Here is a 71,047-nt window from a genome sequence, read left to right as displayed (position 1 = left end):
CGTTTAGGGCGGACCGCCATGTCTCCGACTGCCCCGCCTGGGAACCAGCTCAGTCAGAGCGTGGGGGGGGGGCACTTTAACCTCCCAGAGCATTGCCCTGCAGACCAGGGGGGTTACTTACAGGATGAGCATCGTGATGTTTGGAGCACAGGGACCCAGATCCGGGATTTCCTCCAGTTCGTTGTGATTCAGCTTTCTTTATGTTGAGAAACAGAAGAAGAACGATCAGATTCCAGAGAAGAAGAAGAAGAAGAACATTTACCTGGGCTCAGAGCAACGAGCACACTTACAATTCACTGAGGTGCTGCAGTCTGGAAATCAGAGAGACGTCGAGCAGCGGTAACTTGTTGTGGCTCAGGTCGCTGTGGAGGAGAAGAAGAGGAGATATATCTCTGAATATTCCCCAACTTACAGCCGGTTACAGTTAGCAGCAATCTGTGGGGATGATGTCTGAATGTGGAAGCCTGAGAGTCCCAAACAAACCGCCCCCCCCTGAAACAGGCTCGAGTCAAAGGCTTTTCGTCCCTGCTTCAGAGGAGAAGCTAAAGCAGCTGGCTGCAGGGCCTCTGTGGAGGTTATTAGGAGAAAGATCTTTTTCCTTCTGAGTGGAAACCAAACCTGGTGAGAAGTCGACAGACGACTTTTTCTGGTGTCTGGACCCGAATCAGTCGGATTCCAGCTATGACTTCAGCGCTAATAAATCTTTAAACCAAAGCTCGCTGTATCAGAACTTGTATTTTCATTGATAATTGGTAGTGTGCGAAACCTCAAAAACCTCCGACAAGCGGAGCTCCTGCGAAGTGTTGCACATTTCTGGAGCTTGTTATTTGTGCTGCAGAAACTCCTCTTTGTCTGTTTTAGCTCAATTAGGTCCGCTGTGTTTTGGTTTGGTCTGAGCCTCCTTTGGACCCGGGCCCGTCTGCAGCGGCCTTGGCTGCAGCTCACTGGGGGTGAGACTCATGTGTCTGCAGCCTGTTTTTGAAAATGAGCCTGAAAACCAGCTCAAGAGGTCTGGCAAGCGGAGGCCGGAGCGCCATAAAGCGGTGGAGTTATTGACGCTGCTGCACACGATCGCGCTGTGCTGCCAGACACTTCTCTTTTTTACACCTCCCTCCTCCTTTCTCCTACCTCCCTCATCTGGAATCCATCAAGGAGTTCTGGGAGGAGGGGGGAGAACCAAACAACTGCTAATGTATTCACAATACCGGGGGAGAGCGAGAGGGACGCCTTTCATACGCCTCAAACACCCCTCGTCTGTTTTTGTTCTTTCCTGGAAAGTTTCTTGAACCCCTCAACCAGAGTTTAACTTGCTTGGCTTAAGCTACCCCCCCCCACCACCTTCCTTCCTCTCCGTTCTGTCCGAGCCTGCAGCGAAGTGCTGGGAGCCACATGGGGAAGGTGTCCTATCGCAGCAGATAAACTCTGAGGAGCCCCTACACTTCCATTTCCCTCACAAAGCAGAGTCTGAGTGGAGCGAGATAACAGCAGAAAACAGCGAGAAGTGGCTGAATCTGAGCTTTGAACGCAAACGCTGCATTAAGGCTTCATTTAGTGGGTCCATGAGTGCAATAAGTTGGTTAAACTAAGACTTCTAAAGGAATGTGAAAGTCTTTTATTAATAATAAATACGAGTTGTGAAATGTTTGAGGGCGGCTGTGATAAACTGCTCGCTAACAGATATTAACCACATTAAGCTAACCGAAGTTAGCATGAGCTGTGATGCTGTTTTCATCTTTTTTACTAAACTTTAGTGTTTTATTAATTAGTATTTAAATAATATAATTGGTTCCAGCAGCTTTTTTATTGTTTTCATGGTGTAATAATGTGACCTGGCCAAACTAAAGTGGTTCTAACATCATAAAGAATTAGATTAAAACTTAATTTCCCACCATGTTGAGCATATTGTTCTTATCTCTAAAAGTTAATTTAATGCCAAACCCTTTCAGTGTCGTACTTCTCTCTTAATACAAATTAAAGCGATAAACCTATCAATAAATCCCTTTAAAGCCTGATCTTTAGCCTGTTTCACGGCTCAGTCATGCTGCTCTCGTCTCCATCCATGCCTCCTTTTTCTTTCTGGGAACTAATCCTACACACTCCTCCTTAATCAGGACCATTGCTGGCTCTGGTGCTGCTAATTCAGCAGAAATAATGGGGTGCTGGAAAACAAAGGCTCAGGCGGTTTAAGGGGTTTAAGATGTGCTGCAGAGCCACTCGTAAATTAGCATGCCAGAGTGAAAAGAATTTTCCCCCCGTGAGTGGAGCCCTTTTCCTTTTTTCTGCGTTTTCTTTGGACGACCAGGCGCTGGTTATGAGGCTCAGGCTGGGTTTGTTTTCTCTGGCAACTTCAAGTTTCCACAGCAGAAAAACTGGACTGAGCAGCAGCTTCAGACAGAACGGAGAGCGGTGGCCTAATGCAGGTCGATAAACCAGTGAGAATTACTATTATATACAGAATATAAGGCTTAAACACAGAGAGGAGCAGTGCAGCTTCAGCCTCTCTCACTTCCAGCAGCAACAGATGTGACTACAGCTGATTTATAACAGCTTTAAAGGCCCCAGGGTCACAGAACCTGAACCAGGATGGTGATGAGCTGGAATAACAACGCGACTAAATACAATCTATTAAAGGAGTAATAAAGGAGGGATACATGTGGAATCAGCCCTGATTACACAGCCTGTTGCTGCTCAGACCAACGGAGGTAAATATCCTCAGCATCTGTAGAAACTAACCAGATTTATGGCTAAATAAGGGCTCATTAAGCACATTAAAGTGGTTTAAAGTGGTGTGAAGCTTCCTTCAGGCAGCATAAAAAGCAGGATTAACAACAAGCTTCCATGACAGTAACATGTTCCTGGAGGACTCACAGCTGAACGGTCCATTCCGGGATCGTGGCCGGCATTCGGCCTCTTCTCAGCCGACTGCAGTCCACGAGTTCCCCGAAACACACGCAGGGAGGGGGACACGTCCTGGTGTCGGCCCCGCGTGCGCCATCCAGCCTCAGAAACAGCAGGAAAAACACGCAAAACCTCGCAAAGCCGAGAGGCTGCGGGGAGGAACACATTGTTTCTGTCCACACGGGGAGAAAAAGCCCTCTACGGTTACTTCTTCAGAGAAGAGAAGAAGTGCGAGAAGAAGTGCGAAAAGATCCCAAAAGCTGCTTTTATCTGGCCGGTAGATCCTTAAATCCAGTCCCGCGTGGCTCTGGGGGTCGTGGGATGAAGAAGGAAAACGCTCCTCTCTAACTTTCCCATTCCTCTGGAGAAACTTTTCAGCTGTGAGTCTCGCTGCTGCTGTTGGGGCAACTTGTGCCGTGAGGATCCCCACAGAGCAGCGTGAGCGCACAGCGGAGGTATGCGAGGGGAGGGGCCGCGGGGCATGACGGGAGATGGAGTCCAACGGCGGCTAATCACAGCTAATTGGACTGAAGGGAGCAGAAACAAGTCATCTGACATAAATGTGTGGAGGGGAGTGTTAGGATCACTTAGGAAGATAAATACTGGGAGAACTTTAGTTTTATTTCAAGAATAAAGTGCAACAAAAAAAAAGTCCTAAAAAAAAAAGTCCAAATGTAGAGAATAAAGTCCAAATGTCCCAAAAAAAAGTCCAAATGTAGACAATAAAGTCCAAATGTCCCAAAATAAGGTCCAAATGTCTCAAAATAAAGTATAAAGGTTGAAAATAAATGTGAAAATTTGAACTTAGAGAATAAAGTTTAAATACTTTATTCTTGAAACAGGAAACTAGAAAAGTAAACAAATGTCCTTTTTTATTCCTAAGGTGACCCTAAATGTGTGTTCTGCACAGTTTCTGTAGTTTAAATTCATAAAGTATTTAGCATCAGCTCCATTACTGCCAACAATGGAGCTTTTCTGTAATTATAAATGCTTTATTACAAGTTTTCAGTGCCAGTCGGAGCATGTTTAATTAGCTGGGACCATAACGAGGTTCTGATGGAGGTTTCCTCCTGGTTCTGGTTCTGATGGAGGTTTCTTCCTGGTTCTGGTTCTGATGGAGGTTTCTTCCTGCTTCTGATGGAGGTTTCTTCCTGGTTCTGGTTCTGATGGAGGTTTCTTCCTGTTAAAGGAGTTTTTTCTCTCCACAGTCGCCTCCTGCAGCTCAGGACGGGGATCGGATCAGAGAGAAGTTGTGATTTGAATAAAACCTGATTTAATTTAATTGGATTCTCGCTGGTTTGAATCTCCTTATGATAAGATTTGTTGTTATTTGGTGGTTCCTAAATCAAACTGAGTTTTTGTTAACATGAAGCTGTTCTGGAGTCAAACAGGAACCAATGAGCACGGCGTTCACAAACCCGGTAAAATTTGCCCTTGTTGTAGGACCTCCTTCACCTTCAAGCTGCAAACAGAGGATTTAATTAGTGCTCCTGAAAACCAACTGATATTTTCTCATTTGCAAGTTAAAAGCCGTGAGCTGTTTTCCACATAAAAAGGCCCTTCATGGGATATTCATGCCCAGGCAGATGTGTCAGATCCCCTCAGGCAAAGTGTTGAACAGTTTCCTGTTGACCAAGGTCATGCTTTCCCTGTCAACTGACACTTCCTCTTCCCAGCGAGGACACAAACCCGTTTATCTGCCGCACCGTGATGAAAGCCAGACGGATCTGAAGCGTAGCGCTGTGCTGCGTTTGGTTTCCAGCTCTGAGAGAGAAAGAAAGATGTTTTTACACTGAAGACAGAAGAACAGAAGCTAATAAAACACTCAGATCAGTGAAGTTCACTGTTTATAACGTGGCATTAAGTGAACAAAATGTGTAAAACGCTGTTATATCTGCGTAAATCGGGCCGAGTCGACATCTTTCTGTCCAGCCAACACTGGATTCAGCTTCACCTGCTCTGAGGAGATCTGAGACACTTCTGCTCTGTTCAATGACCCGATTCAGCTTCAATTCTAACATTTAATGATGCTTTTTGTCCCATTCTGATGAGCTGAAAGTGGGAATATGTCCCCACCGGTCATAGGGAGGCAGGACATGGCCGCGTTGGGCTGTAACCACAGCTTGGTTAACTGGTTAACAGGTTAACTGGTTAACTGGTCCTTTAACACGTCCCATTGGAACCAGTTCTGCTGACTTGGTCGAGCTGAAGCTTCATAATAGTCATTTTTAAGTCATATTTAAGGTTTATTGCATGATTTGGTCATATAAAAACTGAACTAAACTCCACCATTTCAGCTAAAGTGCGACTCCTATTAGCTCAGTAGATGTTAAATTACCTCTAATTTCACTCTAAATCACATTTATAACCAGAAATGTCTCCACGGTTACCTTACTTTTGATGAAGAGTATGTCTCTGTTGCCCTTTTTCTCAGGACAGCTATCCTCTTACCCTGCTAACTGGCTGCTTTACACCAATATACGTCCTCAGCCTGTTTACAATAAACATGAAGCCCTCCATCAGCACTCTGCCTTAATGCGATTCAGTGGGCTGAACGGTTCCTGTGTGATGTTACAATGGAGCTGATTGAGGATAAGCAGCTTCATTGTTTCCTGTAACTCCTCTTGTTAGTGCTTTATTGCTGCAGTGACGGAGGTGTGAGAGAGCAGCTCATTTGTCTTCAAAAAGGGGGAAAATGGCACCAGAGCAGGAGAAACCTCATTAAATACTTTAAAGAATCGTTCATGAATACGAGCCAAAAATATCTGGAACACCGTTAAAAAGTGAATAAAAGCCTGGGTCTGAGTCCCAGCCTGGGAGCCTTTGCAGCAGGGCCCCCAAAGGTCCAGATGTTTCCAGATGTTGTTAAAAGAAGGGGGGGATGCTACACAGTAGGAAGCTGTCCCAGCTTTATGGGACGTGTTGCTGCATCAGATGCAGGATGAGCTGGTTTTAGATGATGATTTCTGTGTGTTTTATTCACATTTATTCACATTTATTCACGTGTCCAAACCTTTTCTGGGTTTTCAGTTTCATATCTATTCGAATGTTTTCTGGTGATATTTAAAGGGGAACTCCGGTGTTTTTAAACCTTATTTCTGGCATGAAATACGTTCATCTGCTCACAGAGAACAGTTTGGTGAAAGTCGGCGTCCTTCAGAAGATATTTAGATAACTGGAGATCCATATAACGGAGTGAACGGGGCTTAGAGGATGCAGCCTCTAAATAAGGCATTATCTGTCTTTATTTCACCAATACTTTAAGAAGAATGAATGAATGAACGTGTGCTATAGCTCTGTTAGCTCATAGCTCTGTTAGCTCATAGCTCTGTTAGCTCATAGCTGCTGTTAGCTCATAGCTCTGTTAGCTCATAGCTCTGTTAGCTCATAGCTGCTGTTAGCTCATAGCTCTGTTAGCTCATAGCTGCTGTTATGTGGCTACTTGCAGCTATAGGAGAGCTAACGGAGGGATTTCTACACAGGCACTCTACTGGGACCCCTTCATCCACACGCCCCCCTGCAGCACAGTTTATTCACTCCGTGCTCTGTGACAGTCGGCTAACTTCACTCAGAGTTTGCTGCTGATAGTTTTGTGCAACACGGCAGGATATTTATCAGATTTTGAGTAAGATGGACGTTCTTACCGGATATATATATATGTGTGTATATATATATATATGTGTGTGTATATATGTATATGTTTATATATGTTTATATGTATGATTCGGCCTGAATTGGATGAGATTATGTTCTCCTGAACAAACATGAAGACTTTAACTTGACTCTTCTGAAAGCTAATTTTACTTCTAACTTAAAGAAATGCACACAGATTAATTCTCTTTTTAATTAAAGAACATATTCTTCCAGGCTTATAAGAGCTGACGGCCTAAAGAAAGCCGTCCCTTGTGTCCCCAGAAGAATCCCACATGTTGCATCCCGGTGTGTGAAAGCACTGCAGGTATGTTAAAGATTTACTTTAATAACACACCTAACATGGGATGAATCGAAGGAAGCTGCAGGAGCAGAAGCTCAAACAGGAGAGGAACCAGAACTGAGACATCGTGGCACTGAAAAGGAGCCTGAGAGAAGACCGAAGCAGGTGCAAACAAAGGCAAAACCAACCAAAGAGGAGAATGAGAACTGAAATAAAGTCAGAAGCTCAGAGGATATCCAAACAGCAAGGTCAGGGACTTCAGCAGGTCCATCTGGGCGCCATGTTTCCACCGCTGGAGCCAGTAAATAGTCTGTAAATACCCGTGACTGCAGAGTCATTTGATCTGGGAATGATTGCAGATTGCAGCCTTCCCCCTTCAAGACAAAAGCAATCAGTTTGTTGGCGTGAGCGTGATCATCTTAACCCAAACTTGTGTGTTCAGCTGAATGACCGAGCTCAGGGTGAGACGTCCCAGCAGATCTGATAATAACTCACTTCTCCTGAAAGAATCGGTCAGAAACCGCTCAGCGAGGAGGAAAACAAACACAAACAGGAATGTGGGGCAGGAGCGGCATGTCTGGCTCACCAAGCCTTCTTGTAGTGATTGATTGAACCTCTGCAGAGTCCTGGGGGATTTTGGAGAGCGGGGGGGGGGGATTAGTCGGTCCCAGCAGGCCTACTCATCGATGGACTGATTGCTTCCTCATGCTCTTCTTTGCCGAGGCCTCCAGCGGGAAACCAACACCAGAGAGCAACAACACCTCCCCCTGCTCGACAAGTCGTTTACTCCGGGGGCCAAAGAGGAGAAATCTGGCTGCCTGTAATTTGACTTTGTCTTCCTTCAGTTCTTCTGTCCTCCTCTGAGGACCTCGGAGCTCTTCAGCCGGCTGCCTCCACTGATCCCGTCTTGCCTTGCACAGCTACTCTGCGCACGCATTCCTCTCCTGGTGAAATCATATTTTCTAGCCACTGCTTATGTGTTTGGTCACAGCGGCGCCTGCATGATAGATGTTTTTCTGGCCGTGAAACACCTCCCGTACCCTGCTCTGCACCCCCGCCCCATCTCCAGTTAGTTTGGAGGCATGTGGACCTGCGAAGTTCATCCGTCAGTGTATTAAAGCTGCCAGAGCCTCTTCTGAGCCTGAAGCACATACAGATGTTGGCAGAGGGCTCTCTGAGCTGCTAATGCTGCGCATGGCTAACCGCCAGACATTATCCTCAGAATAGTAACAGTGTTGGAAAGAGCCTACCCAGCATGCTTAGCTGCAGGTATCCCTCTTTGCCAGAAACAACATACAGAAGAGAGAAGCAGAGGAAAGGTATGACTGCGGCCCACATGTGCTCCAAACCATCTGAAGACTAATACAGAAAATATTTCCTGCTTCACGTTCCTTTAAAAAGTGAGTTCAAACCAAAGCTGGATTCGGTATCAATGTTCCTGATGTTCTGCGGGTCCTTCCCTGACCTCTTCCATTTCCCTGGAAAGAACAGAAGGAGATGCTTTGCTTCCCGTAAAGATGCTCTCCGCAGCGAATAAAATCTGCCACCTGTGGGGTGTATCGCAGGTGAAGTCGTTAGCCGTTCGTTAGCTGTTCGTTAGCCGTTCGTTAGCCGTTCGTTAGCCGTTCGTTAGCTGTTCGTTAGCCGTTCGTTAGCTGTCCGTTAGGCGTTCGTTAGCTCTTCGTTAGGCGTTCGTTAGCTGTTCGTTAGCCATTCGTTAGCTGTTCGTTAGGCGTTCGTTACCTGTTCGTTAGCCGTTCGTTAGCCGTTCGTTACCTGTTCGTTAGCCGTTCGTTAGCTGTTCGTTAGCCGTTCGTTAGCCGTTCGTTACCTGTTCGTTAGCCGTTCGTTAGCTGTTCGTTAGCCGTTCCTTAGCCGTTCGTTAGCCGTTCGTTAGCCGTTCGTTAGCTGTTCGTTAGCCGTTCGTTAGTCGTTCGTTAGCCGTTCGTTAGCCGTTCGTTAGCCGTTCGTTAGCTGTTCGATAGCCGTTCGTTAGCCGTTCGTTACCCGTTCGTTAGCCGTTCGTTAGCCGTTCGTTAGCCGTTCGTTAGGCGTTCGTTAGGCGTTCGTTAGCCGTTCGTTAGCGCAGCACCAGGTCTGCTGGTTGTGCACGTCAGAGAATAAGTGAGGAAGATGAACGGTAACTTTTTACTGCAGCCGGACCCCAGAACAGCTCGGTAGAAGACGGAGATGGCTGCAGGTGTCCAAACCCTCAGGAACACCTCCACATGCACACACTTTCACATTGTCTCTCAGCTGTAGTCCTACAGCTCCACCTTCCAGGCTTTGGATCACGTCTACAGCCCTCCTTAACATTTACATCCATGGCAGGCAACTGTTTTTGAGGCCTAAAACTAAAGCGAAGGTCGTCCTTTGAACCAAATAAACTGTATTAACATGTTGTGCTGATTCCTTTGTCAACTAGTTTGGGTTTTTAGGTCCGTAATGAACTGCCTGTTGCATCGTTTTACTTCTCTTCTGAATATTGAGCTTAATTAGATGGAGGCAGTGTAAAATCCCACAGTCGGTGTTTATCTGCAGCTTGGGATGCATGCGATGCTGCATTTCAGGTGCAGACCTGTGCTGCTGCTGCCCAACACAGGAGCATTTAGGTGTCAGAACAGTGCATGTGTTGTGGAGCCCGGCCTGTGTGAGCCTGATGTTGACGGGTGGCTGAGAGCCTCCAAAGTGGCCCATGTAAAGGTCTGCGTTGTGTGGCCACCACCAATTACAAGTCTCAGAGCCCAAAACAAAATGTCTACTGTGTGAACAGGTCAGTGGAAATAAATGAGGCAGTGTGTGGAGCACAGTTGGGATGCCTGCCTCTTATAATTAATGGGACGTCTGATTCTGGCATGGAGGCCCAGACTGATGGCTGTATGATCTGCCAACATGCGTCCTTTCTCCCCATCGTTCTGCCCGGCTCTCACAGCACAGCAGTTTCGCCTTTGAGCAAGTTCCTAACCCTGAACTTATTGTCTTGCTCTTGACACCAGTGTGAAGGGAAGTTTTGACCCGAACACGGAACCATTATTGGCATCAATTCCAGTTATTGAAACGGTAAAAATCAGAAGCATTCAGGTTCAAGGACGTGGAGGACTTTGGGCTGTTGGTATTGATTGTAATTATCTTCCCCTGAGCTCCAGTTGTTGCTAATATGCTTGTCCTCAATTTGTTATCCATGATTAGATTTTTTTATCCAGTTCTTGGGTACACTGAGCGAAATGCAGACGATTCAGCTCGATATCTAATTTAACTGCTAAATTAATCTTTTGAACTTTCCCCAGAACTGAAATTCACTTCACAAGAGAACCTGCAGCTCAGCTTAATTAGGATATACGAGTGTTTCACCTCAACAGAATATACAGAGACACGATAAAGGGTTCAACCTGCTTCAGATGCTTATTCCAAGTGTCCACAAACACATCTACAGCCAACTCTGATCATATCCATCCAGATCTGTCCCAGCCGGCCCATCACAGGGCACCCTGATTATAACTAAGCACAGCTGACTTTTCTCTGTTCAGAAACACCTTAACCAACCATAGCTTCTCACATGGAGACGAGAAAAACAATACAAACTGGCCTAATTATCTCATAAAGCTGCTTATCGTGAACTGTGGCCGACCACAGCCTGTAACATTCAACCCTGACCCCCACAACTGTACTGCAATCTCTCGCTACAATGTTCTCCAGTTTTTAACTCAGAGGGTAAACGTGCTGCTACTGGTAACGGGGAACCAGAATCAGAAATACTTTACTAATCCCCTGAGGGGGAAATTCATTGTTTCATTCATTCAAACCTGCCTAAACATGCTGCTTTTGGTGTAAATATGGTGTTAAATGTGGTGTAGAGAGGACAAGATGTGATTAAAGACACAAAGCCTGTGTTTTATGACACCTGGAATCTGATTCAAATCTTTATAGTTTTTCAAAAACATTTGTTTTTAGATACTTTTATGTGGTCAAAGCATACTTAATGTTGATTAGTAGGGTTAGAGCTTAAAGACAGAAGCTGTGTACAGTACATAGCTGCCTGAGCTCTACTACAGATTATGTGTGCATTTATCTAAACCTACAGATCAGAGCTACATATTTGTATCTCAGGCACTGCTGGAGCTTTACTCGGGCTACGAGTGTTTTCTCCTTTTAAAGTTCTTTTTAGAGATTGTTGAAAGAGAAGAACTCCTTTCCTGTGCTGACACATCCATCGTGTTCAGGTGCTAACACGATGGATGTGTCAGCACCTGGTTAGCACCTGGTTAGCACCTGAACTGCAGCAGGTAGAGATCGGAGAGGTTAGCACCTGAACTGCAGCAGGTAGAGATCAGAGAGGTTAGCACCTGAACTGCAGCAGGTAGAGATCAGAGAGGTTAGCACCTGAACCGCAGCAGGTAGAGATCGGAGAGGTTAGCACCTGAACCGCAGCAGGTAGAGATCGGAGAGGTTAGCACCTGGTTAGCACCTGAACTGCAGCAGGTAGAGATCGGAGAGGTTAGCACCTGAACCGCAGCAGGTAGAGATCGGAGAGGTTAGCACCTGAACTGCAGCAGGTAGAGATCGGAGAGGTTAGCACCTGGTTAGCACCTGAACTGCAGCAGGTAGAGATCGGAGGGGTTAGCACCTGAACTGCAGCAGGTAGAGATCGGAGAGGTTAGCACCTGAACTGCAGCAGGTAGAGATCGGAGAGGTTAGCACCTGGTTAGCACCTGAACTGCAGCAGGTAGAGATCGGAGGGGTTAGCACCTGAACCGCAGCAGGTAGAGATCGGAGAGGTTAGCACCTGAACCGCAGCAGGTAGAGATCGGAGAGGTTAGCACCTGGTTAGCACCTGAACTGCAGCAGGTAGAGATCGGAGGGGTTAGCACCTGAACCGCAGCAGGTAGAGATCGGAGAGGTTAGCACCTGGTTAGCACCTGAACCGCAGCAGGTAGAGATCGGAGAGGTTAGCACCTGAACCGCAGCAGGTAGAGATCGGAGAGGTTAGCACCTGGTTAGCACCTGAACTGCAGCAGGTAGAGATCGGAGAGGTTAGCACCTGGTTAGCACCTGAACCGCAGCAGGTAGAGATCGGAGAGGTTAGCACCTGAACCGCAGCAGGTAGAGATCGGAGAGGTTAGCACCTGAACTGCAGCAGGTAGAGATCGGAGAGGTTAGCACCTGGTTAGCACCTGAACTGCAGCAGGTAGAGATCGGAGGGGTTAGCACCTGAACTGCAGCAGGTAGAGATCGGAGAGGTTAGCACCTGAACTGCAGCAGGTAGAGATCGGAGAGGTTAGCACCTGGTTAGCACCTGAACTGCAGCAGGTAGAGATCGGAGGGGTTAGCACCTGAACCGCAGCAGGTAGAGATCGGAGAGGTTAGCACCTGAACCGCAGCAGGTAGAGATCGGAGAGGTTAGCACCTGGTTAGCACCTGAACTGCAGCAGGTAGAGATCGGAGGGGTTAGCACCTGAACCGCAGCAGGTAGAGATCGGAGGGGTTAGCACCTGAACTGCAGCAGGTAGAGATCGGAGGGGTTAGCACCTGAACCGCAGCAGGTAGAGATCGGAGGGGTTAGCACCTGGTTAGCACCTGAACTGCAGCAGGTAGAGATCGGAGAGGTTAGCACCTGAACTGCAGCAGGTAGAGATCGGAGAGGTTAGCACCTGAACTGCAGCAGGTAGAGATCGGAGAGGTTAGCACCTGAACTGCAGCAGGTAGAGATCGGAGAGGTTAGCACCTGGTTAGCACCTGAACTGCAGCAGGTAGAGATCGGAGAGGTTAGCACCTGGTTAGCACCTGAACTGCAGCAGGTAGAGATCGGAGAGGTTAGCACCTGAACTGCAGCAGGTAGAGATCGGAGGGGTTAGCACCTGGTTAGCACCTGAACTGCAGCAGGTAGAGATCGGAGGGGTTAGCACCTGAACTGCAGCAGGTAGAGATCGGAGAGGTTAGCACCTGAACTGCAGCAGGTAGAGATCAGAGAGGTTAGCACCTGAACTGCAGCAGGTAGAGATCAGAGAGGTTAGCACCTGAACCGCAGCAGGTAGAGATCGGAGAGGTTAGCACCTGGTTAGCACCTGAACCGCAGCAGGTAGAGATCGGAGAGGTTAGCACCTGAACCGCAGCAGGTAGAGATCGGAGAGGTTAGCACCTGGTTAGCACCTGAACTGCAGCAGGTAGAGATCGGAGAGGTTAGCACCTGAACCGCAGCAGGTAGAGATCGGAGAGGTTAGCACCTGAACTGCAGCAGGTAGAGATCGGAGAGGTTAGCACCTGGTTAGCACCTGAACTGCAGCAGGTAGAGATCGGAGGGGTTAGCACCTGAACTGCAGCAGGTAGAGATCGGAGAGGTTAGCACCTGGTTAGCACCTGAACTGCAGCAGGTAGAGATCGGAGGGGTTAGCACCTGAACCGCAGCAGGTAGAGATCGGAGAGGTTAGCACCTGAACCGCAGCAGGTAGAGATCGGAGAGGTTAGCACCTGGTTAGCACCTGAACTGCAGCAGGTAGAGATCGGAGGGGTTAGCACCTGAACCGCAGCAGGTAGAGATCGGAGAGGTTAGCACCTGGTTAGCACCTGAACCGCAGCAGGTAGAGATCGGAGAGGTTAGCACCTGAACCGCAGCAGGTAGAGATCGGAGAGGTTAGCACCTGGTTAGCACCTGAACTGCAGCAGGTAGAGATCGGAGAGGTTAGCACCTGGTTAGCACCTGAACCGCAGCAGGTAGAGATCGGAGAGGTTAGCACCTGAACCGCAGCAGGTAGAGATCGGAGAGGTTAGCACCTGAACTGCAGCAGGTAGAGATCGGAGAGGTTAGCACCTGGTTAGCACCTGAACTGCAGCAGGTAGAGATCGGAGGGGTTAGCACCTGAACTGCAGCAGGTAGAGATCGGAGAGGTTAGCACCTGAACTGCAGCAGGTAGAGATCGGAGAGGTTAGCACCTGGTTAGCACCTGAACTGCAGCAGGTAGAGATCGGAGGGGTTAGCACCTGAACCGCAGCAGGTAGAGATCGGAGAGGTTAGCACCTGAACCGCAGCAGGTAGAGATCGGAGAGGTTAGCACCTGGTTAGCACCTGAACTGCAGCAGGTAGAGATCGGAGGGGTTAGCACCTGAACCGCAGCAGGTAGAGATCGGAGGGGTTAGCACCTGAACTGCAGCAGGTAGAGATCGGAGGGGTTAGCACCTGAACCGCAGCAGGTAGAGATCGGAGGGGTTAGCACCTGGTTAGCACCTGAACTGCAGCAGGTAGAGATCGGAGAGGTTAGCACCTGAACTGCAGCAGGTAGAGATCGGAGAGGTTAGCACCTGAACTGCAGCAGGTAGAGATCGGAGAGGTTAGCACCTGAACTGCAGCAGGTAGAGATCGGAGAGGTTAGCACCTGGTTAGCACCTGAACTGCAGCAGGTAGAGATCGGAGAGGTTAGCACCTGGTTAGCACCTGAACTGCAGCAGGTAGAGATCGGAGAGGTTAGCACCTGAACTGCAGCAGGTAGAGATCGGAGGGGTTAGCACCTGGTTAGCACCTGAACTGCAGCAGGTAGAGATCGGAGGGGTTAGCACCTGAACTGCAGCAGGTAGAGATCGGAGAGGTTAGCACCTGGTTAGCACCTGAACTGCAGCAGGTAGAGATCGGAGAGGTTAGCACCTGAACTGCAGCAGGTAGAGATCGGAGAGGTTAGCACCTGGTTAGCACCTGAACTGCAGCAGGTAGAGATCGGAGGGGTTAGCACCTGAACTGCAGCAGGTAGAGATCGGAGAGGTTAGCACCTGGTTAGCACCTGAACTGCAGCAGGTAGAGATCGGAGGGGTTAGCACCTGAACCGCAGCAGGTAGAGATCGGAGAGGTTAGCACCTGGTTAGCACCTGAACTGCAGCAGGTAGAGATCGGAGAGGTTAGCACCTGAACTGCAGCAGGTAGAGATCGGAGAGGTTAGCACCTGGACCGCAGCAGGTAGAGATCGGAGAGGTTAGCACCTGGACCGCAGCAGGTAGAGATCGGAGAGGTTAGCACCTGGTTAGCACCTGAACTGCAGCAGGTAGAGATCGGAGGGGTTAGCACCTGGTTAGCACCTGAACTGCAGCAGGTAGAGATCGGAGGGGTTAGCACCTGAACTGCAGCAGGTAGAGATCGGAGAGGTTAGCACCTGGTTAGCACCTGAACTGCAGCAGGTAGAGATCGGAGAGGTTAGCACCTGAACTGCAGCAGGTAGAGATCGGAGAGGTTAGCACCTGGACCGCAGCAGGTAGAGATCGGAGAGGTTAGCACCTGGTTAGCACCTGGACCGCAGCAGGTAGAGATCGGAGAGGTTAGCACCTGAACTGCAGCAGGTAGAGATCGGAGAGGTTAGCACCTGGTTAGCACCTGAACTGCAGCAGGTAGAGTTCTTATGGGGGAGCCTGGCTAACAGCTACTTTGCACTGTTACATGGATCCAGTCAAATGGAACAATCGAGCTTTAACCATAACTGTGCCAGTAGACTCTGGCAGACTGAAGTCCACCGACTCTGTGTTAGTGTTTTATCTTTTTACCTCTAATCTCAGGTATTTTTGCTTGGATCGTTTCTTTCTGAGTCCGACTCAGTTCTGCCAAGCAAGGCGTTAATGACAGATGTTCCTCCTGCTTCGTGCTTCGGACCCCCCACCTTCACATACTCACCTCACTTAACCATCCCCCCACGAAGAGTCAGCGGTGGGTCCGGAGCAATGACACAGTGATCCCAGCTGTTAAAACATCTGGAAGGAGGGCAGTGAGGTTACTTAGAAACTTGTTTAGGCACAAGATGTCTCTCTGTGAGTATTAATAGACCACGAAATAATCAGAAGAAAGAACCTGCAGTTAGATGAGTGACTACCTGCTATTTTCAGCTACTTGCAGAGCCCCAAAACTGTTTCCAGCCAAGGGATCTGGGGGTTTGATCCCATAACAGATGACACTGGGAGGAAGCTCTCTGACTGGAAAAGTGGAGCAGATGTGAAAGGTAACAGTAGCGTTAGCAGGAACAGCCTTCGGGCCGAACAGCTGATTAAAACCGGGCTCTGAAAGCCGAATGGTCAAACATTCACGGTCCTGCTCACCTGCTCTCCAGAGCTGGAAAAGGCACACCTTTGTCAACAGTCATCTGCATTTCAAAGTGTTAGATTAAACATCTGTCCGGTCAGTTTGGGCTGAAAGGGTCTCTGCTGAAAACAATGCAGTTAATGGCTGACTCATTTTGAATAGAGGAGAGGAAGTGAGAGTATCTGATGGGAGATGGCTGAGAGGGAGCCTGCAGGGGACGTGTTTTCACTTTAAATACGACTGAACGCTGTCACCACGGTAACAGTTTATCTCCTCTGAAAAGAACATCGTTGCCCTGGAATTAAATCTGATTTTAAATTGTGACGAGGCAACTCCAGCATCATTGGAGGGAAACTTCCCAGCTCCACAGGGACTCTGAACCCAGCCCCCACAGACCTCCTGCTGCTCCCCTGCTGAATGCATGCCCTCCTCCTCTTCTCACCTCCTCTGCTTCTCCAGCCTGACCTTTTGTTTGCAGATGAACATCATTCAAGCCCAGCTTGAGCTTTTGTTTCTGGAGCAGCTGTTCAACCACCAGAAAGCAGGAAGAACGGATCAGTCTGCAGTTGGATGATAAACAGTCAGAACCGGCCGTAAAGCTGAACATCCAGGAAGCAGATGAAGCTCATGTATGTATGCAAGCCTCTCTCTGCGCTTATCTCCATGTTTGGGCTCATCCATGAGCAGAAATCTTCCCTCTCGCTGCTAAATGCCCACCGAGGTTTTAAAGAAGTTGGAAAATGAACCAAACAGGTGCACCGTGGTTTGGAGTAACTGACTCCAGTTTTATAAGAAGTGTTGGTGGAAATAAATGGAATGAGGGGTGCAACATGCCCACAGCTGCTGGATGTCTCCACCCCAGAGGGAGGTGTTGAGGTGAGAATGCAGCCCTCCCTGCAGCTGCAGCTCCTCTGACCCAAGCAGCCGGGGTCCTCGATGCCTTTGTGGAAACAAGCTGACAGGAAAAGTAAACATCAAGGTGTGGAAAGAGCCCCTCTCTTCCTCCGGTGGTCTCATCACTCACAGCCCCGCTGAATGCTGCTTTAAATCCAGGCTGCGAGCTCCAGCACCGCCCAGCAGAGAGGAGGAATTATGATGTGATGATGTGAGGCACAGGGGTGTTTATCTGCTGTCTGGTGCACAGAGACATCTAGGGGTGGAAGTCCTTCAGAGGAGCTAGTTTCTGCTCAGCCATGCAGCCTAAAAAGGAGCTTAAAAGCTCTTTATTTCTCTAAGATTTCCAGCATGAAAGGAAGAACGTTTCATAAGTTTAAATGAGTCAAAACACCATTTGTTCAAAAAGTTTCCAGAGCAAAAATTCAGAGAATTTTAAAAGGGAAAGTTTGTTTTTCTTGGACTGATGAAATCATTGTGCAACTTAAAACATAAAAAGAAGAAGAAGAAGCAGCCTGAGTCCTCTGAGGACACTAAAGAGTGAATAAAGTTACCACACCGCCCTCTGCTGGTGGTAAAAGCTGCTCCACATCTCCACTTATTTAGACTTCTTCTGCTGTTAAAGCACTAAAAGTCGTTCCATCATCTGTCATTTCTAAAAATCTATAAACTTGATGCTAATTTAGTTTGAGCATAAAAAACAGTTTGTGAGAAAAGCAACGACAGATCAAGTTTAGTCTCATAAATATAAATCACACATTATTTTATCTGCGGCCACTTTAAGCATCTGGTGTTGACCCAAGTTTAGAATAAAATCTATCTCTTCAGCTCTTATTGTTGCTTTGATGATGCTTTCAGCTCAAATAAACTGCTGTTTCCCCCCCAAAAAAGAAGAAAACCAGGTTCAGACTCTGGAAAACGTGCATAAAACCAAAGGTGATGGGCTGCAAATCACCGAAAAGCACAAAGACAAAATATTAAAGGTAGAAACGGAGAGGATTGAATAACTTTCTTGGACATATGAGCTGGGTTAATATTTGATGGCATGCTGAGGCAGACGTATGTTTGCCACCGGGTTGCATCAGCTCTTATTTGACCAACCGTGTCTGGGAACTGAGGAGATCGATGCCGGTCAGAAAAATGTTTTGGACTGACCCGGGAAGCTGCTACAGCGCGCTGGACATTGGTTTCCTGAGATAATCTGAGGACAAACACCCTGAAAGCAGCTCGGGGACAAACGCACACCCCTGCAGAACAGATTTGTAACCGATGGGAGGTTAAGTTTGTGCACCCTCACTACTTCTCTCACGTTAAACCTCCTGAACTGTCACCAAGCTGGAACCGGCTCTTCAGGTAAGAGGCAGAAACAAGCTGCTGTCACAGATGTGCACTCATCACAAGCCAGATGTTGCCCCTCCTCTTCTCTCCAGTGGACGTGGCGTCCGTTATTCCCCAGAAACATCTTTTATTTTGATTTATCTGACCTCGAGCATCAGCTTTTGTTTGCACATCAGCGATTAAACTGAGTGGAAGCAGAGATGAACTGTGCTCACTGAGTGGTTTTCTGAAGTATTTCTGAGCTCATGCAGATATCTTTACCACAGAATCCCAATTTCATGCCTCAGGGTTCAGATTTCAGCCGTTTGGTGCTGATTTTTGGCTTCAACCCTGCTGTGCACAGATGTTTCTCTGACTTCTGTTTGTCCTTCAGGGTTATTTTGGACCAGAGATAATGAGTTTATGATATTCCTTGAAACATTCCTGTTTGCCGGAGCAGTTTTTCCGGTTTGGATTGTCTAACATGTTCCTTTTGGGCCCTTTCTGTGTCATTCTGGGTTAAAACAACTCATCAGATGGTAAAAGTACAGGCGAGTGTGTCATTCTCTCATATATAAAACACTCGCTCACTCTTTTATCCACGCAGAGGCGCCATCATGGTCTCGTGCTAACGTTACAGCTCGTGCACACGCCCTCGGCTCGCTGCTTAACCCGAACAGCTTCAGCTTTAAATATGGTTCTTGTTAGGATTCAAAGTGCAGCGTTGGGTGAGATCTGCCGAGCTGGGGTCCTAACAGACCTTTCTGGTGTATTCTCAGTGTTTCTACTGCTCCTCTGTGACCTCACCAGCGTGAGCTCGGCTGAAGTTTCTGAACCCCACGTCTCCACAATCTGAGATCCGATGTTTGTGTGTTCAGCCACGAACGGGAAAGCTTGTTGTTTCAGTTTCAAACAGCGAGAACCGCGTGAAATCTCACAACCGACAGCATGCGGCTTTGTAAAGAAACGCCTCGGAAACCGCTGAGGAGCGGCTGAGACCTGATTTATCTGTGCCTGGAGAATTCAGCCTGAACGTGAGAATCTAAAGGCCAGAACCAGACCCAAGGAGCTCCGCTGTTTTCCACACTGGATTAAAACACATGTTCCAACACTCCAGTTCTACACTTTAATAAGTCTTACTACTTTCATACGCTTCTCTTTTATTGTTCTTGCACGTTTTTCCATTAAACCAACTTTCCCACGAGCCCAGAACAGGGCAAACTTTGTGCTTGTGCTCATGAACATGGATTTATTTAGTTATTTCTGTCGTGGCATTCAGGATGAACGCCTTAAAGCAGGACGTCTGGGTCCTGTGTTCAGCCGAGTCGGGGCTCAGTAATCCTGTAAAAATATCCACTCACCGGCCACTTTACCAGCTGCACCTCGCCAGTGAAAGGTTGGACCTCTTTTGGCTTCATTCTTTCAGCAAGGTGCTGGAAACATTCCTCAGAGATTCAGCTCCATGTTGGCATGACGACATCATGCAGCCGCTGCAGAGCGATGGTGGGAGTCTCCCTCCCCAAAGCTGCCCTGCTGGACTGAGATCTGCTGACGGGACGCCGCTCAGAACTCCTCGTGTTCAGCCAGTTTCAGGTGAGATGAGCTCTGTGACGGGCTGCAGCCGTCAGAAGATGGGCTCATAAAGGCGTGGAGGGGGTCAGCATCAGTACTCAGGTGGGTGCAGCTGGTACCGAGGGGCCCAAAGTGTGCAGAGAAAATACCCCCAGGGCCTTCAGAGATGGTGTTCTGCAGTCCTTCATCTGGACCAGTCGGCCCGTTCTCCTCTGACCTCACACCAACGAGGCGTTTTCACTGGATATTATATATTATATATATGTTCTCTGTAAACCCAGAGATGGTTCTGACATACTCAGACCAGCCCGCCTGGCACCAACAGCCACATTCAAAGTCCCTTAAATCCCCGTCCTTCCCCATTCTGATGCTCGGTTTGAACCTCAGCAGGTTCCACCTGCTGCCGTGCGATTGGCCGGTTAGCTGTTTGTGTTAAAGAGCAGGATTTTTGCTGCTTTTCGTCCAGAAGTGACAGAATATGACGCCATAAACAGGTGGAAGAGATGAGAGCATCTGATTGGACGTCACTGACCTTTAAACACTGAGATCCGGCAGTTAAACAGCCATCAGCCAGCATTTAATTCTAGTTATTGGAGCTCCTCGACCTTTCAGTTCAAATATGCGGCTCGACAAAAGCAGAGGAAAAAGCAACAAATAAAGCCTTTAAATGAAAGAGTTCTTGGGCGCTTCCTTGTCAACAGTTTCCCCTTCACAGCGCTTCATTTGTCCACGCCGATGAGAACAGAAGAGATGTGTAAAAAACATGGATTTATAAGGTTAATGATGCCTGGTCTAATGTCCTTTAATTCAAACCATTTCATTCTGATCAGCCTCCATGTGACTGTGGATCAGATCAATCAGCAGTTCTTCTTTATATCCGCAGTTCTTCTTTATTTCCACAGTTCTTCTTTATATCCGCAGTTCTTCTTTATATCCACAGTTCTTCTTTATATCTGCAGTTCTTCTTTATATCTGCAGTTCTTCTTTATATCCGCAGTTCTTCTTTATATCTGCAGTTCTTCTTTATATCTGCAGTTCTTCTTTATATCCGCAGTTCTTCTTTATTTCCACAGTTCTTCTTTATATCCTCAGTTCTTCTTTATTTCCACAGTTCTTCTTTATTTCCACAGTTCTTCTTTATATCCGCAGTTCTTCTTTATATCTGCAGTTCTTCTTTATATCAGCAGTTCTTCTTTATATCCGCAGTTCTTCTTTATATCTGCAGTTCTTCTTTATATCTGCAGTTCTTCTTTATATCAGCAGTTCTTCTTTATATCCGCAGTTCTTCTTTATATCTGCAGTTCTTCTTTATTTCCACAGTTCTTCTTTATATCCGCAGTTCTTCTTTATATCTGCAGTTCTTCTTTATATCTGCAGTTCTTCTTTATATCCGCAGTTCTTCTTTATTTCCACAGTTCTTCTTTATATCCGCAGTTCTTCTTTATATCCACAGTTCTTCTTTATATCTGCAGTTCTTCTTTATATCTGCAGTTCTTCTTTATATCCGCAGTTCTTCTTTATATCTGCAGTTCTTCTTTATATCTGCAGTTCTTCTTTATATCCGCAGTTCTTCTTTATTTCCACAGTTCTTCTTTATATCCTCAGTTCTTCTTTATTTCCACAGTTCTTCTTTATTTCCACAGTTCTTCTTTATATCCGCAGTTCTTCTTTATATCTGCAGTTCTTCTTTATATCAGCAGTTCTTCTTTATATCCGCAGTTCTTCTTTATATCTGCAGTTCTTCTTTATATCCGCAGTTCTTCTTTATATCTGCAGTTCTTCTTTATTTCCACAGTTCTTCTTTATATCCGCAGTTCTTCTTTATATCTGCAGTTCTTCTTTATATCTGCAGTTCTTCTTTATATCCGCAGTTCTTCTTTATTTCCACAGTTCTTCTTTATATCCGCAGTTCTTCTTTATATCTGCAGTTCTTCTTTATATCTGCAGTTCTTCTTTATATCAGCAGTTCTTCTTTATATCCGCAGTTCTTCTTTATATCTGCAGTTCTTCTTTATATCTGCAGTTCTTCTTTATATCCGCAGTTCTTCTTTATATCCGCAGTTCTTCTTTATATCTGCAGTTCTTCTTTATATCTGCAGTTCTTCTTTATATCTGCAGTTCTTCTTTATATCCGCAGTTCTTCTTTATTTCCACAGTTCTTCTTTATATCCGCAGTTCTTCTTTATATCCGCAGTTCTTCTTTATATCTGCAGTTCTTCTTTATATCCGCAGTTCTTCTTTATATCTGCAGTTCTTCTTTATATCCGCAGTTCTTCTTTATTTCCACAGTTCTTCTTTATATCCGCAGTTCTTCTTTATATCCGCAGTTCTTCTTTATATCCGCAGTTCTTCTTTATATCTGCAGTTCTTCTTTATATCTGCAGTTCTTCTTTATATCTGCAGTTCTTCTTTATATCCTCAGTTCTTCTTTATATCTGCAGTTCTTCTTTATATCCGCAGTTCTTCTTTATTTCCACAGTTCTTCTTTATATCCGCAGTTCTTCTTTATATCTGCAGTTCTTCTTTATATCCTCAGTTCTTCTTTATATCTGCAGTTCTTCTTTATATCTGCAGTTCTTCTTTATATCCGCAGTTCTTCTTTATTTCCACAGTTCTTCTTTATATCCGCAGTTCTTCTTTATATCTGCAGTTCTTCTTTATATCTGCAGTTCTTCTTTATATCCGCAGTTCTTCTTTATATCTGCAGTTCTTCTTTATATCTGCAGTTCTTCTTTATATCTGCAGTTCTTCTTTATATCTGCAGTTCTTCTTTATATCTGCAGTTCTTCTTTATATCTGCAGTTCTTCTTTATATCTGCAGTTCTTCTTTATATCTGCAGTTCTTCTTTATATCCTCAGTTCTTCTTTATATCCGCAGTTCTTCTTTATATCCGCAGTTCTTCTTTATATCTGCAGTTCTTCTTTATATCTGCAGTTCTTCTTTATATCCGCAGTTCTTCTTTATATCTGCAGTTCTTCTTTATATCTGCAGTTCTTCTTTATATCTGCAGTTCTTCTTTATATCTGCAGTTCTTCTTTATATCCTCAGTTCTTCTTTATATCCGCAGTTCTTCTTTATATCTGCAGTTCTTCTTTATATCTGCAGTTCTTCTTTATATCTGCAGTTCTTCTTTATATCTGCAGTTCTTCTTTATATCTGCAGTTCTTCTTTATATCTGCAGTTCTTCTTTATATCTGCAGTTCTTCTTTATATCTGCAGTTCTTCTTTATATCCTCAGTTCTTCTTTATATCTACAGTTCTTCTTTATATCCGCAGTTCTTCTTTATATCCGCAGTTCTTCTTTATATCTACAGTTCTTCTTTATATCTGCAGTTCTTCTTTATATCCGCAGTTCTTCTTTATATCTGCAGTTCTTCTTTATATCTGCAGTTCTTCTTTATATCTGCAGTTCTTCTTTATATCTGCAGTTCTTCTTTATATCTGCAGTTCTTCTTTATATCCTCAGTTCTTCTTTATATCCACAGTTCTTCTTTATATCCGCAGTTCTTTATATCCGCAGTTCTTCTTTATATCTACAGTTCTTCTTTATTTCCACAGTTCTTCTTTATATCCTCAGTTCTTCTTTATATCCGCAGTTCTTCTTTATATCCTCAGTTCTTCTTTATATCCACAGTTCTTCTTTATATCCGCAGTTCTTTATATCCGCAGTTCTTCTTTATATCTACAGTTCTTCTTTATTTCCACAGTTCTTCTTTATATCCGCAGTTCTTTATATCCGCAGTTCTTCTTTATATCTACAGTTCTTCTTTATTTCCACAGTTCTTCTTTATATCCGCAGTTCTTTATATCTGCAGTTCTTCTTTATATCTGCAGTTCTTCTTTATATCTGCAGTTCTTCTTTATATCTGCAGTTCTTCTTTATATCCTCAGTTCTTCTTTATATCCACAGTTCTTCTTTATATCCGCAGTTCTTTATTTCCGCAGTTCTTCTTTATATCCTCAGTTCTTCTTTATATCCGCAGTTCTTCTTTATTTCCACAGTTCTTCTTTATATCTGCAGTTCTTCTTTATATCTGCAGTTCTTCTTTATATCTGCAGTTCTTCTTTATATCTGCAGTTCTTCTTTATATCCTCAGTTCTTCTTTATATCTGCAGTTCTTCTTTATATCCGCAGTTCTTCTTTATATCCGCAGTTCTTCTTTATATCCGCAGTTCTTCTTTATATCTGCAGTTCTTCTTTATATCTGCAGTTCTTCTTTATATCTGCAGTTCTTCTTTATATCTGCAGTTCTTCTTTATATCTGCAGTTCTTCTTTATATCTGCAGTTCTTCTTTATATCTGCAGTTCTTCTTTATATCTGCAGTTCTTCTTTATATCCGCAGTTCTTCTTTATTTCCACAGTTCTTCTTTATATCCGCAGTTCTTCTTTATATCCGCAGTTCTTCTTTATATCTGCAGTTCTTCTTTATATCTGCAGTTCTTCTTTATATCCGCAGTTCTTCTTTATATCCGCAGTTCTTCTTTATATCCGCAGTTCTTCTTTATATCTGCAGTTCTTCTTTATATCCTCAGTTCTTCTTTATATCCGCAGTTCTTCTTTATTTCCACAGTTCTTCTTTATATCCGCAGTTCTTCTTTATATCCGCAGTTCTTCTTTATTTCCACAGTTCTTCTTTATTTCCACAGTTCTTCTTTATTTCCACAGTTCTTCTTTATATCCGCAGTTCTTCTTTATATCTGCAGTTCTTCTTTATATCCGCAGTTCTTCTTTATATCCGCAGTTCTTCTTTATTTCCACAGTTCTTCTTTATATCCGCAGTTCTTCTTTATATCCGCAGTTCTTCTTTATATCTGCAGTTCTTCTTTATATCTGCAGTTCTTCTTTATATCCGCAGTTCTTCTTTATATCCGCAGTTCTTCTTTATTTCCACAGTTCTTCTTTATATCCGCAGTTCTTCTTTATATCTACAGTTCTTCTTTATATCTGCAGTTCTTCTTTATATCTGCAGTTCTTCTTTATATCTGCAGTTCTTCTTTATATCCGCAGTTCTTCTTTATATCCGCAGTTCTTCTTTATATCCGCAGTTCTTCTTTATATCCGCAGTTCTTCTTTATATCCGCAGTTCTTCTTTATTTCCACAGTTCTTCTTTATATCCGCAGTTCTTCTTTATATCTGCAGTTCTTCTTTATATCTGCAGTTCTTCTTTATATCTGCAGTTCTTCTTTATATCTGCAGTTCTTCTTTATATCCGCAGTTCTTCTTTATATCCGCAGTTCTTCTTTATTTCCACAGTTCTTCTTTATATCCGCAGTTCTTCTTTATATCTGCAGTTCTTCTTTATATCTGCAGTTCTTCTTTATATCTGCAGTTCTTCTTTATATCTGCAGTTCTTCTTTATATCCTCAGTTCTTCTTTATATCTGCAGTTCTTCTTTATATCCGCAGTTCTTCTTTATTTCCGCAGTTCTTCTTTATATCCGCAGTTCTTCTTTATATCTGCAGTTCTTCTTTATATCCGCAGTTCTTCTTTATATCTGCAGTTCTTCTTTATATCTGCAGTTCTTCTTTATATCTGCAGTTCTTCTTTATATCTGCAGTTCTTCTTTATATCTGCAGTTCTTCTTTATATCTGCAGTTCTTCTTTATATCTGCAGTTCTTCTTTATATCCTCAGTTCTTCTTTATATCCGCAGTTCTTCTTTATATCTGCAGTTCTTCTTTATATCCGCAGTTCTTCTTTATTTCCGCAGTTCTTCTTTATATCCGCAGTTCTTCTTTATATCTGCAGTTCTTCTTTATATCCGCAGTTCTTCTTTATATCTGCAGTTCTTCTTTATATCTGCAGTTCTTCTTTATATCCGCAGTTCTTCTTTATTTCCGCAGTTCTTCTTTATATCCGCAGTTCTTCTTTATATCTGCAGTTCTTCTTTATATCCGCAGTTCTTCTTTATATCTGCAGTTCTTCTTTATATCTGCAGTTCTTCTTTATATCTACAGTTCTTCTTTATATCTGCAGTTCTTCTTTATATCTGCAGTTCTTCTTTATATCTGCAGTTCTTCTTTATATCTGCAGTTCTTCTTTATATCCTCAGTTCTTCTTTATATCCGCAGTTCTTCTTTATATCTGCAGTTCTTCTTTATATCCGCAGTTCTTCTTTATATCTGCAGTTCTTCTTTATATCTGCAGTTCTTCTTTATATCTGCAGTTCTTCTTTATATCCGCAGTTCTTCTTTATATCTGCAGTTCTTCTTTATATCTACAGTTCTTCTTTATATCCGCAGTTCTTCTTTATATCTGCAGTTCTTCTTTAGATCTGCAGTTCTTCTTTATATCCGCAGTTCTTCTTTATATCCGCAGTTCTTCTTTATATCTGCAGTTCTTCTTTATATCTACAGTTATTCTTTATATCTGCAGTTCTTTATATCTGCAGTTCTTCTTTATATCTGCAGTTCTTCTTTATATCTGCAGTTCTTCTTTATATCTACAGTTCTTCTTTATATCTGCAGTTCTTCTTTAGATCTGCAGTTCTTCTTTATATCTGCAGTTCTTCTTTATATCTGCAGTTCTTCTTTATATCTGCAGTTCTTCTTTATATCCGCAGTTCTTCTTTATATCTACAGTTCTTCTTTATATCTGCAGTTCTTCTTTATATCTACAGTTCTTCTTTATATCTGCAGTTCTTCTTTATATCCACAGTTCTTCTTTATATCTGCAGTTCTTCTTTATATCTGCAGTTCTTCTTTATATCTACAGTTCTTCTTTATATCTACAGTTCTTCTTTATATCTGCAGTTCTTCTTTATATCTACAGTTCTTCTTTATATCTGCAGTTCTTCTTTATATCTGCAGTTCTTCTTTAGATCTGCAGTTCTTCTTTATATCTGCAGTTCTTCTTTATATCTGCAGTTCTTCTTTATATCTACAGTTCTTCTTTATATCTGCAGTTCTTCTTTATATCTGCAGTTCTTCTTTATATCTGCAGTTCTTCTTTATATCTGCAGTTCTTCTTTATATCCGCAGTTATTCTTTATATCCGCAGTTCTTCTTTATATCCGCAGTTCTTCTTTATATCTGCAGTTCTTCTTTATATCCGCAGTTCTTCTTTATATCCGCAGTTATTCTTTATATCTGCAGTTCTTCTTTATATCCGCAGTTCTTCTTTATATCCTCAGTTCTTCTTTATATCTGCAGTTCTTCTTTATATCTGCAGTTCTTCTTTATATCCGCAGTTCTTCTTTATATCCGCAGTTATTCTTTATATCTGCAGTTCTTCTTTATATCCTCAGTTCTTCTTTATATCCGCAGTTCTTCTTTATATCTGCAGTTCTTCTTTATATCCGCAGTTCTTCTTTATATCCGCAGTTATTCTTTATATCCGCAGTTCTTCTTTATATCCGCAGTTCTTCTTTATATCCTCAGTTCTTCTTTATATCTGCAGTTCTTCTTTAGATCTGCAGTTCTTCTTTATATCCTCAGTTCTTCTTTATATCTGCAGTTCTTCTTTATATCTACAGTTCTTCTTTATATCAGCAGTTCTTCTTTATATCTGCAGTTCTTCTTTATATCTGCAGTTCTTCTTTATATCTGCAGTTCTTCTTTATATCCTCAGTTCTTCTTTATATCTGCAGTTCTTCTTTATATCTACAGTTCTTCTTTATATCCACAGTTCTTCTTTATATCTGCAGTTCTTCTTTATATCTGCAGTTCTTCTTTATATCTGCAGTTCTTCTTTATATCTGCAGTTCTTCTTTAGATCTGCAGTTCTTCTTTATATCTGCAGTTCTTCTTTATATCTGCAGTTCTTCTTTATATCTGCAGTTCTTCTTTAGATCTGCAGTTCTTCTTTAGATCTGCAGTTCTTCTTTATATCCTCAGTTCTTCTTTATATCTGCAGTTCTTCTTTATATCTGCAGTTCTTCTTTATATCTGCAGTTCTTCTTTAGATCTGCAGTTCTTCTTTATATCTGCAGTTCTTCTTTATATCCGCAGTTCTTCATTATATCCGCAGTTCTTCTTTATATCTGCAGTTCTTCTTTATATCCTCAGTTCTTCTTTATATCTGCAGTTCTTCTTTATATCTGCAGTTCTTCTTTATATCTACAGTTATTCTTTATATCTGCAGTTCTTCTTTATATCTGCAGTTCTTCTTTATATCCGCAGTTCTTCTTTAGATCTGCAGTTCTTCTTTATATCTACAGTTATTCTTTATATCTGCAGTTCTTCTTTATATCCGCAGTTCTTCTTTATATCCGCAGTTCTTCTTTATATCTGCAGTTCTTCTTTATATCCGCAGTTCTTCTTTATATCTGCAGTTCTTCTTTATATCTGCAGTTCTTCTTTATATCTGCAGTTCTTCTTTATATCTGCAGTTCTTCTTTATATCCGCAGTTCTTCTTTATATCTGCAGTTCTTCTTTATATCTGCAGTTCTTCTTTATATCCGCAGTTCTTCTTTAGATCTGCAGTTCTTCTTTATATCTACAGTTATTCTTTATATCTGCAGTTCTTCTTTATATCCGCAGTTCTTCTTTATATCCGCAGTTCTTCTTTATATCTGCAGTTCTTCTTTATATCTGCAGTTCTTCTTTATATCTGCAGTTCTTCTTTATATCCACAGTTTTTCTTTATATCCGCAGCTCTTCTTTATATCTGCAGCTCTTCTTTATATCTGCAGAGGCTCCACATTAATCCCATGGACTCAGCCCAGCTGACCCAGTCTGGCAGCAGCTCTGTGCACATGAAGAAGTGTGAGGAGGAGCGTAGACTGGGATAGCATCATGGTGTCCTGCCCCCTTACCCTGCCTGCTTTACCTGTAAGTTGCTTTGGATAGAAGCATAAACTGATATCAGGAGCATGTCCTACCCCAGCTTACCCTGCACTCTGTCTCTGTCCTCTCTGACAGAGTCTGACTGGTGGTTTCCGTCTCTGCAGCTTGATGTTAGCTGTAATGCTATATCCTCATTAGTGAGTCACTTTGGATAAAAGCTTCTGCTAAATGCATCAACATTTAATGTAGTCTCTGTGGGAAATGTTCAGTTCTATTCAGTTTTATTTATATCACAATGGCAACAGGATCACAAAGTCTGCTGATGAGGGATTCTGGAGGATGACCCGACCTGTAGCTCCAAGGAACTGAGAGGAACTGAAGGCTCTGATAACTGAAGGCTCTGCCTCCCATTCTGCTTTTAGGGGCCTGATAACTGAAGGCTCTGCCTCCCATTCTGCTTTTAGGGGCCTGATAACTGAAGGCTCTGCCTCCCATTCTGCTTTTAGGGGCCTGATAACTGAAGGCTCTGCCTCCCATTCTGCTTTTAGGGGCCTGATAACTGAAGGCTCTGCCTCCCATTCTGCTTTTAGGGGCCTGATAACTGAAGGCTCTGCCTCCCATTCTGCTTTTAGAAACTCTGGGAACCACAAGGAAACCTGCAGCCTGAGAGCAAAGTGCTCTGTTAGGAAAATATCCAACTATGAGATCTTTAAGATATGATGGAGCTCGGTCATTAAGAGCTTTATATGTGAGGAGAAGAACCTTAAATTCTATTCTGAATTTAACAGGGAGCCAATGAAGAGAAGCTAAAACTGGAGAAACATGATCTCTGCTGTTAGATCTCAGCAGAACTCTGGCTGCAGGGTTTTGGATCAGCTGGAGTTTGGGAGCAAAAAAGCAAAAAGCAGGAAATGACTGAACAAAGAGGCTCCACAACTGCTGAATGGGCTGAAATATAAGCTGGGTTCTGTCCTCGTTACCTTCTGACCCGTCTGTGCTTCTCCTGTAGAAAAGAATAAAATCTGAACTTTTAAAACAGACAAAGAGTAGAAATAATGACACAAAGGTAAGGTCCTACTCGAATAACAGTAAGAAGTCACTCCCCTGATTACCTGAGCTGTTTGCCTCTTGGCTGACGCCACAAACAGGCCTCAGAGATAAAAGGCTGCGACCTGAGGAATTTAAACCTAAAGCACGGCTTTTAAAACCTCCTCTGTGCCTCTGGGCCACATCTGGCACACCTAACACGTGACTCAGTGGCCCAAGTTAAATGTGAGGTGCTCCAGTTCAAACTGCAGGAGCTGAAAGGGCTTTTTTACGCTTTTAAGCTTTTTGAAACGATGTTTGAGCCGTGAACGCGCTGCGGTGGAGCTGAAACAGCGCGCGGAATAAATGAATCAAGCACGAAGCTGTTCTGAGCGACGCTTCCGCTCCTTTTTCTGCCTGCTGCAGATGGACGTAACCGCTGAGACTGACTCAATCCTGTCCTGAGCCGCTCGGGTCGAAAATAGAGACGGAGGCAGGCAGCGCCGCCCCTGTGCCGCGCGCAGCAGCTCCGCGTCTCCGCGCCCGAGCGGCTCCCCGCTCAGGAAACACACAGACGTGCACTCCACGGACACACGCATCTTTCCGCAGCAAGGTCACAGAGCCGGCAGCCCGCGCAGGACGCACACGGACGTCTTCATCCCCTCAAAAGGTAAAGAAACAAAGAAAGAAATAAAGAAATATTGCAATAAAAAACCAAATGTGAATAAAAGTGAAGGCGCGCGTGCCGCTGCCTGCCGGCGGCACCAGCTCCGCTGAAGCTGCTTCTGGGTTTCGGGACACAGGGACGAGTTTGAGTCAGATTGTGCCGTGGATCCAGAGCAAAGCGCGAGTCCGGTTCGGCGTCCTTGCGGGATGGCTGAAGACATTTTATGATGCGTTCAGGGTCGTTGACAGAGAGATGGAAAGCTGTCCGCTGCCTTTCGGTTCATTCCCGCTTGGAAACGACTTGCATTAGATTGCATTATACATTTAATACAGTAATTCGTGCCGCTCTGAGCACGCGGTGAAGCCGTGGAAGGCCCAGGGAATTAAGACCGGCTTCATCCGGTCCCTGTCCTTACATCAGCAGCATCATATGATTACGTTGCAGTGCGGAGGAATCACTCGGAGCTGTTGCATCACATTTTCATGTTTCTCCACTTTTTCTGCTGGGGTACAACTTCTGAGGCTCAGATTGAGTTTATTTACATAAAAGAAGTGGTGAGGACCTTTTTCCACGCAGGGGGCTTGGGACAAGTGGAGGATGTTGCGCTCCTGGAGAAAATAGCTTCACATGTCACATTCTGGTGAAAGTGTGTCACAGCTCTCTTTATTTAGGCTGGTTTGACATCGCACAGGTTTCTGCTGAAAGTTTCAGCTTAGTTTGAGAAATTAAAAGGTAAATAAACTGTTTATTTTCACCTTTATGTTAATAATTCTTTTCTGTGGCAGAGCATCACTCATTCAGTTTGCTCAGCAGCGCCCCCTGTGGCCAAGAATATCAACTGCAAGAGTTCAGAGTAGAAAATGAGTGAAAAAGTCAGAGAAGAGAACAACCTACGTGCTTTCACACCGAGTTAACACTGTCTATCCGCTTAGTTTAATCTGCACACACAGTGAGGAGTAAAACAACACTGTGTGGTTTTATGAGGGGTCTTATCTTGACCAGTTGCAGCCACTTCCTGGAGTTAGCTCTCTGGCCTGTTTGCCATTTAGTCAAATGTGAAAACGAGTACAACTGCCTCCTGAAATGTAGGAGTCTTGATTATTCAGAATGACAGAGAGTGAACAGGAGCTCCTATTGTTGTCATGAAGGACTGTGGGTAGCTCAAAGCCATTTTCCACACTGGCCTCTACATGATTTGGCAGGAACGTTAGTTTTTTGCCTGACTCAGATGCTGGTATCCGGGAAAGGGAAGAGAGTGGTGGAGGTCACCTCTGTCATAGCTTAAAGGAGGTCAAATGTAGTGACATCTAGCTGCAGGTTGCAGCTAAACATCCAAAAACTGCTAAATACCCTCAAGAGCCGTCGATGGAGATGAAATAAAGAGAATAATGTTGTTAGACCAACAAAAAGTGGACTTTCAGAATATTTCTGAACGTAATATTTCCGTCACAGCAGAGTTAGACACACTTGGATCAATAAGTGTTTTCCATCCTGACAGCCTGGTTTATCCCTTCTGGGTCCCTGTAGGACGGTGGCTGGGAACTGCGAGGTATAGACTCCATGTTTTAGATGGAAGCTACTTGTTTAAAGGCAGCAAAAATACAACATTTTAGCTTAAGCTACTGTTAGCTAACGGACCCTGAAGGTTGAACTGAATCACTTTGACCACGATCACTGAAGGAAGGTCGCTGCTGACATCATCTACTTACTTCCAAACATTTAAGCTCCCAGATGCAGACAGATTCTGTCCAAGTGTGGCCAACAAGCAGAATAGTTTGTGGTATTTTAGCTGCTAACTGAGAGCTAGCAGGACAGCGAGCTCCTGACCTTCATGAGGAGCCTGGAGGTGTGAAGCAGGGAAGGAGCGTTGGATTGGCTGCTGGATGTGGGTGTTGGCAGTCCACATGGAAACGAGTCTGTTTTTAATCACGGCCGATCGCCAGGAATCGGCTCAGAGCTTTCATGGGCTGACAGTTTGGTGTGTTTAATGGGGAAAACCCCGTATCTGCTGGCCTTTTGGATGCGTTTCAACCTTTAACGTGTTAATAATGAACCGTTTCCAGGACAAAACGATCTGTTACTCTGCGGTGACCTCAGAGCTAATCTTGCTTTGCCATAACTTTAAGTCTCAGCACGAGACTCGGAGGGAGTGGGAGGGAATTCATGCTCAACTGCTAACTGAGCAACTAATTTATGTCGTCTGTCAGAGCTCACAGCACCGGTTTGTCCGGGTGTCATTTACCTGAAAGCTAAGCCCTGGAAGCATGTGCTGCTTTCACAGGTTACAATGTATTTTTGATTTATTATCTTTATATAACAGATCAGATCAGGGTCAGATTGTGGCTCTTTACCTGCTTTAATGAGCACTGAATAAAGTTATTATTGTGAACTTAAACCAGAAAAGTAGATTCTTTCCTGATGTTTGAGAACAACCTTTTTACTCTTTTTACAACAGCAGCCAGAGGCTGAATATCTCTGGGTTATAAATCACAATATGTGGCCACTTTAGCTCCAGAAACGTCTGGTTCTGGTTGACTTACTGACTGCTAAAGCTGGTGATTTCAAAGTTAAAGACAGTTTTCCAGCATCAGGATTAACTCTGATGTTGGTGTGAGGTGGTCTTTAGTCTAGTTTCAGGTCGTTCAGTGACTCGTTCTGTGTTTCCAACCAACACGTGCGCTGTCGTCACTTCCAAACAGGAAGCAGGGCAAGCTGCGGCTGACAGTAACCATGGTGATGAGGCTAAAAGATGTGCGGTTCAACAGAAGCAGGAGCAGCTAACGGGAAACAGCTGGAATGTTAACCCTTAAATATGCAGCTGTGGCTGAAAGCTGCTTATTGGGCGACTTTAATCTGTGAATGAGTTTAACCGGCAGGTGAACGTGAGTTTAACCGGCAGGTGAAAGTTAGTTTAACCGGCAGGTGAACGTGAGTTTAACTGGCAGGTGAAAGTTAGTTTAACCGGCAGGTAAAAGTGAGTTTAACCGGCAGGTGAAAGTTAGTTTAACTGGCAGGTGAAAGTTAGTTTAACTGGCAGGTAAAAGTGAGTTTAACCTGCAGGTGAACGTTAGTTTAACCGGCAGGTGAACGTGAGTTTAACCGGCAGGTGAACGTTAGTTTAACCTGCAGGTGAAAGTTAGTTTAACTGGCAGGTGAAAGTTAGTTTAACCGGCAGGTGAACGTGAGTTTAACCGGCAGGTGAACGTGAGTTTAACCGGCAGGTGAAAGTTAGTTTAACCGGCAGGTGAAAGTGAGTTTAACTGGCAGGTGAAAGTTAGTTTAACCTGCAGGTGAAAGTTAGTTTAACTGGCAGGTGAAAGTTAGTTTAACCTGCAGGTGAAAGTTAGTTTAACCGGCAGGTGAAAGTTAGTTTAACCGGCAGGTGAAAGTGAGTTTAACTGGCAGGTGAAAGTTAGTTTAACCGGCAGGTGAAAGTTAGTTTAACTGGCAGGTGAAAGTTAGTTTAACCTGCAGGTGAAAGTTAGTTTAACCGGCAGGTGAAAGTTAGTTTAACTGGCAGGTGAAAGTTAGTTTAACCGGCAGGTGAAAGTGAGTTTAACTGGCAGGTGAAAGTTAGTTTAACCTGCAGGTGAAAGTTAGTTTAACTGGCAGGTGAAAGTTAGTTTAACCGGCAGGTGAACGTTAGTTTAACCGGCAGGTGAAAGTTAGTTTAACCTGCAGGTGAAAGTTAGTTTAACCGGCAGGTGAAAGTTAGTTTAACCGGCAGGTGAACGTTAGTTTAACTGGCAGGTGAAAGTTAGTTTAACTGGCAGGTGAAAGTTAGTTTAACCGGCAGGTGAAAGTTAGTTTAACCGGCAGGTGAAAGTTAGTTTAACCTGGTGAACATTAGCCATCTTCAGTCTTTATTGAGCTGGTGGCTGTTTTGAAATGATTCCATATTTTCTCTAAAGAAAGTTTATTATGACGGCCTTTTTTAATTTATTAAGCCTTTTCCAGCCTGATGTGTGCGACTCGTTCGATGAGACGAAGCGACAGAAGTGACCACAGAGCAGGTTTTTACCTCTTTTTATCAGGTTAAATCCAAACTTTGAGGGATGTTTCCTCCTGGGAACTAAAGCAGGTTTAATAACTGCAGAAGTGTTCAGATTTCTGTTCTTTTCCTCTTCTTCTTCCTCTTCTTCTACGCTTGAGCAGGAGATGGAAACTCATCCGGAGCTGCAGCACCTGAGCTGTGCTGCAGTAAAGAGGATAAAAACCTTTCCATATTCTCCTGCTTTTATGCTTTTCCTGCTCAGCGCCACGCAGACTTCCAACAAAGTTCCAGAAACTCCCACAAGCTTCTGAAATTCAATGACTTTCAGTCTCCACATGCACGACTTGTGTTTGCCTTCAGCTTCCCACCGTGGTAGTCACACATATCCCCTCTTCCCTGATTACATGAAATGCAACCCTGGTGTCTCAGAGCGGCTCTTGTTATTGATTAAACTTGATATTCTGGTGAGGTCCTTCCTACAAAGGCACCAGTCTTGCAGAATGCCAAAGTCTCAAGGTGTTATTGTCCTTGACAGACAGGCACACACAGGTTTGACTGCAGTTTCTTTGGTCAGTTGAAGTGTTTGATTCTTGAAGCTTTGTTCTGGTTTGCTGTCTCACGCCTGAATGAACTCAGGAAGGTGAAGCCGCTCCGTCACCTGCACAAAGCTGCACCTTCTTTATTACTGCGCCTGTTTCTGTAAAAACAGGATTTCTGCTGGTCTTCTAAATAAGGGAGAAGATGCCTTTGTGCTGATGCTCTTATTCTGTCAATCAAATGCACCGATCATATTAGTTTTTACTGGATTTATGTGTACGGTTCAGGCTGAAGCTTGTAGTTATTATATTATTATCAGATTCTAACTAGTCTTAGTTTAAAGAGGTTATTATTTAGTTTTAGATTGTTTTAGGCTTCATCAGTACAGTTTTTAACTATATTTCATGATAATCTGATCCAGTTGTGACTCTTTCAGCTTTCTTCTGTAGCATATAAACTGGATTAATGTTGCTTTTTATGTGTTTCCTCAAACCTCCACACAGCAGGTCGTGTGTGGAACTATTAGGGAGCAAAACAACATGTTTATTTCTTAAAATTCCTTCAGTTTAATGTAATATTGCAACATTTTGGGGCATTTTTTTACATTGTTTATGCAAGCCTTCAAACAGAATTTATAGTCTGTTATCACACCCAAAATGTCTGGTTTCAGACACTATTTTAAACTCCTCCATCATCCTGTTGACCTTATTTCTTTTTGCCCCTCACTGAGTGTTATTTTGTCATAATTTAGTGATTTAAGGATGTCTTTAAAACTGTCTTTGCTTTCCGCTGCACTCAGAAGCTGTTCCAAACTTTTATTATAGCGATATAAATGAGTGTCATCAGCATATTAAGTGACCTTTAACACAGTTTAACGCAGTTTAACACGTTGCAGATGTTATTTATGTGCAGTATAAACAGTTTAGGGCCCAGAATGGAACAGCTAAACTGTTTGCACTGCACATAATCTGCATTAATCATCTTCAGAACATGACTTCTACTGGTTTCTAATGTTTATTGGTAATTAATGACTCTCTCATCTGTAATTCTTTGTACATTTTAAAGTTAAACTTATAGATATGATCTGTAAACATCAATATTACTTTTATTATAGCGATATAAATGAGTGTCATCAGCGTATTAAGTGACCTTTAACACGTTGCAGATGTTATTTATGTGCAGTATAAACAGTTTAGGGCCCAGAATGGAACAGCTAAACTGTTTGCACTGCACATAATCTGCATTAATCATCTTCAGAACATGACTTCTACTGGTTTCTAATGTTTATTGGTAATTAATGACTCTCTCATCTGTAATTCTTTGTACATTTTAAAGTTAAACTTATAGATATGATCTGTAAACATCAATACTACTTTTATTATAGCGATATAAATGAGTGTCATCAGCGTATTAAGTGACCTTTAACACAGTTTAACGCAGTTTAACAGGTTGCAGATGTTATTTATGTGCAGTTTAAACAGTTTAGGGCCCAGAATGGAACAGCTAAACTGTTTGCACTGCACATAATCTGCATTAATCATCTTCAGAACATGACTTCTATTGGTTTCTAATGTTTATTGGTAATTAATGACTCTCTCATCAGTAATTCTTTGTACATTTTAGAGCTAAACTTATAGACATGATCTGTAAACATCAATTTATTTGTAATTATCATAACCCTGACACACACTCAAGTGGTTTTACTGTGTTTTTACACTTGTTCTGAGTTATATAGATAGAATTTCTACATGTATGTTCAGTACTGTGATACCTCCTCATCTAGCTGAGCCCTGCAGTCATACATCCTGTAATATGTCCCACATCTATATATTTGGCCATTTTACGAGGTGAACTCTATCTTATCTCAGCTTATCTCCTGACTTTACACTTTGCACTTTAACACATCCACATTTAAAAGCCTCAGTGTTTGGCCTCATCTCCTGATGACTTATTAATCAGAAGTAATACAAGCAGAGTGTTGTTTCTGAGGGTTTCATCATTCTTTTGCACGTTTTGTTGCGTTTGCAGGAGTTAAACATCAGTTTTTCTTGGTTTCTGACTCATTATTATCTCAGCACCATGGTTTTGTGGTGAGATGATATCGTTACAGCTTCAGAAGTCTTTCGCTGTACGAGACTTAAAATGATGAACCTGCAGAAACACTCAAAATGTGAAGGTTTTGACTTTTTATGAGTTGATCTGTAGGATTCAGAGCTAACATCTGTCTGATGTAGCTTATAAGATAAGAACATCGTGTCGGACGGGATTCTTAAACCGTGTAACTGACATCTGTGAGTTTAACCCGAAGTTACTGAGTGAAATCAGGCAGTAGGTGGAGGAGCTTTAACTCTGGGGCTGTGACCTCATCACACATCATACAGCAGGAAGACGGCACCAGGGTCACGCTGCCGTATGGTGTGTTAGAGCCGGTGAACTTTGACCTTTGTTTTGAAGAAGGTTCCCTCCATGGATCAATAACGTTTTATTATGACCTGAACAAAGGAGCTCTTCTGCAGTATATTCAGCCATAAATGGTGTTTGGAGCGATATGAAGCTCCTCTTTGGGTGTGGAAGACAGTCTCAGGCCCACAGTTCATCCGTTTTTAGGAGCTTCTGACATTAAACATCTGTCGGCTGCTCCTGCAGAGATGGAAGGACAGTGACTTTACTTCTTATGTTCTTATTTAGCTGATGATAAGCTGAGCTGGATGCTTCCCCTTTTCTTTAAACTCACTTTCTGCTCTTTTATTTTCCTTCTGTTTGGAGCCTCATATTCGGAGCCGTCATCTTTAAGCTGCTTACGGCTTCTGAGGATCGTCACGTTCAATCAATCACAATCAGTATCTGCTGCTGAGGACAGCCTGTAATCTGATTAGTGTGGATTAGATCCGCTGTGTGGAACTCTGGGAAAAAAAGGCATAATCTCTAACTTTGATTACAGGGGCAATACGCAGGATTATGCTTTATTTAGCACCAGATTCTTTTTTTAGCGTTTGTGTGTAAAACTAAACATGCAGTGACTGGATTTTGACTCCAAATGGTCAGATTCTATATTAATAAGTATTTCACCTTGTTAGCATGTTACTGGTAGCTTCTGGTTAACTTTCACCAAAATAAAGGTGTTGGTTTGACTTATTTAGTGAGTTAAACTAGTTATTTAGTGAGTTACTGCTGCTGGATTTATGGGATGGAAGCAGAAGGATAAACGGTAAACGTGGCGCTAACGGAGCAGGTTAGCCAGCCACGACGATGCTCAGCCCAACTCGGAGGATAAGTTGCTTTCAGCTCACCGTGTTGGTTGTTGTGACGCCCAAAATAAAGCCGGAACCGTTTATATCGGTGCCCGATGCTGCAGTTTTCTTCCTCTTACGTGTCCACAGTCAGGAACCTGATCTGGGGAGAGCTGCAACAAGAGGAGACATTATTTATTGATGCTCATTTACTCACAGGAACGTCACGACTCGCTAAAATCAGGAAGAAGACGCAGCCAAAGCTTGGAAATGCAGGAGGGTTTAAACTTTGGAGGTACACAGATGAGTTTTAGGGACTTTATTAATACCAGAGAAGGACTTTAACTGAATGTTGGGGATGTTGAAAAGTTGAATTTGTAGTTAACTGTTGCAGATAAGCAGCAGAGTTGTTTCCTTAAAGCCTCCAAGTCCAAAGAGTTTAGTTTAATAAATGAATAACTTCAACATTTGTTGGGAATACGAACAAAAGGTTTGTAAAAAAACACAAAGAACTAAACTAAATAAGTAAACCAGCATGACAGTGGAAAACGTGAGTGACGGAGAACTGATGAAGGTGGAGGATGGATCTGATATAAACAAAGCAGAATATATGCTGACTCAGGGAAGCTAATGAGGAAGCAGCTGTGGCTGAACTCAGGTGTGGAGGTGGAGCCAAACAGGGAAACTGAGTTTAACTCAGAGTTATTACTGATCTAAACCCAGCACTGAAAGCAGAAAGTGAGAAGAGTTCAGAACCAAAAGACTCAACCATTACACCACAAAACAGATCCTGACAGCATTGGGTTTATAAGCCAAACTGAGTTGAATTTATTGGTTTCTTGGTTATATTTAGCTACTAAAGTTTAGGTTTAGGAGTCTGATTGATTCTAGTCATTTTTTGCGAGTTAGTGTTGGTTTGTGCTGGTTAGTGTTGGTTTGTGCTGGTTAGTGTTGGTTAGTGTTGGTTTGTGCTGGTTAGTGTTAGTTTGTGCTGGTTAATGTTAGTTTGTGCTGGTTAGTGTTGGTTTGTGCTGGTTAGTGTTAGTTTGTGCTGGTTAATGTTAGTTTGTGCTGGTTAGTGTTGGTTTGTGCTGGTTAGTGTTGGTTTGTGCTGGTTAGTGTTGGTTAGTGTTGGTTTGTGCTGGTTAGTGTTAGTTTGTGCTGGTTAATGTTAGTTTGTGCTGGTTAGTGTTGGTTTGTGCTGGTTAGTGTTGGTTTGTGCTGGTTAGTGTTGGTTTGTGCTGGTTAGTCACTAAACCAGATAACTATTAACTAATATATTATTAGTTAATAGTTAAACCAAGATGTCAAAAGAGGATCAAACACACCCTTCTAACCCTTCCCGTGGTTTTGTTGAACTGCTGTTTGTGGAAGTGAAAAACCATCAGAAACAAGAGTGCAGTTCAGCAGCTGCGTTTAGTTACATCCATGAACACTTATATGGCCGCTTCCCAAGTCTGCCATGAGCAGATCTCCCTCATTACATAAACAGGGCAGGAACTCAAATAGTTTCCAGAGACGGGTAGTCTTTCAGGGCTGTTTGTTGTATCTCTGCCTCCGTTTATTGCCTCTGACCTTTGGTTTGATTTGGCTCCCTGTGTGGAGATTCCATTTGAAATAAATAAGTCCAACAACAACACCGAGATGACCTGGTTTCATGCTGATCCACAGGGTAATGCAGTTTCTACAACTAATTTCTGGCTTTCCCTTCATTCAGATGGTAATCTGAGCCTCTGAGTGGGGAAACTGCAGCCGTTTTGTTAGTCTTAGTGTTCATGTTCAGTGAGGATTCACAGCCAGATAAATAACTGTTGCTACATTAGCAGCGTTCAGAGATCATTGCACAAGGTTGTTAAGTGTTGGAATATTTCCAAAAAACCTCCAACTGTCTGTTAAGATGTGAGTCTTTACACATAACTGCAGTCCTATAACAGTGGTTTCAGTGTTAAACCAGAACTATTACATCTAATTATAATTAGCGAGGGGAATGTAAATCCACCTAAATGTGAAGATTCTTACATTCCTGACATTAGAAGACCAAAAACATGCCGTTTATAGCTCCATCAGCAGGACTTTTCCCTGCTTTTCTCTGCCGTCTCGCAGGAATTCCCACTGACGGTGGAACTAAAATGCTGATTATTCCTCAGTTATGCACACATCAGAGTATAAGAGAAGAACCTTCTGTTTGAGCAGAACCAAACGACAAACCCGCTCAGTTTGTGAAGCAGAGTTGTTGCTGCAGCTCAGTTCCATCTGTGGGTTTTATTTTATTGATCTTCTGCCTCTCCTGCTGATGTTGTTCATTATGAAATGATTCCCTCGGTGTTTGTTCTCCTGCTTTTTCTTTGATTCGTCTTGTTTCTCAGGGATCTTCATCATCTCTTCCTCTCGTCAGTCTGTCCTTTCGCTGTTTCTTCTTCTCTTATTTAATGCTCATCCTGCCTCTGCAGCGCATTGTTTAATTTCATTAAAATCCTCGTTTATCTGCCATCTGTCTCGTCCTCCTTCATCCTCACACTGAACCACGTGAAAAGTGCACGCTCCACGAAAAACATGTGACCTTAAAGCTTTATTGTAAGTGTAAACTTTCCTCGAATGTAAATCTTAGACGGCAGCAGCTGTATTAAGCAGCCTAAATCCTGCAAAGTTCCACAGTGAAACCCAGTAACTGAACTCACTGTGGAGGCTGTTGCAGCCTCTGGTGGCTTTTAGTCTGCAGACACGCTCTGGTTCAGTGTCCCGGAGCGGTTTCCTGGTGATTCTCGACCCAAACTTGTTGAGATTCCAGCTGACGGCTTGTTTGCATGAAGCTGCTGCCATCATAAAGCAGATGGAATTGGATCTGAAACCCGTTCCCTGCCTTTGAACGCTTGTGTTCCCGCTGAGTGATGACATCACCTTTTGTTTCTGAACTTGTGATCGGGTCATGTTTGCTTTGTACACACAGCCAGCCTGACTGTAAACCATCATTAGGTTCCACCTGCAGCTGAAGGTGAGCGCAGGGCGGGGCAGCTCCGGCTCTCAGGTGCAGATACTTCCTGATACTCTCTGCTGGGGGCAGCTGTCCATCTGAATATCATCTGAGTATCACAGCAGAGTGTGTGTACTGTCAATATGAGCTGAAGCTGGTGGCGCACAACCGCTAATTATCAGGATATTTCCCCATAAACAGGTTGATTCTCACTCTAAAGCAGAAGGAAAGTATAAAGTTTCAACCATCTTCTTTGTCTGCCGTTGCAGCGACTAGTCAGTGTCGAGGTGGGCCAGTGATGCCACCCCCAGCCACAGGTCCTGCCGCCGTGCCCCCACCAGATGGCGGGTGGGGGTGGGCCGTGGTGCTCGGATCCTTCATCTCCATCGGCTTCTCCTACGCTTTCCCCAAAGCCACCACGGTCTTCTTCAAAGACATCCAGATCATCTTCGATGCCTCCTACAGTCAGGTCGCATGGATCTCCTCCATCATGCTGGCCGTCATGTACGCCGCAGGTGAGTTTAGACACAAATTACACACAAATATGTCATAAAACACTGAGCCCAGCTGAGCTGGCGTGCTCTAGCCCTGATTTATCCATCCCAGGTGAGTTCAAATGGAGCTTATTTTACCTGAAACCAACTCCTGGGATCACAAATACACTCAAACATTTAACTTTGTACCAAGTTAAATGTGTCCGTTAAAATCTTTCACTGGGTTTCACATGCAGTGGGTTTATTCTGATGAAGAATTTCTATCCCAGGTGATTCCTGCTGAGCCAGATTTGAGAGAAAACTGTCTCTGACGGCTAAATCCTCAGTCTCACCAGAACTTTGGTGACTTTTTGTTAACCGGTTTGGTTGTGTTGTAACTTGTTTACTGCAACATGAGTTTCAGGGAGGAGTCGGTCTCCCAGTGTCCTCCGGCATCTGTACAACCCACCAAAACCCAAAATCTCCTTCCAGCATGATTCCTGTGGTGTGGCAGCACCGTAATAGTGACCCCTGGTGGTGAGGATGAAAACTGCAGGGGTCCAGGGGTGGTTACGATGCTGTGCTGACCTGCAGCAACTATAAACTCATGCTGCTACCAATGTGTTGAACATAATGAGGCCATAATACAGATAGTTCTAGAAAATGACCTGTGCCAGGTACCAGAAGAACAAACCAGTGGGTTTTAGGCAACAATGCATCTTTATCTTTATGCATTTAGCTTTTATCCAAAGCGACTTACAGGTAGGCAGGTAGGGTAAGGGGGCCTTGCCTAAGGACCCCTACTGGAGTACCTTTCATGCAGGGGATTTGAACCCAGATTTGAACCACTACGCTATCCAGCCCATCTCATAGGAACCAGGTACCAGAAGAACAAACCAGTGTGTTTTAGGCATCTCATAGTTAGTTGTCAGGAAACAGCTGGCAGAGACGGAACAATAATTACATCTTTTATAAGGGTGTGACGATACGCTCACGAGTGGAGACACGATTTTAAGAAACCTAGCATGACTAACTGTGGACCAGCAGACTTTTATTTAACCCAGCTGCACATGCATTTAGAAAGGTTTTATTATAACTCTTTACATGCATGATGTAAGCGGGAGCTTTAGATAAACTTCTTCCACAAAGTGAAACTAAATCCCCGCGGTGTACGGCATCATTTCCATACAATGTTTGCATATTATCAGTCAGCCACTCTGCAGACATTCATCATTTCCGCCGGGTCCACAAAATGCTGCCAAACAAACGATGTGAAAGGGCCGAGGGCTTCTTCTGTGGTAATACCGGTACTGTCCGACGTCGTTCTGACTGCTTGCTGCTTCTCCTCCTGCTCCTCTTCTTCTTCTTCTTCTTCTTCTTTAGGTTCTGGCAGGCTAGACGTAGCAAAGGAGCATTACTGCCCCCACAGGTCACAAATAGAGGTTTGGAAAGCTCACAGATCTCTAAATATTGTTGAGTTTAATCTCGTGAGATCTCGTCACACCCCTAGTTTGTGTATCTATATATCGACTTGGAGAAATAATCTACTAAAATCTGGTGGCTTTGACCCTTTTCTGCAAGGAAAAAGAGAGGTGGGATACAGAGATGAACCAGAATTGTTCCTAAAAGTGTTAAATACAGTAGCTGCATGGTTACAGACAAAGAAGCTGAAGTTGTATTTACAAGCTTTGCCACTAGCCTGAGTCAGACCACCATTCAGCTCTAAATCTCAGCCTGTGAATGAGAAACCTTGAGTGCTCTAAAATGAGTTATTGCTCTGATCACCTGCTGTATTTGCCACTTTAGCTTTAGCCCTGCAGCTCCCTCGTTGGCCCTGCCATGGCTGCCATCTGTCCACCCTGTAATCCTCCCATCTCTACTTGTTCTGCTTTCACCATCTGTGCTGGTCAACAGCGAGCTGAGCCAGGAAAGGAAAGGGATCGTAAGAATTCAGATAAATCGGCACATAGAGACAAGTGGTTCAAACCTGTGTTAAAAGTCGTGGTTCATAGGTAGAAAACCTCCATGAAGACATATCATAACATATAAAATCTGAGTCCAAACAGCCTAGAAGTTACACACGTTAAACACTAAAATACATTCAGTTACTCCCAATCATTGGCTAACCTTTGACCTCACGGAGGTGGACAGGTTGAGTTAGGATGAGGGAAGGGTTTGAGGTCTTTATCCCGGTGTGACGGCATCAATATGTGCAGTTAGTAAGCGAGCGGCTCTTGTTACTCATCCATTCATATTGATTGTGCTCATCAACTATTCATTAAACACCTGCTCTCCTGTTCTGCCTATTATACAGATGATTCCATCACTCTTTGAATGTTTAACACCTTTCTAATTCCCCACAGCTGCTTCTGTGTGGTGTTTACATGGCTCAGTAATTATCCAGGGGCTGCCAGATAATGAGCCAACAGCAGCAGACACCCACCGCTAACACTGCCATCGATTCAGTGGCTTATTACTACTGCCCAGCACTCACCTTGTGTTCACAACCTGCAAACCTTTGCACAAACTCAGCATTCTTAGATGGTTTTGAACTGATTTTCTCTGTTTGTGATTCACATCTGCTGTACTTTCTGCCAGATTCAGCACCTTTCGTGTGCCAAACCTTTGATTAACAGGAAAAACCTGCTAAACTAAACCCTCATTAGCCTCGTCTGTCTTTTGCATCGTGTGCTAATTAGCGTGTTAGCATGCTAACATACGGAGCTATCTTAGTGAATATAGCAACTATCCAACCCAGTCTCTACACTAAATGATATAAATTTAAAGGTACATTAATTTAACTCTCTCAACTGAAACAGCTAAGTGTGTTCAGTGATTAGGGTCCAGGCTGGAGATCAGGGTTGGATGGTAAATGTCCTTTTAGCTTAGCATGTTAGCATTAACTCAAGTGCTTACAGTGCAGTCTCACACATTCACTTTCTTAACAGTATTATGGATAGTTTTCCCATATTTAGGTATATTTCAGTTATCTTTTGGTTCTACTCTGTCAGATAAAACCAAAAGATATTTGAATTAATCATCTGAATCCAACATGTTGAGCCTGTGGAGCCTTCGATGCCCTGCAGAGGCCGTACAGTGTCACGGTTTTATTGTTGTTACCTGCAAGGCAAATTAGAACATTTGCATTTACTTTGCAAATCAACTGGCAAACATTTATCCAACAAGACAAGGTCACTGCGAACTTATCAGGATTACAGCAGAAAGCTAACGTTGGGGGTGTCTGAGGAAAATGAGTCACTGAGTTCCTCAGCACAGCGAGTGTCGCACTGCGATGATGTCTTTAAGCTGCAGGCAGAGCGTTGGATCAGTGTCTCTAATCCAGGGAGAGACTCAGGGTTGACCTTGAGTGGGTTCACCGTCAGCCACAAAGAGAAGAAGACGGGATACGAGACAAATAAAAGTTTTCTTAGTGCATGTGACGGAGCTGAGAGGCACCGTGTCACACTGTTAAATAATCTACCGAACATCCTGTTAACATTACTGTTCAAGTCCATTTTCTAAGTAGGAAACGGCTCAAATGAAGCAGCTCAGTGTTCCGGGAAAAACAGGAAAAAGATTCAGAACAGAAAACTATTTGTATTTTGTGTGTTTGGGTCAGATTTTCTGTTTGTTTTCTGTGGCTCTGAATCAGGATTTATTCTCTGTAGCCTTTTTGTTTCTGGTCTTTCTTTTATGATCCGTCTGAGCTGTTTTTATTCTCTCAGTCCTGGTCTCAGGTCAGTTTTTATTCCGTCTCACTTCCCCAGACTCAGTCTTTGCCTGCTTTTATTCTGCTTTTAATCTGCTTTTATTCTGCTTTTATTCTGCTTTTAATCTGCTTTTAATCTGCTTTTAATCTGCTTTTAATCTGCTTTTATTCTGCTTTTATTCTGCTTTTATTCTGCTTTATTCTGCTTTATTGTGTTCTGTGTCTGTTCAGTTTAGTTTCCCATTTCCTGTTTTATTTTGAAAGTCATCTTCCTGTTTCTCCTCTCCTCTTGGTTGCATGTGTTTCCAATCAGTTGATGATGTCCGTCACTATTTAACCTCCTGCTTCGTTTCTTTTCAGTCTGGTTCTGCTTCTTCTTCGCTGTTTATTTACTGTTTTCCTCCCAAAGTGACAGTTAAAACCTTTATATTATTATATATTATCATTTTAGAGCCTTTGACTGTTTTAAATCACGTTTACTTTGCATTTAATTTGGTTAAATAAGAAAGTGTGACAGCCGTTGTGTCAGAATGAGACAGAATACACCAACAGCGCTTTGATTTGATGGAATTCACAGTCTTACATAATAATATCTGGATCTTTACATCGTTTCTGTCTTTCTTATGTGTTTCAAACTGCTTGAAACATTTGATCACTCGGCTCAGGCTTGGTTCAGGCTTTGGTGGCGAAGGCCACGCTGCGTCTGGCCACGCGGTGATAAGGCGGGGGAGGCGTCCTCATCTCGGCTGATTCAGGTCCGCCAGAGAATACCGACCGCTGCTGCGAATGCAAATGAGAGGAACTTTCCTCAAGGTCGAGAAAACGTTCAGGCACAGCAAATTAAGTGCGATGACTCCTCGTCCGCTGTGGCTTTTTAAATTGCACCGGCAGAAATATGACATGTCCTCTGGATGCTAATAAGAGCATCATTTCAAAGAGAAAAACGCCTTTTATGACTTGGATTTACGCCTCCTGTACTCAGAGTTTAGCAGGTGCTGCTCACCGTGATCCCAAAGCACAGGATCTCCTCTGCCTGGAATAAAGTGGGCAACAGAATATTAACCATCGGAAATACTTAGAATTCTTATAAATTAAGCTTATTTCAACATTTTTAAACATATTCAGAAAGAACAACAGAGACTGCAGGTCAATAAAATAAAGAAAATTCACTTTATTATCAGTGTTTTAAACGTAGAACTCATCATTCCTTTCAATTTAACAAGGAGTCAAATTACTATGTAAAATGACTTTGGAGCCACATATTTTGCTGCTGGAGCCCAAAACGGAGCAGAAATCATTGTAAATATTGGATTTCTATCTATTAGGCTCAGAAAGGGGTAAAAAGTTATTTAATTTTTTTATTTAACCTGCATCAAAGATACAAATTTCCTAAAATCTGGTTGGAAGTTCAGTAAATAGTAATTAAGTAGATTAATTTCCCACAGAAGTTTAAACAAATAGGGCTAAAACTTTTTCTATGTTAAGCATTTTATTGTATGATACAAATCGTTAAAACTGTTAAAACTCATCATGAATCCCACTAAATTCCACCTGCTGACATTAACTGATTTACCTGCCCTTTAGGGATCAAATGAAGGGATATTATAGGAGGTTTGGCTGCTTTAAAGATGTAATATTACACTATTTAAGATTAATTTTACAACTTATTGATAAAAGACGTGACCACGGCCCTCAAACGGCTCCCAGAGATGATTTTTTAGCTTTAAAATGAAGCAAAGGTGCAGTTGATGCACCTGAGAGACGCTTTCTGTGGGTTCAGAAGCCTCTGAGCCTAATAAAAGACTTTTACTGCTAACTCTGAGAGACACAAACATCACTGCTTTCCTCTCTGTCTGTATTTATATGTACTTTTATGTCTTTTTTCATTTTTCGCATCACTACTTTAGTGGGAGTACAGTGTTTAAAAATTAAAGCAGCCCACTTACTGCTATTAATAGCCGCCCGGTTCCTGCTGGCTCTAAATGGATTAAATGTTTCTTGCCTTTCCGTGATGTTTAAACATGCAACATTTGTGGTTTGCTTCCCCTTTTTGCAGGTCCTATCAGCAGCATACTGGTCAACACGTATGGCTGCAGGCCTGTCGTCATGATGGGGGGCTGCCTCTGTTCCACTGGCATGATCTTAGCTTCCTTCTGCAACAATGTGATGCAGCTTTACATCTGCATCGGAGTAATTGGTGGTAAGTCCATCTAAAGCCATCTAAGTCCATTTTCTTGTGATGGGATTAGCCTCTGCTGCTCAGGCTCAAAATAAAACAGGTATGGTTATGTGTACAGTCGGTTTATTTCAGTGCACGGTCTTCTAGGTGCCGTCTTACAACTTACCACTGACTAATAACAGCCTCCTTAGACTGTAATTACTGTGTTCCCTGAACACAAAGCTGACCTTTTCCTCCATCCTTTAAGTAATGTCTCAGAATCTATGGCCACGGCACAGCAATGTGGAACCAAGTCTGCATCAAAAAGACTGTTTATGTTTCAGTAAGACTGACCGTTTACAGCCGTGGAGCGACTTCCTGCCACAGATAGTCAGAGAACTCCTCCAAGAAATAAGCAAACCAACAAAATGAGACACAAAACACAACTGAAGACAGACAGGATGCCCAGAAATAGACAGAATGGCAACAAAGTCCAGGTTCCACGGCCAGTCATGTTGCTTCTGTTCTGTTAGCTCGATGGAGGGGAAGATGGTTCATGCCGGTTTAGAAAAGAGGAGATAGAAGATGGACCTGATAGGGAGTGAGATTATAGATTCAGTCATGTGTTCATTATGTAAAGTCATGAGAAGTGGATTTTATGAGTCACTATGTTGATAATAAAGTTGTTTTAATATTGAAGCTCATTAAAATTTAGATTTTTAAACATTGAATTTACTTATTTTTACTTGCAATAGACAAATATGTACAATACATTTGTTTATGAGGTCTAGAAATGGACTGAGACACAATTTAAGAGGCTAATCCAACAGTTTAAGTGTAGAAACACTGTCCCAAAGTGAGAATTCATGGTCTGGACAAACAAAACACAACCTATAAAGAAAAGAATAAAGCATCTAAACAAACCACAGCGTGACGCTGACTTCATATTTTCTTTGATTTTTGAACACACTGTTGCTTCAAGCTAAATGCTAATAGTGATAGCGCTAACACGCAGGTGCTAATCCAGCAGATTGTTTGCCTTTTTGTTTTGCATGCTAGCTTGCATAGCATTACTTACTTAGCATGCTATTCGCTAATTAGCTCTGAACACAAAGTCTAACTGTGGGTAATGGGAGTATAAAATATAAGGCATTCCCTGACATGTTGCTAATAGCATGGTTTAGCATTCTTAGCTCAGAGGCTGGCTGTTTTATGTTTATTTGCTTCACATTTTAGACAATAAAACACAAAGTTCATCCTAATTAAAAGTGTTTTTGGTTCCTATTTATTGCATTAATAATTGCTGTATTGCTGTTTCAAAGCTAACGACCTTCTGTCATCACAGGGCTTGGATTGGCCTTCAACCTGCAGCCAGCATTGACTATGATTGGCAAATATTTTTATAAAAAGCGCCCCATTGCTAACGGGCTGGCAATGGCAGGCAGCCCGGTCTTCCTCAGCTCCCTGGCTCCTCTCAACCAGTACCTCTTCAATCATTTTGGGTGGAGAGGCAGCTTCCTTATCCTGGGCGGCCTGCTGTTGAACTGCTGTGTCGCTGGCTCCCTCATGAGGCCACTGGGGCCACCACCCAGCAAGGCCAAAAAGGACGAAGAGTTGGCCGTCAACCCCACCATCACCAAAGAAAAGACCAGCGTCTGGCAAATGCTCAACAAGTACCTGGACTTGACGCTGTTCAAGCATCGCGGCTTCCTCATCTACCTGTCGGGCAACGTCATCATGTTTCTTGGCTTCTTTTCGCCTATCGTCTTCCTCGCCGCCTACGCTAAGGACATGGGCGTGGACGAGTACTCTGCCGCCTTCCTGCTCTCCATCCTGGCTTTTGTGGACATGTTTGCCAGGCCCTCCATGGGGCTGCTGGCCAACTCTCGCTGGGTCCGGCCCAGGATCCAGTACTTCTTCAGCTTTGCTGTGCTGTACAACGGCGTGTGCCATGTCCTCTGCCCTCTGGCTGACAGCTACCGCGGCTTGGTGGTCTATGCTATATTCTTTGGCTTTGCCTTTGGCATGGTCAGCTCAGTCCTGTTTGAGACACTGATGGACCTGGTTGGAGCTCAGAGGTTCTCCAGTGCTGTGGGACTCACTACGATTGTGGAGTGCTGCCCGGTTCTCCTCGGTCCACCATTGGCAGGTACAGTCCTTCTGCTTTCCAGCACATTTATTAACCTAGGTTCAGCCAATAAGCCATGTCCAGAACATAAAGTGTTTTGAGGAACCTGGTGGTGAGAGGATAGGAAAGAGGGGACAACAAGCAGCGTAACACCAGGCCAGAGATACCTGCTGAGAGGACAGGAAAGAGGGGACAACAAACAGTGTAACACCAGGCCAGAGACACCTGCTGAGAGGATAGGAAAGAGGGGACAACAAACAGCGTAACACCAGGCCAGAGATACCTGCTGAGAGGGCAGGAAAGAGGGGACAACAAACAGCGTAACACCAGGCCAGAGATACCTGCTGAGAGGACAGGAAAGGGGGGACAAAAAACAGCGTAACACCAGGCCAGAGATACCTGCTTAGAGAGCAGGAAAGAGGGGACAACAAACAGCGTAACACCAGGCCAGAGATACCTGTTGAGAGGGCAGGAAAGAGGGGACAACAAACAGTGTAACACCAGGCCAGAGACACCTGCTGATAGGGCAGGAAAGGGGGGACAACAAACAGTGTAACACCAGGCCAGAGATACCTGCTGAGAGGGCAGGAAAGAGGGGACAAAAAACAGTGTAACACCAGGCCAGAGATACCTGTTGAGAGGGCAGGAAAGAGGGGACAACAAACAGCGTAACACTAGGCCAGAGATACCTGTTGAGAGGGCAGGAAAGAGGGGACAACAAACAGCGTAACACCAGGCCAGAGATACCTGTTGAGAGGGCAGGAAAGAGGGGACAAAAAACAGTGTAACACCAGGCCAGAGATACCTGTTGAGAGGGCAGGAAAGAGGGGACAACAAACAGCGTAACACTAGGCCAGAGATACCTGTTGAGAGGGCAGGAAAGAGGGGACAACAAACAGCGTAACACCAGGCCAGAGATACCTGTTGAGAGGGCAGGAAAGGGGGGGCAAAAAACAGCGTAACACTAGGCCAGAGATACCTGCTGAGAGGACAGGAAAGGGGGGACAAAAAACAGCGTAACACCAGGCCAGAGATACCTGTTGAGAGAGAGAAACACAAGTTAATGACAGCAATGACTCAGCATCACTTCCAGAACATTTCTGAAGAACACTAGAATACAGTCACATGCTTTAATATTTGATTAAATTATATATCCAGTCTGAATGGACCTAATTTCACTCTTTTAAAGAGAATATTAACCTACGTGTCTCAAGCATCTTCAATACTCTTAGGTTCAGCCAATAAGTCATGTCCCGAACATAGTGTTTTGAGGAACCTGGGGCTGAGAGGACAGGAAAGAGGGGACAACAAACAGCGTAACACCAGGCCAGAGATACCTGCTTAGAGAGCAGGAAAGAGGGGACAACAAACAGCGTAACACCAGGCCAGAGATACCTGTTGAGAGGGCAGGAAAGAGGGGACAACAAACAGCGTAACACCAGGCCAGAGATACCTGTTGAGAGGGCAGGAAAGAGGGGACAACAAACAGCGTAACACCAGGCCAGAGATACCTGTTGAGAGGGCAGGAAAGGGGGGACAAAAAACAGCGTAACACTAGGCCAGAGATACCTGCTGAGAGGACAGGAAAGGGGGGACAACAAACAGCGTAACACCAGGCCAGAGATACCTGTTGAGAGGGCAGGAAAGGGGGGACAACAAACAGCGTAACACCAGGCCAGAGATACCTGTTGAGAGGGCAGGAAAGGGGGGACAAAAAACAGCGTAACACTAGGCCAGAGATACCTGCTGAGAGGACAGGAAAGGGGGGACAAAAAACAGCGTAACACCAGGCCAGAGATACCTGCTGAGAGAGAGAAACACAAGTTAATGACAGCAATGACTCAGCATCACTTCCAGAACATTTCTGAAGAACACTAGAATACAGTCACATGCTTTAATATTTGATTAAATTATATATCCAGTCTGAATGGATCTAATTTCACTCTTTTAAAGAGAATATTAACCTTCCCACTGAGCATTTCTGAGCCTTTTTCCCTCCAATAAGAATATTCTCATCAAATACCTTTCAGCTGAGCTCATGTACGATGTTCGAGGCTTTAAATGGAAAAGTAATCTGGAGTAGAGTTTCCCACTTTTTATGGATTTATGGATTAAGATAAGTGATGATAATGAGCTACATTTGACCCACATAATCTCCAACACATGGTGCCTTTTTCTGGCAGAACTAATGAAAAATCTCATATTTTTCCACCTAAAGTCCCTCCAGCTGTTGGAAAATGTGGTTTTACTCTCCATTCAGCTCCAGAAATGGAGCTCTGTCCCTAACATGTAGAGTATTTACCTTGAAGGAAAGCTTTTATATAACTTGGATGTAATCTTTAAAGGTTGTTGTAAAGATATTCAGTTTCTCATTGCCTGTCATTTACAATCTGACGTCTCTAACAGGAGACTTACTTTGAATGTAGCGTCTGTTTTATTGGGGATAAAGTCTGGAAATCAAAGTATTTTCTCTGTTCTTTCATGTTAGAACTACTTTCTGCCAGGTCACCTTTTTCCAGGGGTCCATCATTTTATTATCTGCCATCACTGCTTGTGCCGGTCGTCCCCTGAAGGGAAGCGTTGTATCTGGAGGCTTCTCAAAGACTTTAGGACAGTCCAATAATGAATTACAGTAATAAATACATCCTGACAGGATCACGAAGGTGAAAGGAGGCAGTCGCTGTTGCAGAAACCGGTTTTATATGTGAGTAAAAGGGCGGATCCTGGTCAAAATAACTCCAAGGCTCCTCACTGTAGGACCAGAAGCCAAAGAAATGCCACCTAGAGTCACTATAACAAGCAACAGCTGTTCCTTTAGAGTTTAAAAGCTTTTTTTCTGTCTTTCAGGGAAGCTGGTTGACGTCACGAAGAATTACAAGTACATGTATTTCTGCTGTGGAGCTGTGGTGATTCTGGCCAGCATTTGGCTCTTCATTGGGAACTTCATTAACTACAGACTCCTGGAGCGCGAGCGTAAGCGCGATGAGATGTACAAACGGACTGAGACGGACGATCCGGACCGAGTCCAGGACGAGAAGGAGGCTGAAGCTCAGGCCTCTGAGGAGTTGGTTGATAAAAGCGAGAAAGGCGAGGAACCGATGCAGCGGGAGACCAACATCTAGGATGTCCTCCTCTGCCAACGCTCCTGAACCTCCGCTGCAACCGTCTCTCACCCTCAGCTTCAATCAAACTGAGCTCCAAGCCAAGAGGTGCCTCTCAGTGTTCAGCCACCATGGGTTTGGGCTCCTCTGTATTTCCCTGAAGATTACTGCCAAAGCAGGCTTCGCGGTATTAAATGTAACCCGAGAGCTGACTGTATGTCTGTGAAGAAGCTAACATTTAGAAATCATTTGGGGTGGTGGCATTAGCTCCATCCTCTGTTCTGACCAAAAGGAGGAAGATGTTTGAGGGAGCACTTTTATTTCTGTCATTTCATTAAGAGCAGTTCAGGTCAGTGACCCCAAGAAGCAAAGTATTTCCTGCCGTAGTTTCAGTGAACTTCAGTGAGTCTCCGTGCTGTTTGGAGTGAAAGCAACATACTGTAGATGTTTCCACTGTTCAAACAGCAACTGAATCCATCCATCTATCAGTTTTCTTAGAGCCTTTCCTCCCTGGTCACACTTTTCCAGGGCCAGCCAACAGATTTAATCTCTTTAATGAGTCCTGGCTCTACCCCTAGGCCCCCTCCCCTGGGAAGACGTATGGAAGGCATCCTGATCGACTCCTTTGGAAGGAGCAGTGACTCCTGTCTGACCTTCTCCTGGATGACTGAGCTAATTTTTTACCCTGGGGATGGGGAGGAGCTAATTTTTGGCCCTAGGGATAGGGGGGGAGCTAATTTTTGACCCTAGGGATAGGGGAGGAGCTAATTATTGACCCTGGGGATAGGGGGAGGAGCTCATTTTTGGCCCTAGGGATAGGGGGAGGAGCTAATTTTTGGCCCTAGGGATAGGGGAGGAGCTAATTTTGGCCCTGGGGATGGGGGGGAGGAGCTCATTTTGGCCCTGGGGATAGGGGGAGGAGCTCATTTTGGCCCTGGGGATAGGGGGAGGAGCTCATTTTTGGCCCTGGGGATGGGGGGGAGGAGCTCATTTTTGGCCCTGGGGATGGGGGGGAGGAGCTCATTTTTGGCCCTGGGGATAGAGGAGGAGCTAATTTTGGCCCTGGGGATGGGGGGGAGGAGCTCATTTTTGGCCCTGGGGATAGAGGAAGGAGCTCATTTTGGCCCTAGGGATAGGGGGAGGAGCTAATTTTGGCCCTAGGGATAGGGGGAGGAGCTCATTTTGGCCCTAGGGATAGGGGGAGGAGCTAATTTTGGCCCTAGGGATAGGGGGAGGAGCTAATTTTGGCCCTAGGGATAGGGGGAGGAGCTAATTTTGGCCCTGGGGATAGGGGAAGGAGCTAATTTGGCCCTAGGGATGGGGGGGGGGCTCATTTTTGGCCCTGGGGATAGTGGGAGGAGCTCATTTTTGGCCCTGGGGATAGTGGGAGGAGCTCATTTTTGGCCCTGGGGATAGGGGGAGGAGCTCATTTTTGGCCCTAGGGATAGGGGGAGGAGCTCAATTTTGGCCCTGGGGATAGGGGGAGGAGCTCAATTTTGGCCCTGGGATAGGGGGAGGAGCTCATTTTTGGCCCTAGGGATAGGGGGGGGGGGTAATTTTGGCCCTAGGGATGGGGAGGAGCTCATTTTTGGCCCTGGGATAGGGGGAGGAGCTAATTTTTGGCCCTAGGGATAGGGGGGGGGGCTAATTTTTGGCCCTGGGGATAGGGGGAGGAGCTCATTTTTGGCCCTAGGGATAGGGGGAGGAGCTATTTTTTGGCCCTGGGGATAGGGGGAGGAGCTAAATTTGGCCCTGGGGATAGGGGGAGGAGCTCATTTTTGGCCCTAGGGATAGGGGGAGGAGCTCATTTTTGGCCCTAGGGATGGGGGGGGGCTCATTTTTGGCCCTAGGGATAGGGGGAGGAGCTCATTTTTGGCCCTAGGGATAGGGGGAGGAGCTATTTTTTGGCCCTGGGGATAGGGGGAGGAGCTAAATTTGGCCCTGGGGATAGGGGGAGGAGCTCATTTTTGGCCCTAGGGATAGGGGGAGGAGCTCATTTTTGGCCCTAGGGATGGGGGGGGGCTCATTTTTGGCCCTAGGGATGGGGGGGGGCTCATTTTTGGCCCTAGGGATAGGGGGAGGAGCTCATTTTTGGCCCTGGGGATAGGGGGAGGAGCTCATTTTTGGCCCTGGGGATAGGGGGAGGAGCTCATTTTTGGCCCTGGGGATAGGGGGAGGAGCTCATTTTGGCCCTAGGGATAAGGGGAGGAGCTAATTTTTGCCCTGGGGATAGGGGGAGGAGCTAATTTTTGGCTCTAGGGATAGGGGGAGGAGCTCATTTTGGCCCTAGGGATAGGGGAGGAGCTAATTTTTGCCCTGGGGATAGGGGGAGGAGCTCATTTTTGGCTCTAGGGATAGGGGGAGGAGCTCATTTTGGCTCTAGGGATGGGGGGGGGCTCATTTTTGGCCCTGGGGATAGTGGGAGGAGCTCATTTTTGGCCCTGGGGATAGGGGGAGGAGCTCATTTTTGGCCCTGGGGATAGGGGGAGGAGCTCATTTTTGGCCCTGGGGATAGGGGGAGGAGCTAATTTTGGCCCTAGGGATAGGGGGAGGAGCTAATTTTTGGCCCTGGGGATAGGGGAAGGAGCTAATTTTGGCCCTAGCGTTAGGGGGAGGAGCTAATTTTTGGCCCTAGGGATAGGGGGAGGAGCTCATTTTTGGCCCTGGGGATAGGAGGAAGGAGCTCATTTTGGCCCTGGGGATAGGGGAAGGAGCTAATTTTGGCCCTGGGGATAGGGGAAGGAGCTAATTTTGGCCCTAGCGTTAGGGGGAGGAGCTCATTTTTGGCCCTAGGGATAGGGGGAGGAGCTCATTTTTGGCCCTAGGGATAGGGGGAGGAGCTCATTTTTGGCCCTAGGGATAGGGGGAGGAGCTCATTTTTGGCCCTAGGGATAGGGGGAGGAGCTAATTTTTGGCCCTAGGGATAGGGGGAGGAGCTAATTTTTGGCCCTAGAGATAGGGGGAGGAGCTAATTTTTGGCCCTGGGGATAGGGGAGGAGCTAATTTTTGGCTCTAGGGATAGGAGCTAATTTTTGGCCCTGGGGATAGGGGGAGGAGCTTATTTTTGGCCCTAGGGATGGGGGAGGAGCTCATTTTTTGGCCCTTGCATTCACAGTCTCATCATATCACTCACCTCCCCCACAAAGTAAGATAAACCTTCTTCACAACATACTTGCAGGTTAGTGGAAGCAAAGATAGGATTTGTTGGTGGTTAGAATAACTTTTTAGTCTCTAAACGAGCGTCCGTTCGGTATGAATCCATAGAGCCTCTTTTTTACGACTGTTTTTGAGCTCGTTGGCACCCAGCTGCCTGCTGTGGAAATAAAGCAGAGGAAAGCTGGTTAGGTCAGGCCCAGCTGAGCAGTGCCATACAGACAGAAAAAGGAGGTCTTATGTTTTTATCGCACCAGCTGTACAATCATATCAGACAGTTGCACCAAGCCGCCGGTGCTGCTCCGTTAGCCCAGAATAGAAACCAAACTGCACGATCAAACCAGGTCCTGATTGGCTGGATCCATCCTTATGGTCATTCTCTGCCCTAAATTTCTTCTTCCTGCCATAACTAAAGAACAGATGTGTTCACAGCTGGTGCCTGAGCACTGGAACACTGTGCAGTAAAAGCTGCATTAACTGGGCTCCATATTCTCACACTGCATGCAGTATGCAGCTCAGGCCCACCTCACCCCCAACGTTGTTATAAAACTGCTGCAATTCACTGAATTTAATAGTGGTTGAATGTAATTTCCTCTGTGGGCCTTAACAAGGTATTAATGACCAAAACCCATCTGCGTAATAGTGGTTTTACTTCTATACTTAGAGCCCAAGAGCAATATACTCTCCTATTTTCATGCAAATATACAGGGAAATGTATTTCTAGTGGCAGTACATCCTGTGATACATTGCCTTAAATGTAATGCAGTGTACAGTTGATACTTGATAGTATTATACGTGTTAAATGTGAACCACTTTTTATTTAAATTAGTTTTGGGGGCTGTGATGAAGTGTAAAACTCGGTGTAACCTGCTCCTTTTGTGTGCTAACACGTGTTCAGGAGTGTTAAAGCTTTGAGTGTTTGTGCTGTGTTCTGTGGTCTCTCCAGGAACTAATCTACTAACCACCTCATGATGCTAATTTATGATGCTAAAGTTCGTGCACTCAGATACGCTTTTATCTGTGTAAATGTTAATATTGTTCAGTATCTGTTCAGGTTTTAAGTGTTACCTTATTTAGGTTTTTCCTGAGAACCAAATGGTGTCGGATGTCCTTTCAAAGCCAAATCTGTTGCAACCACAGATAAATTTAATGTTCCAGAGCTTCCATGAACGGAGAAAAAGGGTTTTCCCCTTTTTGTCCTTCTTCAGAATCAGGAAAAACAGTCTTTGAACTGCCACTAAATGAGATAATTTTAAATGTTCACACTGAACTTCGGCACCTTTGGGTTTAGTTCTGGACCAGAACTTAGTTCTGACTAAAACTCCCTTGGTTCAGCAGCATTTCAGGTTCGTAGTGTTTTATATCCTCTTGTTTGTATCCTCCTCACACCCTTGAATGTTATCCTGCTTGCACTTAAACTGTGGAAAGTGGAGCTTCTTTCACTCACTTTCTTCTGTGCATGTCATGATTGTCAAAGAGGGAAACCCACCGACTAACACTGCCCCCTGCTGGTGTCAAAGCGCCTAACACAGAGTTTCAGCTGGCAGATCAAATCACTGTATTTCTTCTTCTTCTTCTTCATGTTAAAGTATGCAAACAGAGCAGAACACAGCCTTGTAATGGGAACATTCTCAGTTATATTCCTTTATCAGGAAGATTCACAAACAAAATGCAACAAAAATGCAAACTCTGTGTATCTGTGAGACACTTTAAGACACTTTTATGTAAAAAAATTGCTTTCTATGTTTGTTGCGTAGAAGAAAATCTCATTTTATTCACTGAATTTCATCCAGAGACGACCCGTGCCAGCCTTATCTGCTGAGCATCTCACTCATTTTGTATTTTTATTATCATTTTTACGTTTGCTGAGGCCCAAATTTGTCTTGGAGGTTCTATTTAAATTCATATTAAAAGCTATTTCCCTCTCGGATTGTTTTTGTAAATAGAAATGAGTCGTTTAAAAGACAGTAAATGTTGAATTTAGGAATATTTGTTCAGCTTTTGGATGGTTTTATTGATTTATTGCTGCTGATGTCACCAGCTTCAGTTTGTGGCAGTTAACTGTGCAAAGAGGCAGAAATAAAACGTAGTTTTCCTGATAATCACCTGATAGAAAGAATAAGAACCCAGCAGTGGGATGAGCTCTGCCTCCTGAGGAGTGTTGCTGGTAACGATCGACTCGTGCAGGTGTTGGAACATCTGTGGCTGTTGAGCTGACTGTGCCTTACTGTGCTGAGCTTCACCTGAGCATCACCTGAGCTTCACCTGAGCTTCACCTGAGCTTCACCTGAGCTTCACCTGAGCATCACCTGAGCATCCCCGGGGCCACTTCCTGTCTTCATGCTGTTCCAGATCACTCAGTCTGCCGCTCTGTACGTCATCAGCCCGCGAATCCACTCCACCTTTGAGCTGACGAGCTCCTGAAGCCCTTTAGATCCTTTAGAGGCTCCAGCATCTCTGTGATGGAGCTGATTTAGAGGCTCCAGCATCTCTGTGATGGAGCTGATTTAGAGGCTCCAGCATCTCTGTGATGGAGCTGATTTAGAGGCTCCAGCATCTCTGTGATGGAGCAGGTTCAGAGGCTCCATCACAGAGATGATGGAGCTGGTTCAGAGGCTCCATCACAGAGTTGATGGAGCTGGTTCAGAGGCTCCATCACAGAGATGATGGAGCTGGTTCAGAGGCTCCATCACAGAGATGATGGAGCTGATTCAGAGGCTCCATCACAGAGATGATGGAGCTGGTTCAGAGGCTCCATCACAGAGATGATGGAGCTGGTTCAGAGGCTCCATCACAGAGATGATGGAGCTGGTTCAGAGGCTCCATCACAGAGATGATGGAGCTGGTTCAGAGGCTCCATCACAGAGATGATGGAGCTGGTTCAGAGGCTCCATCACAGAGATGATGGAGCTGATTCAGAGGCTCCATCACAGAGATGATGGAGCTGATTCAGAGGCTCCATCACAGAGATGATGGAGCTGGTTCAGAGGCTCCATCACAGAGATGATGGAGCTGGTTCAGAGGCTCCATCACAGAGATGATGGAGCTGGTTCAGAGGCTCCATCACAGAGATGATGGAGCTGGTTCAGAGGCTCCAGCATCTCTGTGATGGAGCTGGTTCAGAGGCTCCATCACAGAGATGATGGAGCTGGTTCAGAGGCTCCATCACAGAGATCATGGAGCTGGTTCAGAGGCTCCATCACAGAGATGATGGAGCTGGTTCAGAGGCTCCAGCATCTCTGTGATGGAGCTGGTTCAGAGGCTCCATCACAGAGATGATGGAGCTGATTCAGAGGCTCCATCACAGAGATGATGGAGCTGGTTCAGAGGCTCCATCACAGAGATCATGGAGCTGGTTCAGAGGCTCCATCACAGAGATGATGGAGCTGGTTCAGAGGCTCCATCACAGAGATGCTGGAGCTGGTTCAGAGGCTCCATCACAGAGATGATGGAGCTGATTCAGAGGCTCCATCACAGAGATGGTGGAGCTGGTTCAGAGGCTCCATCACAGAGATGATGGAGCTGGTTCAGAGGCTCCATCACAGAGATGATGGAGCTGATTCAGAGGCTCCATCACAGAGATGATGGAGCTGATTCAGAGGCTCCATCACAGAGATGATGGAGCTGGTTCAGAGGCTCCATCACAGAGATGATGGAGCTGGTTCAGAGGCTCCATCACAGAGATGATGGAGCTGGTTCAGAGGCTCCATCACAGAGATGATGGAGCTGGTTCAGAGGCTCCATCACAGAGATGATGGAGCTGGTTCAGAGGCTCCATCACAGAGATGATGGAGCTGGTTCAGAGGCTCCATCACAGAGATGCTGGAGCTGGTTCAGAGGGCGGCGCTGTTCTATCCTCCTGTAGCAGATGTACTCTGCTTTCTCATCAGGGCGACTGCATTAAACCGTGAATATGTCAGTCTTTCCACTACCTCTGCAACCTTCACGTCAGAATGAGGAACAGAACCACACGGGTACAGAAAACGCACTTATGTTTTTGTAACTAATATAAAGGTTTGACCTATATCACTAGCTAAATAAAGTATATATCCTGTAAAACCTCAAAGGCACGAGTCTGTGTGTGATTCTGAGGCCCGGCTGGTGCCTCATGATGAAAGTTTGACCTGTTTCTGTGTGTTTCCACTCTTTTCTGTTCACCCTGAACCTGCAGACTGCGTCATATCAGCTGAGGAATAATCGTTTTCCCCCCATAAAGATGTGACTCAGTCCTGAAGTTCAGCTCAAGCACATCCCAGGAAGGCCTGAAACACCTGGAAATCATTTCTGGCAGCATTCGTTTCCTCACCTTTCTGTGTCCTCTGAGGTCAGACTTTAGAGAAACCTTTCTACCTTTGCATGGACCTGACCAGGCTGGCGCTGATGGTGCCGACAGAACCTTTCACATGATAAATATCTGGTTAATCACAGGCTGCAGCGGTGCTGATCCGACCTGAAGTTGCTGCAGAATGGATTTAAAGGTCGCAGCATATCTTCCATCAGATTATCAGCCGTATGACGGAGCCTGAGACATGTGGAAGTTCTGCAAAGTTCTGTTTGTTCACAAACATTAAGAATAAAGTTTGTTTTCTACAGATTTCTCACAGTTTTCTCCAGATTTCTCACAGATTTCTCCAGATTTCTCACAGATTTCTCACAGATTTCTCCAGATTTCTCCAGATTTCTCACAGATTTCTCCAGATTTCTCCAGATTTCTCACAGATTTCTCAGATTTCTCACAGATTTCTCCAGATTTCTCACAGATTTCTCCAGATTTCTCACAGATTTCTCCAGATTTCTCACAGATTTCTCCAGATTTCTCACAGATTTCTCCAGATTTCACAGTTTTCTCACAGATTTCTCCAGATTTCTCACGATTTCTCACAGATTTTTCCAGTTTTCTCACAGTTTTCTCCAGATTTCTCAGTTTTCTCCAGATTTCTCACAGATTTCACCAGATTTCTCACAGATTTCTCAGTTTTCTCCAGATTTCTCACAGATTTCTCCAGATTTCTCACAGATTTCTCAGTTTTCTCCAGATTTCTCACAGATTTCTCCAGATTTCTCCAGATTTCTCACAGATTTCTCAGATTTCTCACAGATTTCTCCAGATTTCTCACAGATTTCTCCAGATTTCTCACAGATTTCTCCAGATTTCTCACAGATTTCTCCAGATTTCTCACAGATTTCTCCAGATTTCACAGTTTTCTCACAGATTTCTCCAGATTTCTCAGATTTCTCACGATTTCTCACAGATTTTTCCAGTTTTCTCACAGTTTTCTCCAGATTTCTCAGTTTTCTCCAGATTTCTCACAGATTTCACCAGATTTCTCACAGATTTCTCAGTTTTCTCCAGATTTCTCACAGATTTCTCCAGATTTCTCACAGATTTCTCAGTTTTCTCCAGATTTCTCACAGATTTCTCACGATTTCTCAGATTTCTGTTTTCTCCAGATTTCTCACAGATTTCACCAGATTTCTCACAGATTTCTCACAGATTTCACCAGATTTCTCACGATTTCTCACAGATTTCTCAGATTTCTCCAGATTTCTCACGATTTCTCACAGATTTCTCACAGATTTCTCCAGATTTCTCACAGATTTCTCCAGTTTTCTCACAGATTTCTCCAGATTTCTCACAGATTTCTCCAGTTTTCTCCAGATTTCTCAGATTTCTCACAGTTTTCTCCAGATTTCTCACAGATTTCTCCAGATTTCTCACAGTTTTCTCCAGATTTCTCACAGATTTCTCACAGATTCATCAGCTGACGAAGGCAAAGCCTTATTATCACTCCTCCTGCATATCAAGCTGCTAATTATCAAGCATCATGTGTCGTTAATTCAGTCATTTCTAACCCACAGCTCAGAAACAGAGCAGTCCTGCCCCCCCGCCTCATCAGTATTCAGGGCTCTGGTGCTGCCGTGAGCTGATGACGGCCGGAGACCCTCAGGCAGAGTTTCAGGCTAGATTTTAATGTGGCGGGAAGGGTCAGCAGGCGGGGGGGGGGGGGTCTGTTGGGGCCTCAATGCAGAAGAATCTGACCTTCAAAACGGTGTCGAACCATATTTCCTGTAAAGCTTTCAGGTTGGAAATTAGCGGTCATATCGGCTCAGAGGCAGCAGCAAAGAGTGGGAACAGGTCAGGTGCTGCAGGGGCAGCGGGGGCCCGGCGGTCCAGAACCAGAACCCTGCTTCCAGAACCTTTTATCCTGAGGCTTCGGCACCTTTTACCTTTACGCAGCAGAAGATCGTTAAACAGGAGAAACTGTACGCCGCGCTCTTTGTTTCATGCATTCTGTTTTATTTCCTCAGTTTGTTCTTAGTTCTGCTAAAATATTAAAAACACAATCAATAAAGTCACATATTACCTGGAAGGTGAATCTTATTTTACCCTAAAGTGAAAAATCCTCCACTGTGGAGGGGAATCATTCCCTTTGGGAGAGGCAACGTGTTTTCCTGTGTTCTGCTTTTTATTTCCATAGATCCTGTTACTTTGTTCATTTATTAGTTTCCCAGCTGATCGCTTCACCTCCTTCTGTATTCTGACCAGGAGAAACGTTGCATCTGATCGTCTAAAGGCCAGAATCAGCTTTGCAGGGGATGATAACATCATCTGTGAAGTCATAAACCAAACCAGAGGTGATTTATGGTCTGTTCCAACTCTCAGAATGACAAAGAACTCCCAAAGTTAGACTCATCTGGACACGCTTAAAGTCAGCGCCGCCCGTCCTCCGCTCCGTCTGAAGTAGGTCAGGAAAAGGTGAGCAAACAGAAGCTCCTTTATTTCTGATGAGATGCACCCACTTCTCCTGCTGATTAGAGCTTCGGACTTGGTAGAAAACATCCTGAACGCTGATGAAGGCGTCAGAAAACCTGAAACTGTGTCACAGATTTAGTTATTTTCTGTTTTAAAACACTTGGCTTGAGCAGCCCGTGAAACCTTAAAGCAAACGATCTTATTTCTGGCCTGTTTGGTTGCTTCAGCAGCCACTGAGGGGCTGATATCCGCCTGCAGCTGGGACCACAGCACATGAACTGGAGCAATAAGAGGAAAATCTAACCTGAACTCAAAGCTGTTATCGCACTGCACAGCCACTGCCAACCACACCAATAAACGGCGGCCCGGAGGCGTTCTGACCCAAACTGGACCTCAAACCGATATGGCCGAAAGCTACAAGCTGCTCTGGTGTCTCAACGAGACACACATTAACCTCTCCGCCGCTATGTTTCTGTGGAGATCTCCCACTTTGAAGTGCTTCCATTTAACCTTCATTTAACTTCTGTGTCATGCACTCCCCGGCGCCACATTTTGACAGCGGAAGCCTTTAGAAGTCAGAAAGGGCCCGAGGCTATAAATGGCATATCAGCACATCTGTCTGCTCCAGCGCCAGGTTGTGCAGCGAAGAAGTGTCTGTTCACTCCTCTGTTCACTCCTCTGTTCACTCCTCTGTCGGCGTTCTGTCGTTTCTCTGCACCTGACTCACTTTAAAATGCATCGTCCTGATCCTCCAGCAGCAGAAAATGAGCTCACGCCCTCCTAATCTGTCTGTTCTGGATTGTAATTCAACAATAAAAGGCAACTAATTTCTCTCCTTTCGTCCCTCTCACTCTCATTTTAGCTGTTTTGGTCTCTTCTAAAGATGTATTGAACGTTGCTGTCGCTCAGCAGTGATTACAGCACAGAAACAAACCATGAGCTGAATGATTAGAGACCTGAATAACACTTTATCAATATGAATTATAACCTGCTGTATGCATTATTACAGGACGAATCCTCTCACTGCCGTTCAGCTGTGTTTCTCTTTAACATGTTTCTCTTTCAGATGCTTCTCAGCTGCTCAGACTCTGTAAAAGCTGGATGTCTGACATCTTTCTGCACCTTAATGAAGAGGAAACCCTGTCTGAGCCCCACAGATCTGTGTCTGAGCTCAGGGAAACTCTGGGTCCTCCTGCTTCTTCTGATAAATCTAACATCAGGAACCTTTCAGCTAACTTTCCTCTTAGCTTTCACAAGGCCCGAGGTCATGCGATCAAGGCCCGAGGTCATGTGATCAGGGCCCGAGGTCATGGGATCAGGGCCCGAGGTCATGGGATCAGGGCCCGAGGTCATGTGATCAGGGCCCGAGGTCATGGGATCAGGGCCCGAGGTCATGTGATCAAGGCCCGAGGTCATGCGATCAAGGCCTGAGGTCATGTGATCAGGGCCTGGCATCATAAAGGCTGAGAACTAAAGGAGATGCAGCTTTTTTACTGACCATAATGTCTCACATGGATTCTCTAAATCTGACAACAACTCACAGACAAAACGACGAATGAATAATGATGAACTGGAGTGGGGACTCTCAACCAACTCAACCTGCAGGATGCAGTGTGATGTCACACCTTTTTATGCTGTCATAGTAACAAGCCTTTCCATGAGGAGGTAGCGCTGTGCTGGACCTACAGCTGTCAGAGGACTGATGGTAACTTCTGATGGTGTTGGGAAAAGATCTGTTTGATTACAGATGGCACCAAGAACCTGGCCAGGATAACACCTGCATCTCCTTCTTCTTCTTTTCACTCTGAAAGCTGGCCAGAACACAATGATTGGGGAAAGAAAGTCTCCTCTTTAACTTCTCAGAGATTTGGGATCTATTTCTGGGTATTAGTTTGGTTTTGAGCTCCTAACAGACGATTAACTTTGCCAGAAGGACCTCTGAAAATTCTCAAATATCAGAGTAGATTTCATTTGAAAATCTAAAGAAAAGCAGGATAAAAACAGGTTAAATGAGGCCGTTTTATTATTTTATTGGAGGATTCTGTGACCTTTACACTTATTATTTAGGCAGAGGTTTAACATCTTGCTGAAGATGCAGGAGTATTACTCATATCTGTGTGGAAAATGTCAGTTTGAGATAAAATAAAAAGACTCTAAAATTGTGTTTTTCACAGGTTGTCCAAGTATTTTAACAACATCATTCCTGTGTCACGGCTTTGAAAGCATTTGACCTTCCTTAGTTTGACTTTATTGGTTATTTCTTCTGGCGGTTACCTCCAGTGAGGACAGAAGGCTGCTCATGAAGCGATGCTTTATCAAGCTGAAACACCAGATATCTCCTGTCATTTCTAATCTCTGTGTGGGTAAATGTTCTCTGATTGTTGGGGTGCATCAGAATGACTCACTGCAGGTGACAGACCTCGTCTTTGAATAACCTGCCTATAGAAAATCAGCTTCTGTGGCTCTGTAATAGACTTATTAACCAGAAGAGTTCAGGTTACAGAAGCGTGACCACCGGAGGGAATGATGAGTCCAGAAGGAAAATCGTTGAGGATGTGACAGGGTTTCTTGGGCTTGAGCAGAGATAAAGTCAGACAGTGAAGATCTGCCTCTGTGCTTTGATCTGGCCTGATCCCCACTTAACTTCTGATGACACCGAGCTCAGAGAGGCCGAAACGTGAGGCTTTGGCTCCTAACGTGAGGCTTTGGCTCCTAACGTGAGGCTTTGTCTCTAACGTGAGGCTTTGGCTCCGAACGTGAGGCTTTGACTCCGAACGTGAGGCTTTCACTCAGAACGTGAGACTTTGACTCCGAACGTGAGGCTTTGACTCCGAACGTGAGGCTTTGGCTCCGAACGTGAGGCTTTGACTCCTAACGTGAGGCTTTGGCTCCGAACGTGAGGCTTTGGCTCCGAACGTGAGGCTTTGGCTCCGAACGTGAGGCTTTGACTCCGAACGTGAGGCTTTGGCTCCGAACGTGAGGCTTTGGCTCCGAACGTGAGGCTTTGACTCCGAACGTGAGGCTTTGACTCCGAACGTGAGGCTTTGGCTCCAAACGTGAGGCTTTGGCTCCGAACGTGAGGCTTTGACTCCCAACGTGAGGCTTTGACTCCGAACGTGAGGCTTTGACTCCGAACGTGAGGCTTTGACTCCCAACGTGAGGCTTTGGCTCCGAACGTGAGGCTTTGACTCCCAACGTGAGGCTTTGGCTCCCAACGTGAGGCTTTGACTCCCAACGTGAGGCTTTGGCTCCCAACGTGAGGCTTTGGCTCCCAACGTGAGGCTTTGACTCCCAACGTGAGGCTTTGACTCCGAACGTGAGGCTTTGACTCCGAACGTGAGGCTTTGGCTCCGAACGTGAGGCTTTGACTCCCCAACGTGAGGCTTTGGCTCCGAACGTGAGACTTTGACTCCGAACGTGAGGCTTTGGCTCCGAACGTGAGGCTTTGACTCAGAACGTGAGACTTTGACTCCGAACGTGAGGCTTTGGCTCCGAACGTGAGGCTTTGACTCCCAACGTGAGGCTTTGACTCCGAACGTGAGGCTTTGACTCCGAACGTGAGGCTTTGACTCCGAACGTGAGGCTTTGGCTCCGAACGTGAGGCTTTGACTCAGAACGTGAGACTTTGACTCCGAACGTGAGGCTTTGACTCCCAACGTGAGGCTTTGGCTCCCAACGTGAGGCTTTGACTCCCAACGTGAGGCTTTGACTCCGAACGTGAGGCTTTGACTCCCAACGTGAGGCTTTGACTCCCAACGTGAGGCTTTGACTCCTAACGTGAGGCTTTCACTCAGAACGTGAGGCTTTGACTCCCAACGTGAGGCTTTGGCTCCGAACGTGAGGCTTTCACTCAGAACGTGAGGCTTTGACTCCCAACGTGAGGCTTTGACTCCCAACGTGAGGCTTTGGCTCCGAACGTGAGGCTTTGACTCCCAACGTGAGGCTTTGACTCCCAACGTGAGGCTTTGACTCCCAACGTGAGGCTTTGACTCAGAACGTGAGGCTTTCACTCAGAACGTGAGGCTTTGACTCCGAACGTGAGGCTTTGGCTCCGAACGTGAGGCTTTGACTCCTAACATGAGGCTTTGGCTCCTAACGTGAGGCTTTGACTCCTAACATGAGGCTTTGGCTCCGAACGTGAGGCTTTGACTCCGAACGTGAGGCTTTGGCTCCGAACGCGAGGCTTTGACTCCCAACGTGAGGCTTTGGCTCCGAACGTGAGGCTTTGACTCCCAACGTGAGGCTTTGACTCCCAACGTGAGGCTTTGGCTCCGAACGTGAGGCTTTGGCTCCGAACGTGAGGCTTTGACTCCTAACATGAGGCTTTGACTCCGAACGTGAGGCTTTGACTCCTAACATGAGGCTTTGACTCCCAACGTGAGGCTTTGACTCCCAACGTGAGGCTTTGACTCCGAACGTGAGGCTTTGACTCCGAACGTGAGGCTTTGGCTCCGAACGTGAGGCTTTGGCTCCGAACGTGAGACTTTGACTCCGAACGTGAGGCTTTGGCTCCGAACGTGAGGCTTTGACTCAGAACGTGAGACTTTGACTCCGAACGTGAGGCTTTGGCTCCGAACGTGAGGCTTTGACTCCGAACGTGAGGCTTTGACTCCGAACGTGAGGCTTTGACTCCGAACGTGAGGCTTTGGCTCCGAACGTGAGGCTTTGACTCCCCAACGTGAGGCTTTGGCTCCGAACGTGAGACTTTGGCTCCGAACGTGAGGCTTTGGCTCCGAACGTGAGGCTTTGACTCCGAACGTGAGGCTTTGACTCCGAACGTGAGGCTTTGACTCCAAACGTGAGGCTTTGGCTCCCAACGTGAGGCTTTGACTCCCAACGTGAGGCTTTGGCTCCGAACGTGAGGCTTTGACTCCCAACGTGAGGCTTTGGCTCCCAACGTGAGGCTTTGACTCCCAACGTGAGGCTTTGACTCCCAACGTGAGGCTTTGACTCAGAACGTGAGGCTTTCACTCAGAACGTGAGGCTTTGACTCCGAACGTGAGGCTTTGGCTCCGAACGTGAGGCTTTGACTCCTAACATGAGGCTTTGGCTCCGAACGTGAGGCTTTGACTCCCAACGTGAGGCTTTGGCTCCGAACGTGAGGCTTTGACTCCCAACGTGAGGCTTTGACTCCCAACGTGAGGCTTTGGCTCCGAACGTGAGGCTTTGGCTCCGAACGTGAGGCTTTGACTCCTAACATGAGGCTTTGACTCAGAACGTGAGGCTTTGACTCCTAACATGAGGCTTTGACTCCCAACGTGAGGCTTTGACTCCCAACGTGAGGCTTTGACTCAGAACGTGAGACTTTGACTCCGAACGTGAGGCTTTGGCTCCGAACGTGAGGCTTTGACTCCCAACGTGAGGCTTTGACTCCGAACGTGAGGCTTTGACTCCGAACGTGAGGCTTTGACTCCGAACGTGAGGCTTTGGCTCCGAACGTGAGGCTTTGACTCAGAACGTGAGACTTTGACTCCGAACGTGAGGCTTTGACTCCCAACGTGAGGCTTTGGCTCCCAACGTGAGGCTTTGACTCCCAACGTGAGGCTTTGACTCCGAACGTGAGGCTTTGACTCCCAACGTGAGGCTTTGACTCCCAACGTGAGGCTTTGACTCCTAACGTGAGGCTTTCACTCAGAACGTGAGGCTTTGACTCCCAACGTGAGGCTTTGGCTCCGAACGTGAGGCTTTCACTCAGAACGTGAGGCTTTGACTCCCAACGTGAGGCTTTGGCTCCCAACGTGAGGCTTTGGCTCCGAACGTGAGGCTTTGACTCCCAACGTGAGGCTTTGACTCCCAACGTGAGGCTTTGACTCCCAACGTGAGGCTTTGACTCAGAACGTGAGGCTTTCACTCAGAACGTGAGGCTTTGACTCCGAACGTGAGGCTTTGGCTCCGAACGTGAGGCTTTGACTCCTAACATGAGGCTTTGGCTCCTAACGTGAGGCTTTGACTCCTAACATGAGGCTTTGGCTCCGAACGTGAGGCTTTGACTCCGAACGTGAGGCTTTGGCTCCGAACGCGAGGCTTTGACTCCCAACGTGAGGCTTTGGCTCCGAACGTGAGGCTTTGACTCCCAACGTGAGGCTTTGACTCCCAACGTGAGGCTTTGGCTCCGAACGTGAGGCTTTGGCTCCGAACGTGAGGCTTTGACTCCTAACATGAGGCTTTGACTCCGAACGTGAGGCTTTGACTCCTAACATGAGGCTTTGACTCCCAACGTGAGGCTTTGACTCCCAACGTGAGGCTTTGACTCCGAACGTGAGGCTTTGACTCCGAACGTGAGGCTTTGGCTCCGAACGTGAGGCTTTGGCTCCGAACGTGAGACTTTGACTCCGAACGTGAGGCTTTGGCTCCGAACGTGAGGCTTTGACTCAGAACGTGAGACTTTGACTCCGAACGTGAGGCTTTGGCTCCGAACGTGAGGCTTTGACTCCGAACGTGAGGCTTTGACTCCGAACGTGAGGCTTTGACTCCGAACGTGAGGCTTTGGCTCCGAACGTGAGGCTTTGACTCCCCAACGTGAGGCTTTGGCTCCGAACGTGAGACTTTGGCTCCGAACGTGAGGCTTTGGCTCCGAACGTGAGGCTTTGACTCCGAACGTGAGGCTTTGACTCCGAACGTGAGGCTTTGACTCCAAACGTGAGGCTTTGGCTCCCAACGTGAGGCTTTGACTCCCAACGTGAGGCTTTGGCTCCGAACGTGAGGCTTTGACTCCCAACGTGAGGCTTTGGCTCCCAACGTGAGGCTTTGACTCCCAACGTGAGGCTTTGACTCCCAACGTGAGGCTTTGACTCAGAACGTGAGGCTTTCACTCAGAACGTGAGGCTTTGACTCCGAACGTGAGGCTTTGGCTCCGAACGTGAGGCTTTGACTCCTAACATGAGGCTTTGGCTCCGAACGTGAGGCTTTGACTCCCAACGTGAGGCTTTGGCTCCGAACGTGAGGCTTTGACTCCCAACGTGAGGCTTTGACTCCCAACGTGAGGCTTTGGCTCCGAACGTGAGGCTTTGGCTCCTAACATGAGGCTTTGACTCCCAACGTGAGGCTTTGACTCCCAACGTGAGGCTTTGACTCCGAACGTGAGGCTTTGACTCCGAACGTGAGGCTTTGGCTCCGAACGTGAGGCTTTGGCTCCGAACGTGAGACTTTGACTCCGAACGTGAGGCTTTGGCTCCGAACGTGAGGCTTTGACTCAGAACGTGAGACTTTGACTCCGAACGTGAGGCTTTGGCTCCGAACGTGAGGCTTTGACTCCGAACGTGAGGCTTTGACTCCGAACGTGAGGCTTTGGCTCCGAACGTGAGGCTTTGACTCCCCAACGTGAGGCTTTGGCTCCGAACGTGAGACTTTGGCTCCGAACGTGAGGCTTTGGCTCCGAACGTGAGGCTTTGACTCCGAACGTGAGGCTTTGACTCCGAACGTGAGGCTTTGACTCCGAACGTGAGGCTTTGGCTCCCAACGTGAGGCTTTGACTCCCAACGTGAGGCTTTGGCTCCGAACGTGAGGCTTTGACTCCCAACGTGAGGCTTTGGCTCCCAACGTGAGGCTTTGACTCCCAACGTGAGGCTTTGACTCCCAACGTGAGGCTTTGACTCCCAACGTGAGGCTTTGACTCAGAACGTGAGGCTTTCACTCAGAACGTGAGGCTTTGACTCCGAACGTGAGGCTTTGGCTCCGAACGTGAGGCTTTGACTCCTAACGTGAGGCTTTGGCTCCGAACGTGAGGCTTTGACTCCCAACGTGAGGCTTTGGCTCCGAACGTGAGGCTTTGACTCCCAACGTGAGGCTTTGACTCCCAACGTGAGGCTTTGGCTCCGAACGTGAGGCTTTGGCTCCGAACGTGAGGCTTTGACTCCTAACATGAGGCTTTGACTCAGAACGTGAGGCTTTGACTCCTAACATGAGGCTTTGACTCCGACTCTTAACACAGGTGCTCGTAAATATTGAGCCCATTTGGTGAAGCATCTCAGCCCTAAAGAGGCACCCATTTTACCCATTAAAACCTAAGTCATGCATGCAGAGAAAGCCTGATGCTGCTCAGAGGCCTCAGCCTGCACATAGAGGGCACTCTCAGCCTGATTTTCCTCTGCTTGTAATACCACTGGGAAGTTATTTATAGAGGCCAGCTTCAAAGGAGGAGAGAACAAGTTTTAGTGAGGTGATTTAGCTCATGTGTGAGATAGAAACAGCAGCTTTTGTCTTTTACAGTCTTTTCCTTATAAATGTCTGTTTAATGTGATAATTCTGATAATTCTGTAAAGGAGCTCGGACATCATCATACAGACTGTCTCTGGCTTTATTGAAGCTGCTGGGATGAATTTCTCTTGCTGAGAAGAGGAAGTGTCGACCGGATTATGAAATAAATCTGGTGTTTAGTGCTGAAACAAGTCGATGCACTTTTAAACGAAGCGTCTTTACGTTCGGGACAAAAGAACGAGGCGTGAAGACTTCCACCAGAATTATTCTTCCTGCTGCTCCTCCTTGTTTCCTTATCAGTGAGTCCTGTTTTTCTACCTCAGAAATTAATCTAAAAAGCAGGTTTTTGGCATTTATACCAAGAGCAGAATTGAACTTTGGCTTTATTTTCTCCCTCCTGATGGACAGTTTGGTTCTCAGCTTTATTAAGTTTACTTTCTTTGGAGCCCACTGAGCAGCGTAATTAATCACATTTACTCAGGTTCCCGGCTTCTGTGTTCAGGTGATTTTTCTTTGTGTACATTGTATTTAGTTAACGCACCATTAAACACGACAGTAT

At 45.1% G+C, this 71,047-nt stretch overlaps 2 protein-coding genes across 2 annotated transcripts in view; one reads left to right on the top strand and one right to left on the bottom strand.

The window, feature by feature from the left end:
- Window positions 1–3,317, bottom strand: part of lrig3 (leucine-rich repeats and immunoglobulin-like domains 3) — a 16,283-nt gene extending 12,966 nt beyond the window's left edge. The window contains exons 1-3 of the mRNA XM_072379118.1: window positions 2,869–3,317; window positions 291–362; window positions 122–196 (exon numbers count right to left, since the gene is read on the bottom strand). Coding sequence (XP_072235219.1) covers window positions 122–196; window positions 291–362; window positions 2,869–3,065 — 344 coding nt within the window. The 5' untranslated portion in view covers window positions 3,066–3,317. The remainder of the gene's footprint in view (window positions 1–121; window positions 197–290; window positions 363–2,868) is intronic.
- Window positions 3,318–28,908: 25,591 nt separating this feature from the next.
- Window positions 28,909–53,228, top strand: LOC140285354 (monocarboxylate transporter 2). The gene is made up of 5 exons (XM_072379124.1): window positions 28,909–30,087; window positions 41,086–41,331; window positions 47,055–47,198; window positions 48,502–49,305; window positions 52,132–53,228. The coding sequence occupies exons 2-5, from the start codon at window positions 41,115–41,117 to the stop codon at window positions 52,404–52,406; spliced, it is 1,440 nt and encodes a 479-aa protein (XP_072235225.1). The 5' UTR covers window positions 28,909–30,087; window positions 41,086–41,114; the 3' UTR covers window positions 52,407–53,228.
- The last annotated feature ends 17,819 nt before the right edge of the window (window positions 53,229–71,047 follow it).

The sequence above is a fragment of the Leuresthes tenuis genome, unplaced genomic scaffold, assembly GCF_036924035.1.
Source record: "Leuresthes tenuis unplaced genomic scaffold, fLeuTen1.0.hap1 SCAF_35, whole genome shotgun sequence".
NCBI lineage: Eukaryota > Metazoa > Chordata > Actinopteri > Atheriniformes > Atherinopsidae > Leuresthes > Leuresthes tenuis.
Note: the sequence above shows the minus strand (reverse complement) of the source record. Positions and strands in the feature narration are given on the sequence as shown.

Bases quoted from the DNA above. Each gene is read 5' to 3' on its own strand.
- LOC140285354 (XM_072379124.1), top strand. From the start codon at position 41,115: ATGCCACCCCCAGCCACAGGTCCTGCCGCCGTGCCCCCACCAGATGGC. The intron at 47,199-48,501 runs GTAAGTCCATCT...CTGTCATCACAG, and splicing joins CTGCATCGGAGTAATTGGTG to GGCTTGGATTGGCCTTCAAC. The intron at 49,306-52,131 runs GTACAGTCCTTC...TCTGTCTTTCAG, and splicing joins CCTCGGTCCACCATTGGCAG to GGAAGCTGGTTGACGTCACG.